The sequence below is a fragment of the Dermacentor albipictus genome, chromosome 3 (assembly GCF_038994185.2).
Source record: "Dermacentor albipictus isolate Rhodes 1998 colony chromosome 3, USDA_Dalb.pri_finalv2, whole genome shotgun sequence".
Taxonomy (NCBI): Eukaryota; Metazoa; Arthropoda; class Arachnida; order Ixodida; family Ixodidae; genus Dermacentor; species Dermacentor albipictus.
The window spans coordinates 121,088,040-121,160,128 of NC_091823.1; the positions used below are offsets into that span (position 1 = coordinate 121,088,040).

Consider the following 72,089-nt stretch of genomic DNA (forward strand, 5'->3'; position numbering starts at 1 on the left):
TCTTGTCCTGCGGCTACGTGTGAAGAAGGCTGACACCGGCCTCCGTTACGTGCATCCGGCCCTGCGGCACCGAGCAGTAGCCTAGCATGTAGCGCGCCTTCAAAGGCAGCCACTACCTACTGTAGTGTTTTCAAGCGTTGTAAAGGAGACACTCGAAGCGGGAAAATTTCGCCACCAAATGAGGACCGCAGCGTACGAGGGAATTTAAACTCGTTTTCAGCTCGCTTCGGCGCTCCCGAAGCAGCCGACGCGGCCGCTATGTCCACATGATCCCTCCTAGCACGTCACGCCGACGGTGGCGCCAGCTTTTCCAGTGGTGGATCTCGAGGCCAATATCGCGACGACGCCAGCCCGTCCTGTGCGCAGACCTCCACTCTAGCGCACCTACTCTGGGAGTGCTGGTCGAGATAACCCAAGTTCAGCGAGGAGAAGTGGGACTCGCTTCTGCGTAGCCCAGCTCTAGGCAAGCAAATGGTGGCTGCCCGGCGTGTCCGCGACTGCGCCGGAGGGCTAGACCTGCCGGGGACAAAGTGGGACTAGCCGGGTGCGCGACGAGTTCGCGTCCTCGCTGGACCTCCAATAAAGTTGTTTCACACACTTGTCAGCCTCGCCGTTCTCGCTGTCGCACGCACGGAGCGCCTTTCGAACGTTATTGCCATCGAAATTTGGTGCGATGCCAATGTCGTGTGTCGCTTACGGCTGCACCTCCCGTGACCATCCCAGCAGGACAATGCAGTTTTTTTTTCGATTTCCGTCGGTAAAACGCGATCGACAGCACCCTTCAGCCTGGATTAGGGTTTTGAAGCGGCGAGATGCGCAAGTACATCCATGGCAGCACTTTGGACAGGTACGTAATGGCATATGTAGTTTACCTCTATGGTTTTGTCGTTACTGAACCATCTGAATAATCTCGACAAAGAGGGAAATGTATTTTTGAGCTAGCGAAACAAATGATCTCTGAGCTCGCACGAGCCGGCTGAGTGAAACGCGAAGCGCTTTCTTCTTGACTTTTTTGCTATCGTCTATGTGCGTCGGCCGCATGAACGCCGTCATTTAGCAACTTCGCACAGTGCACACTTACAGCTTTATAAACGCTTATGGAAAGCTTGTGATGTAATAGAGTTTTAGAATAGGGTCCCCAATTCTTTTGGAGCCCCAAAGACACACCGTCGAAGACACTCCGCATGTGCGAGACGCAAACTGCGTTTGGGTTTGCGTTGGGAACGCTATTTCACCGATTTAGCGGGAGCCCAAATTGCGACTCCAAAAGCTTTGCGTCAGAAACATGGCGGCACCCATCGAAGCGACGGCTCTAACCTAGCACCAAACTGGGTTCGATTGGTGGTAACGCGTGAAGTTCGCAAGCTAGAAGAAGTGACTGCCGTTATCGCTTTCTCTCAGCTAGCGTGTGTTATGAAGATTGATTCATTAGACGCCGCTGATACCGAATTCGATTGTGGATTTCATGGCTCGTGGGCCACGGCTGAGTTTGGCTGGTGAAGGCACGTAAAATTGGTTTACTCAAAACTAAGCGCAACTAATTGTTTGCTGCTTACAGAATTACCCCTAAATTGTAATTAAACGCGAATACACGCAAGTCAAAATTACTATTCCTAACATAAAATTGTATATTATATTTAATTATTTCTAATAGCTTTTCTTCGACGTCGTAGTGGCGCTGTCAGCGCAAGACGCTATCCGCAAACGCAAAGCCCTATTTTAAAACTCTGCGCTCCTGCGTGCCCCAACGCGAACACCCGCCTAGCTCTTTGGAGCCTCAAACTATTGGGGCCCCTATTCTAAAACTCTGTATTAAGTCGGAGCCAAGCGCGCCTGCACCGTCGGTCCGTCGTGGGAAACAACCTGCATGGTGGAAGTAGCTGATGGTGCTAATTAGCAATCGTTCTTGTTGTGGTAACGTCAGTGTTGTAGGCACTAATTAAAGTAATATTTGCTTGAAGGAGCTTATGTCCTTTAGCGATTCGTGATGTAGTAAGGTATGTACTAAGGCTCATTTTCCCGTGCGGCGTCTTCTGGAGTCGAGTGGCGCGTCTTGTTGTGTAACTGACACACTTCAGGGACGCTTTCGTTGTCACCCAGACATCTGCACTTATATACCGACGCTGTTTGTGTACACGGACGAGTTCAAAAAGAAGAAAAAGGACGCGGTCGACTGCTATGTTAGCGCCGCGGCGCGTTCTAAGAGGAATACAGGTGCCCCACAACCAGAGGTATCACCGATTCTGGGCATTCTGACTATTTTTTGTCATTTTTGTAGATGTGCACACACTTTATGTGAGCAAATAACGTATGAAAATTGGTATTTTGTTGGCCTTCCCAATGCCTGTGCATGTATGTACGCCTAGCACTATGGCACTCCATAAAGCCAGACATGCATTGGTAAAGATGATATTTGACGTAAGGGGTACCTGCAAGGAATTAAGCCTGAAAAGCTTCAATTCTTTTTATTAATACTTCCTGCAAAACAAACCGCTAGAAATGTTAGTCTTTCTGTTTGACTGTTTAAAATAACATACAAGAGAAAATATATTTATACGCGGATGTGACGCCTGATTTTTGAAACTGTCACGTGCTTTCTACGGTGCATGTTTTCCCTCCCCAGGTTAACCAATGTACAAAATATTTTGCACACGTACAAGCTATTGCACCTGAAGCAGTCACCTACTTTCTGATAGCCCACACCTGGAAACAGTTTCTTGGCAATTCTCGCCAACACATAAAGCACTCACAAGAAGGGCCAACTATAATAAAGTGTCCATCGCAGGGCCGTCAGACTCGCCCTTGTGGTTTCAATGAAAGATCAAATCTACCAAAGCGGTTCTCGACCTCCCTGGCGACAGCCAAGCATAGCCTGTCATTTCCCCTCTTCGCCACCACCTGGACACACAATGGCAACTTCTCCGCTGACAGCATTACGGGGCACACTGATACGGGCACCTTGAACAAGCTAAACAGTGCCGTCATGCCCGCCGAATCAAAGAATAGCAAGTCCTGATTCTGGAACGGGGCAGCGCTGGTGGCCGCGGGGAGGACAAGCACTCCGTTGTCTCCCAGCGCCTCCTCGAACCGGTCGCGGGCGATTTCGAAGGAGACGATGTAGTCCGCAGCCTTCTGCTTCGAAAGGAAGCGACAGAGCGGCGCCATGCTGGAGATGGCCAACGCAGCAAGTGTGTGCCGGCCGCCTCCCACTAGGTGGCGGAACAGTTCGACTAAGATAGTGAAGCCACCGGGACGGAACATCTCGGCCACAGGTCTAGGCTCTTTGATGCCAACCACGTTGAACCACATAAACATGCCGAATCGCATCTCGGGCAGATGCAGCCGATGCGCTTCGAGCCCATGCGCCCCACTCAGGTACTGGGTGACCTGTGTAGAGTACAGAGACAAGAACGCATACAAATATAATGTCACGTATTTTGATTATTACAGAAACAAAAGAGAAGATAGACCCTAAGAGAGGCACATAGTTCGGGTACACTTTGCATAACGTCTTCGAAACAAGGGTATGCCATCACACTTGCTGCAACACAGTGGTCACAAGCTGAAGCGCGCGGCGAAAGTTGAGGTGATATGTTTAATTGTAGCACAGCGCTGTGGCTTGGGGTCATTTCGGTGTCTCACACAATGTTCTGCCGCCACCTCAACTCACGTAATCAAGCAGCCGCGTCGCCAAACGCTGAGACGAAGACGTCGATGACGGAACGACGCCGTCCGGTGCGAGAGGATATTGTCTTCCCTACTTCTCACGTGCGTTGGGACATAAACACCTAGACTAGGAGAAGGCCTCGGCACTCCTCCCGTGACGTCACCACACTCAGTCCGTGCGCCTCCGCTTGAGGTGCCATCGAAAGAAATAAAAAATCACATTATTGCAGCATGTTCGAGGGTACACCTCCGGAATTTATTTGCATGCAGTATAAATTTAACACTGACATGATTTAAGGAACTAAGACAAGTTCTTTCCACGTCAAATTCGGCATTTGGAGCAAAGCTCACAATGGCCCCCATAAAACAAAATGCACCACACAATTTGGGTCTAGAAAGACGATGCGCCGGAAAAAACATCTTTCTTTTTTCAGTTTGTCACAGACATCTGTACAACTCATATCGCACATTTTATTTGGCATTGGTTTCTGCTATCACAGAAGGACTTTCGAACACACAACTCTCACATCAATAAAATATCAACGAGAAGAAAGGGGGTTAACCAAGGGGCCCGATTTTTATTAGTCATATCATAAGAAGCCAACAAGCACTGACACCAAGGACAACATAGGGGAAATTACTTGTGCTTAGTAAATTAAATAATGAAATGATAAATTATTGGAAATTAAAGTGGATGAAAAAACAACTTGCGCAGGTGGGAACCGAACCCACAACCTTCGCATTTCGCGTGCGATGTTCTACCAATTGAGCTACCGCGGCGCCGTTTTCCCATCCACTTTTTGGGGTCTTTATGTGTCCTAGTAGAACCCTGGGAGTGTTAGCCAGCGCCCCCACTCACGGACCTTGGCGGCGGACGTGGAACGTCCTTCTTGCCGCAGGCGTCACGAGAACGTGATCTTTTTGGGTGAAGGCAGCTGGTCAATAAACCCACATATGCTACCTAAAGGCATCAATGTTGCCGGATCCGGGACCCTCGTTATGTAATCAACGAGAAGAAAGGGGGTTAACCAAGGGGCCCGATACATCAACCTCCCTAGCTTAATAAGAAAAATCTGCTAACTTCACAATGCTGAATAATTTTAAAAAATTCCAGAGAAGTCAAGACAACATAACACACAGTTCATACATATTTATGTATTGTACCATACACATTCGCGAAAACAGCACACATCATTTTTATTTCAGGGTAATCAACTTTTTTATTTTTCCCATTATTATTTTCTGTGTTTATCTTGTCATTTTGAATGCTGCGTAATTCTTCAGCAGAGTTACTGCTGGATTAAGGATGTTCTTTAACATTGACTCTTGATTGGGACCAGTTGCACAAGTGCCCGACTTCACTGTCACAGAACAAATACTTCATCATACCTAGAAGTGCAGCTCTCTGATTGCTCTCTGCATGAAACGTATTCGCATATTCTTTGCCTGTAATATGTTCTAGCAGAATATTGGTGCACAGCACCACATGAGCGACTCATGGCCGTGGAAATTTCAAGCCGCCTCTGCTCATATGATCAATTAGCAGATGCTCACTGCATTCAAGCTCTCTCAGTAATTGTGAATAAATCACAGCAGTCATTGCAAGGCTGGTGCTTCAAAGCAGCATAGGCAGAGTAGCCAGTGATGTACACCAATGCCGGCATGTCTTCCCGGGGCTTCTTTAGGTCACAGCTTTTTAGCTCTATGTTACATTTGTCGATCAGCATTTCAGCCCACGTCTCTTTGCAAGTGTCACTGGATGCTGGCATATCTGGCAAGATCAGTGTGTTCTGGAGGCGGATCTTTGCCTCAGCTTCAAATACCTATGTGATCGACACATTGTAATGGGACGGTACTTAGGTACTTTAGGTATTTAGGTATATTCAGGTACTTTACAAACCGAGCTTCGAGGGGATCAGTTTGAAATTTTCCAAGGAGAACGTACGAAAAATCGAGCTCCTCCAAACAATATCTTGACACATCGATCAAGGCGTGTGCGTTGATCAATATCTTGGCACCTCGATCAAGGCGTATGCCTTCAAAGCCGGAGAGCTGAGTGGGTCTCGTTTGTCAGCGCATCTGTATGCACACCTACTTTTCCAGTCGTCGAGCCAGGTAACAAACGTGTCGAGGAACTGCAGCTGCTCACCATTGATTTAACGTACTGGCTTTTGCCACACATCTCTCATTATGTGTCCCTTGACGGAGTCTTGACGCTGACGATGCTCCACCATCGCACATTTAGGTCAATGATATCTGCAGTACCATCTGAAAGCGTAAGATGCGGGGTTTCGCCTCTTATCCTCAAAGCCGTTAAAACAAAAGGGTTAAAAATTTGCAGAGAAAGTTTCATGTTCTGCCTCTCAATATTTGTGGAATTTAATGCTTTATACGTTCGCCCAAAAGCCACTTTCACAGTATTAATTCGTTTGTTCAGCCTCATGAAACTTTCTGAGGGATGTGAATGAAGCACCCTCCATGTTCTTACTTTTTGTGGTTCCACAAGGAAAAGGTGGGTAATATTGACATTTGTAAGGATTTTTCGGTTTAGCCAATTGTTTCTGATACATTTCAGCAAATTCGCAGAGTCAACAGTATGAAAGAGTGGCTGCTGTGGATTAGGTGGATGGGGGTAAACAATTTCGAGCTTCTGGGCCTCATTGAACATAGCCATCACTTTCCGGTTAATGGAATTATTGTCTGTGATGACTGCAACGACATCAAGGTTCGCTTCTTCAAGTCTCAAGACTACTTTTTTTTTACAGTTTCATGCAGTTCCTCCGCAGTAATTCTTCACACTGGAAGGATGTGTGCAACATCTTTGAACGGTGACAGGAGAGACTGCATCATAAATACATGCGCTCTTTTAGCAGGTTCAGAACAGTTTGCAGCAGCCCAGGTTATGCTGCCACCCTCGTATCCAAAGAACTGCTGTAAGTGTATTTCATCATTTCTTTCATGTACTTTCAGCAGACTTGCTCTCCTTTTCATATATCTTAGGAAGCCCTCTCCATTTTGTTCCTTTAAAAGACTAACATCATGTGCACCACAGACGCTTGATTGTCTCAGTATGAGGCAACACTAGCTTTCTACTTCTCAAAAACTTGTAGCCATGCGGTGAAATAGTGTACAAAATGCTGTACAACACCAAAAGTTACGCAGAGTACCGAACAGCATTATTCCTCATGATGAGATGACACTGTTCTTTGAGGAACATCACAGCGCCCACCTTTTCGTCCTCTACAAGGTCTCCACTTGAAATGTCGTCAAGGAGTGATATCACCAATTTCAGTGCAGCCTTTCGTTTGTCCACTTGTTGTGGTTCTTTAGTGCAGCGGTCCTCGACATTAGCCAAGAGCTGGACAAGCACGCGGACTTCGTGGATATGATCCAGGATCTCAAAATACTTGTTAGATGTAAGACGAGCACCTCTCCAAAACACACGCACAGACATATCCGACGACACAGTCACTGACACCAAAATATCGGCAGCATCTGTTGTCACTTTGATGTGAGCAAAGATCATGCAGCTGTCGCAAGGTACCGCTGTCCAAAACCTTTTCTCACCTAGCTTGTGCAGGCGTGTCTTGGAGGCTGTTAACTTTGTTTTCTCGTTACTCATTCTCGTGCGCTAAAGCTGACTGATTTAAGCCGCTTTGAAACTGTTCGTTCTCCACACGTCTTCACTTTGCATCAGGGTCTTCTCTCGACTGGCGAGAATCCGAAACATATTGCGGGCAGTCGTGAAAGGTCGTTGGGATGACATCAGGCGTTAGCCGCGTGAGCTTCATTTGAATCTCGATGGTCCGTCCGTCGCATTCCGTGTATTTTGATGTTGTACGTAGGTGCTCGGTCTTGAAATGCCGTTCACAAACCTGCGAAACAACCAGCGCCATCGCATTATGAACAGGCCTTGACGCCTGCAAAACTGTGGCACACGCTTACAGATCTAAGCGCGAGATCTGTGAAAAGCGCATTTTACTGGCCCATGAGCCATTCAACGAATGAATACACACACACCATCGCAAACGCACGCGAGCCCACGTGGTTGACACGTGTAAATAGATGGTCACTTGAAACCGTATTTATATAACAATGGAATATCGTAGTTTGCACTAATACACTTTCATTGTACATTGTCTATATGAATCATCACTGCACGAATTGAAAAGCGAGAAAACACTTACCAGCGGATCTTTCAGTTTTCCAATGCCGACATCGTCACGTCGTACTGCCCGTTGCCATTTTTTCCTTCGTTCGGAATCACTTGGGAACCCAAACAGCCTGACCTTTGGCCCGTTGTCGTATTTTCCTCTACAGTTTTGCATATAACATCGGCCCATGACATTGAACAGACCGTACGTGTACACAGAGGAAATGCAAAGAAGCGAACCACCTGCAGCGATGTCCTCCTGCGGTGTCTCGACGGCGCAGGTTATGCGCGTCACGTGCGTCGCGTAGCACCTGGAACCTAGCGCCATCTGGTGCTCAAAGGCGACACCACGCACAGTGGAACGGCTAGGGCAGAGTGAGGTGACTTCAGAGGATAGGTGAGGGCGAGTGCGGAGGCCTTCTCCTACTCTCGGTGGTTCTGGTTGGGAACGACGGCGGAAAATTGCTCACATCACCGAGTCAGCTGACACCTCATCATCACCACCATGAAAAGATATTAGAAGAATACGAGAGTCACTGTCCTACCTGCGGTGAGCGTGTCAGCAAAAAATAATCGCCAAAATATGCGAGTTTTGGAAGTAAACGAATGAAGTCACGCAAGACGCTGAGAGATTGCCGCCACTTGTGCCGTTTCTCTCCGCAGTAGCTGAAAAAATTCGAAAGCCTAGAAAGAAAGTGCCTAAATGAGCGTACTGAGACCGGGGAGACCGTGAAGAGCGTTGTGAGAGAGGGGAGTTAATGTCGCGCCTGCATTAAAGATGGCGCTGGTTGTTTTCGTTGCTGCGGAAGCGCCTGGGGTAACTGAAATACTCTCTCGCGGGTTAGCGCCTTGATAGCATCTGCAAGGGAAAGTCACGGGCGCCTGAATCACCACGCGCCTCAATCTCAAGCGGCCGTGGTGAATATATGAAAGCTTCATGGTTATATTGCGCTCAGTTTTACACAGACGATGTTAAGGAAGGACAGGACGTGGACGGACGTAGCGCAAACTACCGTCCACGTCCTGTCCTTCCTTAACATCGTCTGTGTAAAACTGAACGCAATATAACCATGAACGTTCACCAACCAGCCCCCTTCATTGCTTTACTAAATATGAAAGCTTCTGCGGTAACCCTCGTGGTTGTGCTAGCAGTACCAGCCAACAAAGCGGATAGGTACGCGTATATTCAAAACATTGAGCAAAGGTTTGCCAGCACCGGGTTCGAAACGAACTTTAGTCACTGGTTAGGTGCCACTCTTCCATGAGCCTATCTGACACGAACGTATGTCACTGGGCATGGTGTGGATATTTGATACTAGGTATGTGCCGCTCATCAATCAGTCACTGACGCAACGTGGGTCACTGGTCATGTGCCACTCTTCAGTGAACCTAACACCAACGTATGTCACTGGGCATGTTGCACTGGATATTTGATACTAGGTATGTGCCGCTGATCAATGAGTCATTGACGCCGACATCGATAACTGGTTAGGTGCCACTCTTCAATGAGACTATTTTACACCAACGTATGTCACTGGGCATGTGGCACTGGCTATGTGAAACTAGGTATAGGCCGGTCATAGATGAATCACTGACGCCGACATCGGTCACTGGTTATGCGAAACTCTTCAATGAACCTATCTGGCAAAAATATGTCACTGGCCATGTGGCAGTGGACATGTGACACTAGGTATTTTCCGCTCATAAACGAGTTACTGATGCCGACATCGGTCACTGGTCGTGCCACACCTACCTGGCACCAATGTATATGTCACTGGGCTGGCATTGGATATGTGGCACTAGGTATGTGCCGCTTATCAATGAGTCATTGGTGCCGACGTGGGTCACTGGATATGCGACACTAGATATGTGCCACTTATCATGAGTCAGTGACGCCAACGTGGTCACTGCATATGTGACACTAGGTATGCGCCGCTTATCAATGAGTCATTGACGCCGACATGGGTCACTGGATATGCAACACTAGGTATGTACTACTTATCTATGAGTCATTGGCGCCAACGTGGATCACTGGATGTGTACTAGGTATGTGCCGCTTATCAATGAGCCATTGACGCCAACGTAAGTCACTCGATATGTAACACTAGGTATGTGCGGCTTATCAATGAGTCATTGGCGCCGACGTGGTCACTGGATATGTGCCACTAGGTATGTGCCACTAGGTATGTGCCGCTTATGAGTCGTTGATGCCAACGTGGGTCACTGGATATGTGACACTAGGTATATGCCTCGTATCAATGTGTCACTGGCGCCGACGTGGGTAACTGGAAATGTGACACTAGATATGTGCCGTTTATCAATGAGTCAGTGACGCCAACGTGGGTCACTGGATATGTCACACTAGCTATGTGTCGCTTATCACTGAGTCATCGACGAAAACATGGGTCACTGGATATGTAACACTAGGTATGTACTACTTATCTATGAGTCATTGACACCAACGTGGATCACTGGATGTGTACTAGGTATGTGCGGCTTATCAATGAGTCATTGGCGCCGACGTGGTCACTGGCTATGTGCCACTAGGTATGTGCCGCGTAGCAATGTGTCACTGGCACCGACGTGGGTCACTGGATATGTGACACTAGATATGTGCAGCTTATCAATGAGTCATTGGCGCAGACGTGGTCACTGGATATGTGACACTAGATAGGTGCCGTTTATCATTGAGTCAGTGACGCCAACGTGGGTCGCTGGATATGTCACATTAGGTATGTGCCGCGTATCTATGTGTCACTGGCGCCGAATGGGTAACTGGAAATGTGGCACTAGATATGTGCCGTTTATCAATGAGTCAGTGACGCCAACGTGGGTCACTGGATATGTCACACTAGGTATGTGTCGCTTATCACTGAGTCATCGACGAAAACATGGGTCACTGGATATGTAACACTAGGTATGTACTACTTATCTATGAGTCATTGACGCCAACGTGGATCACTGCATGTGTACTAGGTATGTGCCGCTTATCAATGAGTCATTGGCGCCGACGTGGTCACTGGATATGTGCCACTAGGTATGTGCCGCGTATCAATGTGTCACTGGCGCCGGTGGGTCACTGGATATGCAACACTAGGCATGTACTACTTATCTATGAGTCATTGACGCCAACGCGGATCACTGGATGTGTACTATGTATGTGCCGCTTATCAATGAGCTATTGACGCCAACGTGAGTCACTCGATATGTAACACTAGGTATGTGCGGCTTATCATGAGTCGTTGACGCCAACGTGGGTCACTGGATATGTCACACTAGGTATGTGCCGCGTATCAATGTGTCACTAGCGCCGACGTGGGTCACTGGATATGTGACACTAGATATGTGCCGCTTATCAATGACTCAGTGACGCCAACGTGGTCACTGCTTATGTGACACTAGGTATGCGCCACTTATTAGTGAGTCATTGGTACCGACATGGGTCACTGGATATGCAACACTAGGTATGTACTACTTATCTATGAGTCATTGACGCCCACGTGAGTCACTCGATATGTAACACTAGGTATGTGCGGCTTATCAATGAGTCATTGGCGCCGACGTGGTCACTGGATATGTGCCACTAGGTATGTGCCGCTTATCAATGAGTCAGTGACGCCGACGTGGGTCACTGGATATGTGACACTAGGTATGTGCCTCTTATCAATGAGTCAGTGACGCCAACGTGGTCACTGCATATGTGACACTAGATATGTGCCGCTTATCAATGACTCAGTGACGCCAACGTGGTCACTGCTTATGTGACACTGGGTATGCGCCACTTATTAGGGAGTCATTGGCACCGACATGGGTCACTGGATATGCAACACTAGGTATGTACTACTTATCTATGAGTCATTGACACCAACGTGGATCACTGGATGTGTACTAGGTATGTGCCGCTTATCAATGAGCCATTGACGCCAACGTGAGTCGCTCGATATGTAACACTAGGTATGTGCAGCTTATCAATGAGTCATTGGCGCCGACGTGGTCACTGGATATGTGCCAATAGGTATGTGCCGCTTATCAATGAGTCAGTGACGCCGACGTGGGTCACTGGATATGTGACACTAGGTATGTGCCTCTTATCAATGAGTCAGTGAGGCCAATGTGGTCATTGCATATGTGACACTAGTTATGTGCCGCTTATCAATGAGTCAGTGACGCCGACGCGGGTCACTGGATATGTCACACTAGGTATGTGTCGCTTATCACTGAGTAATTGCCGCCAACGTGGATCACTGAATATGTAACACTGGGTATGTGCCGCTTATCAATGAGTCATTGGCGCCGACGTGGGTCACTGGATATGTCACACTAGGCATGTGTCTCTTATCACTGAGTCATTGCCACCAACGTGGATCACTGGATCTGTAACACTGGGTATGTGCCGCTTATCAATGAGTCATTGCCGCCAACGTGGATCACTGGATCTGTAACACTGGGTATGTGCCGCTTATCAATGAGTCAGTGACGCCAACGTGGGTCACTGGATATGTCACACTAGGTATGTGTCGCTTATCACTGAGTCATCGCCGCCAACGTGGATCACTGGATATGTCACACTAGGTATGTGTCGCTTATCAACCCGCCGTGGTTGCTCAGTGGCTATGGTGTTGGGCTGCTGAGCACGAGGTCGCCGGATCGAATCCCGGCCACGGCGGCCGCATTTCGATGGGGGCGAAATGCGAAAACACCCGTGTACTTAGATTTAGGTGCACGTTACCCAAGTGGTCAAAATTTCCGGAGTCCCCCACTACGGCGTGCCTCATAATCAGAAAGTGGTTTTGGCACGTAAAACCCCATAATTAATGAATTTGTCGCTTATCACTGAGTCATTGCCTCCAACGTCGATCACTGGATATGTCACACTAGGTATGTGTCGCTTATCACTGAGTCATTGCCGCCAACGTGGATCACTGGATATGTGACACTAGGTATGTGCCGCTTATCAATGAGTCATTGGCGCCGACATGGGTCACTGGATATGTGCCACTCTTCAAGGACACAGAAACATTTCCTAAAATTTATCTGGTGCTAAGCCGAATCAATCCCACACCATAAGCAACCAGACAGAATATATATTTACATAGAAGCTACCCACGAACGTCGCGGCGTGGCCGCCAAATTTCACTTGCTGCGTGTCCGTAGGGAAGTGCGAGTGAAGGTGAGCCCAGCTGCATAATCTCCGCATAGATGACGTGCTTCGGTAGTGGAAATAGGGTGTCGCTGCGTTGCTTCAATGCAAATCGCATTCACCTTGATATTTAGCTTGAGATGAGCTCTACCGTAATTTTTTACTTGGTTCCAACGCCGTTCTCATTCAACTGTAGATGTCAACGTTCGCGGATTCACTGAGCAAATACACAACGCGATGCGCCAAGATTGCCCATAGGAGCGTGCCCATGAGGAGCGTGTCCTGCATGCGTTGTTCGCCAATTAATTAGGTGCTTGATTAAGGTAGTCGTTTCCTGCTGAACTCGTTTTTTAGATGCTGGGAACTTTTTTAGGTTGCCTAGAATTTTTCGAGGTTTCGTTCAGTACCACTTCAGGTTCTCAGTTTTCCGCATGAGCAGGTAAGAACTTCTCACGATCACTTGGTAGTCTCAAGATGTGTCGAAGAATCAGGAAGGGGGGCGGGGGCTATTGCCACGTAAAAGCAGTCTTTAGACGATATCCACGGCGTACACACAGACTTAAACACGTAGTGCCTGGCGGACATCGCAAGGCACCAACCACACTAGGCGTGCTTCAATGAATGTCCGCCAGGGGGCGATTCCGCTCGATATCGAGGCATATGCCCATCGAAACAGAACACCCTTGTCATTTGCTTTCTAATGGCATGTTCAAAGTTACATGGTGCAGATTTTATGAAAGAACTGACCCGTCTAACTGCTTGGCGAGCCTCAGACGTCACACGGCTGATGTAAAGGCTTTCTTCTGTATCCATGTAATACAGCTTCAGCGTCTTCAGATTCACCTGAAGAGGAAAAAAATGTTGTTTGCATTTCTGCGGTGCAGCGATCTATTTTTCATTAAGTACGGCACCCCGGTGAAGCAATAGCGCATTCCTGTATAAAAGCAACACGCGTCAATCTTATCAGTAATCACGAGGAAATGTATAGAAATGAACTGCGTTTGCTTTAGCAAGTTCTCCGCATTGGTGTTCTCATTGTCTTGAAATCATGGGGTTGAACATTTTCACCGTGCCTCAAGATTTGCATCTTGAAGGCTGCTTCTTTAAGTTGACCTAATCGATATATTTGGATAAATTAGTTGCCGGGAGGAAACGAAAACTAGCTACGCTAATATCGTACTCGTTCCTCTACCTATAAAATAAAGCACCTTTTTGGGGTCATTTATAAACTATTTTTTTTTCGATACGCAATCTTATCTTCTTTCTTTTTTTGTCCCCTCTACATAAATCTTTGCGTTCGATCAGCACTTTTCTAAAGCTTCTAGTAGACAGCCAGAGGTATACAGAAGTTACCTTGCTGAAAAAAAACAGCAAATTGCATTATCTTCTTGCTCATAGTAGTTTCAAAGAGTTACTGTTCGGGTAAGTATGTTTTTTTTTCATACAAAACCTTGGCTCATTTGCGTTCGGCGTTCATCCCGTAAAGAATAACAATGAATTAAAGCACAAAAATTTTTCTCCACTTGCCTGCATGATCGATCATCGTTCTTTCATTGCTTTGAAGTAGCTGGCTTGTTTCATAGTAAACTCTAGCAAAAATATTTGTATACCTTAACACACTGACAACTGCGTGTATTTCTTCTACGAAATGAGGCTGCGTATTGTTCGCATTGAATGCTCACCATTGTGTACATTATGTGCTCAATAACTGTGACTCGTTCACTCGCTCTACAACAGCACCCCATAAAATCGTACACACCTGTTCATTTAGTCTAAGCCCGCTGGTCGCACTTCCTGCCAGGACGTTGAGCATCAGCGGCAAATCCTCCGCGAACCTGGCCATGGGACCCACGCAGTTGAACTCCTCCAGATTTTCTCCAACATCTGGCAGCAGGCCAGTGTTGGGCACCGCTCCTGAGGTTGACGTGAGAAAGGCCAGAGGTCAGCATAACAACGGTAGCGCCATCATCGCCTCCATCTAAGCCCAATTTTGGCAAATGCAAAGTATTGCCTCTAACAGCGAAAGCGGGATTGGAGGAAGCTCAGGGCTGGATTGCGAGCACGAGAAAACATTAAAGTGGCGAAGAAGTTGTAGATGTATGGTATCTTATACAATCAACCCCTTCACTAACGAAAGATGTATTCGTTTTCAGGGTCATTTTAATTGAAACCTTCTTGTGCCACAAACGTTTGCCGAAACCTGTACACACCGGCGTTCTTGCCCACGGGCGCCGTCAAAATGTCGTAGGTGAGGTTTGGAATTTAATACAATACCACTTCGCGCTCATGAAGACGGTGTCATAGTCCATTTACTATCATGGTGGGCCGAACAAAAGAGATTACTGAGTTCATAAATTCGGAAAGCTCGACGTATAGTTTTCACCGGCTGTTGGCTTGTGGCTGAAAACCCCGCAGTAGGCGGCTGGTACTCGCACGCTTCCAGCGATGTCTGTGCCTAGGCCAATCAGTGAGCCAGCTGCAGCCAGGAGGCTTCCCTCTCCACCTGCGAAGGATGGAAAAAAATGTTTTTGTAAATCTGGTAGGCCGTGTATCGGGGACGCAGCCGCAGTTGGGTGCATGAAACGTCATCTGTGTGCATGCTTCAGAGGGTGCATGGGGGCTATATGTGGTAGAGAAATGACGTAACCAAGTAGACAACTTACACTTTTACGCATTAAAATGCTTACATGCTCAACTTATGCTACAGGCCCTTACAAAATAACTGTGCAAACGTGCTCACACCCTATCCCCAGTGGGCCCTTTTGTTTTGCAGAGGGCGTTTGGGCAATAGGGGGGAACACAGCGGCGTCATAAACGAGCAAGCGTGCAATATCACCAATTGGAAGCCTTTTAACTCCTGATTAGCAGCACTATGAGTTAGATGGATTATGCAAATATGGAAGAACCAGCTCTATAAAACGCGACAGCTTACTCGTTTCACGCCAGTTTACCGGCTTCCACAGGTGGCCAGGCTACCGGTGGCACGCATGGGTCAGGTTGACTTTCTTTGGTTAATCGGCCAAAGGTCAGGGCTCGTTCTCGTGAACCCAGCTCTCTCTCACGCCACTTTATGCTACTCGGCATGTGCCATTGCTCATTTGCCGCTTTTGAAGGAACCTCCTTAACGTCAACTGATGTCCCTGGGTGTTATTGTGCCTGGCAGCTGTTCTGGACAAAAGGTGCTTCACAGCGAGCTTGCAGCTACGGAATGCCATCCTCGCATCATAGTTTTTTCGACGCCAAAGTGCTGGTGACGTAACCACTGCCAACTCAAGATAATTGACAGCGACTGCGTGCCGCGACCCAGAGCTGACACCTTGATCGTCACACCTGGTGTGACAACCCGGAGCTGACGAACGAGAAGAGTTCTGAAACCTGAAACTGCAGTGGGTACTCAGCGATGTGCGTCTCAAAACGGCAACGCGGCAACGCCATGGCCGGGATTGGCGTTGCCAATCCGGCCATGGCGGCCGCATTTCAATGGGGGTGAAATGCGAAAACACCGATGTACTTAGATTTAAGTGCACGATAAGGAACCCCACGTCGTCCAAATTTCCGGAGTCCCCCAATACAGCGTTCCTCATAATCAGATCGTTGTTTTGGCAAGTGAAACCCTGTAATTTCATTATAATTAAAGCACCATCGCCTCCCTGTGCAACGACGGGGCCGTGCGCAGACTATGACAGGAAGACAGAGAACCTGCCTTTAAGGTGGAAACAACCGTCACATTCTTTGGATGCGGTGGCGGCAGTCAGGACGAAAATCACTACAAACTGGCCCTTACCGAGAGCCTACTAATTGCTGCAATGAGTCAACGCTGACAACTTCCGTGGAAGAGTGCCGAACCCGGTTTCCGCTGAAATTGCCTCTTTATTGAATCGAGGGCCAGACGAAGATTGGATACCAGAGGTGGAGTCCGGCGGTGTGGTGCGTTACCATAGGTGGGGGTTTTGTCGACTATGCGACAATCTATTGGCCGATAGAAGGACATTCGATTCCCAAGTTGAGCGAAAGATGGAAATCAAGCGCTTAAATAGCGGAGCTTGAGTGTTGTAGGGGTGTGCTCGGACATGTAAAGACTTTCGCATGTAGTGCACTCCGAGAATCATGGAGCCATTCTTGCAAACCATCATCATGTAAACTTGTACACAAAACTTTATTTTCTCATCGCTCGGACGTCGTCCTAGACCTGTCTTTCGACCGGCACCAGGCACGTAACCAGCGCGGAACCTTCTAGATCACTCGGACCCAGAACATCCCAACAATGTGTGACAGGGTATGCGCTGTAAGAGTAGGGGTTGGGCATGAAATAAGTCGTAGCTGGCCGATGCCGTCGTCCAACTCATCCACGCTGAGGACGTTGTTCAAGGGAGGGACTTGTTCTCGTCGAGAACGAGGAATATGAGATTTATTTACAATATCTACGTGAAAGGTGGAGAACGTTGCATTTCATCAGTTTAGCATGACTGAAAGAGAATGCACACTGAAAAGCCGACAACGGCTGCTTAAAAACACTGTGTCCTCCCTAGATCCCTAGGTGAGGGAAAACTGCCGTTCAACCTTCGACCAATGGGAGCGTCCAAAGTCATTGCTGTCGACCCGCCTTTGAGGGGGAGGGCTCACACACTTCCGCACTCTGGTTTCACTGAACACACCAAGGTGAGAGGGTTCTTGAAAACAGGGGTCTTGATCCGAGCAGGCGCCTCTTGATCCCAGAGCTCACCCCGCAGTCAGTAGCCGCCGTATTCTTGCTTCGATCAACACTTGGAACAAACACTTGCTTGGATCAAGTGTTTTTTGTGTAACCGTTCCCAATTTGTTTATGCTAACGAATACTTCTCTTCCACTGGTCGAATAACCTCCGGTGTACCGCAAGGCTCGGTTCTAGGACCATTATTATTTTTAATTTATATTAATGACCTCCCAGACCAAATTAAATTATCAATGAGGTTATTCGCCGATGACTGTGTTCTCTATCGTGTCATTTCTAACTCTGGCGACTGCCATACTCTTCAATCAGACATTGGCATAGTAACATCATGGTGTGCTAGATCCTAAATGAAGCTCAATTCTAATAAATGTAAGGTGATGCGTGTGTCCCGTGCTGTAGGAAATACCACCCTTCCTACGTACAATATTAACAACATACCTGTAGAAAATGTATCATCATACAAATATCTTGGTATCTACATTACACACAATCTCACATGGAAAATTCATATAAATTACATTTACGGTAACGCTAATCGCATTCTTGGGTTTTTACGGCGTAATTTTTCATCGGCAACTGCAGCTGTCAAGTTATTTCTGAACAAATCCTTAGTGAGGCCTAAAGTTGAATGTGCGGGCTCCATTTTCGACCCTTCTACTCTAAAGCTAAAAAACACCATCGAATCGATTCAAAACCGAGCTGCTCGTTTTATTCTTTCGAATTATTCTCGTCATGCAAGTGTCTCGTCAATGAAACTAACCCTTCACTTGCCTAACCTAGGGTTACATCGTAAATACTTTCGCCTATGCCTCTTTCACATGATTTATTACTCTAACGAAACACTTAAGGACGAACTAATCTCCCCGCCATCATACATATCGTCACGCACGGATCATCGTTTTAAGGTTGAAGTTCCAACTTGTCGCACCAACGTCCATCCATCTCTCTTGTGGCAATTACTGCGCAGGGCAGACCGGTCGCTGCCTAAACGAGGGGCTCAGAGAATATAGCAACGACGTAAGAAACAGTAGAGATGGTTGGCTAGCATTGTACTGCATGCAGCGCGTTTCGCTGTCGTCTGGCATTTCAATGTTTCGCCGTTCTGACAAGAAATAAGGGCTCAAAATAGGGCTATATATGAATCTGCAAAACTTAATTCTCTTGCTTCTCAGTGTGTCAGCATCCCTTCCGTATCTGTGACCCCCCCGCAAAAAAAAAACCATTTACTTGTTTTAAATGCTAATTAGTCCGCGCTTGGATGGCACTTGAGTGTCACGTGTATGAATATATACTCTCGTATGTTTCAAAGAAATAATTTGTTGAAGTTAGCGCCCGTATTGTACCCTCCGCCTGTCCTTGGGTTCGCTTTTTTTTTTGCACTTCACTTCCCTTATGCCGAACCAACAAGGATGAATTTTTACCCATTTTGTGCAGAAACCATTTCCTTTTTCAGCATGTGGTGTTCACGCTGCGCTGCAGCAATCTTTACGAACCTTCATGTCTGCCATCACGATCAGGTTATGGCAGACAATCGCTGACGGGTGAATTAACGGGAACGTCATTAACATGCATTGAATTATCTGGTGAACGGAAACACATGTCACCGCCATATCCGGATAACATCACTGCTGGCGGTTAACTTGACACATCAATGTTCTCGCGCTGAGGGCGCGACGAAACCCTTAATATTCGTATTATCCTTTCACATAAGGAAAACGCATGACCTTTTTTAAGTATTCCTGCACTCATGGACTGCGTTGCGCTGCGACGGATGAACGGAGGCTAAGCGAAGCACGCACCGCTGCTTCCACCGGGGCTTCGGCGCGTGTCGTGCGGGTTCCGCGTGCAGCCGTCCACCAGGTTCTGCGAGTCGCCCCACATGCACAGTTCGGGCACGTTGGTCAGCGCCAGCGGGAAGGCGCCGGCTGCCCGGAGCAACGCCACGCTCGGGGCGTCCTCCTCGGCCCGCCGCCCGCGCCAGAAAAGGGAGCCCGCGTCCTGTCGCAAACCTGCAAGGCGACGACATTCCTACTTGTCAAATCCCGGTGTCACACAATTACCTAACAGGAAGCAGCTGTGTGCAAAAAGAAATCGGAGTTTCGCCCGGACTGCCAAGCACTATCAGCGATAGCCAGATTTAACGGTGCGCTTGAACCGCGTACGCAGGTGCGCAAGAACTTATCGCACCATCACAACCTCTAACACGCTGCGTAGGGCATGTAAAGGCATCGCACGGGCGCCGCGCTGCACTGTCCGCAAAGAGTGGCGTCATTGGAATTAACATCACTTTCAGAATGTGAGCACTGAAAAGGTTTTTCCACTTTTTGATAGGATCAGAAAATGTAAAGCAAGAAGCACGCGCTGTCAACGAAATTTTTAATGCCATTTTCTTTCCGCGCAACAACTGCAAACCATTCTGCGAAATAATCAGCCTGTGCATTTTAGTAATTTATTTTTATTTACTGACCGGTGACGTTAATTAGCGATATGGCATAGCAATTGGCGTCATTTTGGTTACTTCAAATTTGCTTCGAAAATAGCCTTCTAGAACGCGCTCTATTATTTAAACGCTTTATGCGAGCGGCCGAAATCGGCGGTATGACGCGCAGGCACCACGATGGAGCAATGGTTGACTTCGTAAGAGTCACAGATATGTGCTCACAGAATGCGTGTTGTTGTCGTTGTTTTTGTTTTCAATTTTTTACGAAACCGATTTGAATCTGTCCTAACGCTCTGTGTTCCGCACTTTCGCTAAGCTTGCACTATTACCCGCCGGGGTGGGTAATGGCGCTGCTGGTCCCGATGTGGCAGGATGAAACCCTGGCCGCTGCGGCAGCATTTCGATGGGGGCGAAGTGCAAAAAAAAAAACGCTTCTGTAAAACTTACTTTACATTAGATTTTCTTGAAACACTATAATATATGCTAGTGTGGCGTGAATCATTTGCACAAACATACCTCTCGCGTTTGTCTAGGATACGTGTGAATTTGATCAAATTAATGTTAATACGTTTGATTGGTGGACATACTAAAATTTTAGAAGATTTAGATCGCGGCATGTGCATAATGCGACAGATCGTTTGGACGAGGGCGCATAACACGGAAGTGGCTGGGCTGGTTCACGCGAGCCTGAACAAGCTGCTTTTCATACGCATGGGTTTTGGACAAATCAGCAATGTGAAGAGCCCTCACTTAGCCCAAGGGACGGAAGCGTGTTATTTGACCTGCCGACAAAAGTCACGCAATTACCATCGTATTGACATGCGACCTTGTGCATCAGAAGTGCCGAAAACTGAAGAAAAAGGTGCATGGCCAACGAAGCTGTGCAGCACACGACAAAGAGCTGACACAGAATTTTGAACAAATGTACAACTTAATTATTTTCATCGGTGGTCATCGGGACCAAAGGTACACATCCACATTTATTTTTAAGTGTCCGCGTTCACTCGGGTTGTAAATTCGTTATATAAATTAGTTTTTTTTGATCCGCGATATATAGAGGTAATGAATTTGAGAGCAGTATCGCAGCACCGACTGGTTCACTGGACGACTGCCGATCAGCGCCTTCGCAGAGGGAAGGGAAGTATGGGAACGCTAGCATGATGACCGGCATTGCAGTGAGCTCTGGAAGACGACCCCGACGACGAGCGGGGAATAAGTGGCACGAGCCGTTGCTGCTGATGATGTTTTTTGCTCACACAGAGTTGTCGACGGACACGAAAAATGCACAGAACTATAGCCATTGACAGCTTCGCCGGAAAAATTATGATGGATAATGTGAACCAAGTAAGTGCCTTTGTGTGCTAGCAAACTCATGGGGCTTGTGTTCTTTCGAATCGCGCAGCATTTGGAACTTTACTATATCCGGATAAACGCTGAATTTCAGCCATCATTGTCCGTTATGTAAAAGCAGAATAGTAAAGTAAGAGGCCGCAACAAACTGCTGGTAAATCCACTGTTTATTCCTCACTCACATGGAGCCTAGACAAACGTGAGACGTGTGTATAGATGATGTACGCCATACTAGCGTGTATTAAGGGAGAATGCGGGTAAGGCGGGACAAGGAAATTCATGACGACGAGCAAAACGATAAGGTAAAAGCGGGCCACCAACGTTTCGACAAGTTGACTTGGTTTTTTCAAGGCAAGATATGCTTCCTTCCGGACAGTTTAAGGGTAGGCTTCTTCTATAGGGGAGAGAGGGGTTAAGCCGAGTGGGTGAGGCAACGATCAAAGGTGTGCTAGCGGCGAGGGGGTAGAATTGAAAAGAAAGGAGTGCTATGGAGACGGCCGGTGACAAGGCCATTTTAGCCGGCCGTGTGCTTTTTCGTTGAAGGGGCCTGGATGATGAGGGGGGTGGGGGGGGGGGGCAGATTATCTTCTTCACTGGAGGTCAGAGAGCTATCGTCTCAATGAAAGAGATTATAAAAACGGTGGAAAGTGGCACTCGTGGAAAAAGAAAGGTTACTAAAATGCAATAAATATATAAATAAAAGAATAAAGAAAGGAAGGAAAGAAAAAGGAAAGGCAGAAAAAAGAAACACTGAGCAACCGAATGGCAGATAACTAAATGCTCTTGTCTATAGCTTGAAATTTAGCGTAGCGAATATATTCTACAGCTCTTTTTGAAAAGTTTATGTTTCGCAAATGACTAACTTGAAGTAATAGTGACTCAGAAGCTTTAGCGACGATTTCAGCTACTTCTCAGCAAAATATTGCGAAAATTTTGCTACTTTTTCGTGTCAATTAAGCGACACAATTCTAAAGTGCATGGCAACACTGCCAATAAATCAGCCAAGAACATAACGTCTGGTTTCAGCGATATTGGCTGCTTATAACTCCAATCTTGCATACGGCACGCACGTTTCAGGCGCTTGCTACAGCGCTTGCGTATAAGTTGGATTCAGATTCTACAGCTTGATTTTAACTCATATAGTTTGCTTAATTTCGGCGAGTGTTCTTCAAATGGCCCTACAAGTGCTTGTCTCGAAGCTCCACCGGTCCTCTCCAGTCACCATGAGCTGTGCCAAACATGTATATGAGTTCACACGCCACGACTTGTAATCATAGTTTGGTGTTCGGCATGGATACGTCTCACAAATATTCTATATTCATACACTTTGCAATAAATGACTCACCTTTGCAGATAAAACACTGACAACTGAAATTTCACTTTCGGTGCAAGGAGTGCAGGTTTATGTGTCCTGCTCGCATGTCTTGTCAAGCTAGGTAGGTAAGAGCAGTGTATAAAACAATATACATAATAAAGTACACACATCCTTAGTATGTTTTATATGTGAAATCCCACTTTTTACACGCAGTATCTGGTCGTGATAAAGAAGCGGCTATACAAAATTTTCAATTAAGGTAACACTATAGCGATGACACGCTAAAATAAGTGATTTCAAGTGAACTACTTGGCACTAGACAGGTACAATGCTACATTGCACGCCCTCTTTCGAAGTGAAATACAGCTGAGAAGATGAACGATACTGACCAGCATCAGTATTGTTCTATTCGACAATGAGCATTTTCTTGCTTATGTTATTTCCTTTGAGTGAGACGTTCGAACGCCCGTCCCCAAATGTCCGACGGATGTGCCTTGCAATGATCGTGTGTATCGTTAGGAGTTGTCCACTGGATGCGATTTAGCATGGAAGCTTGGGGTTGCTGGTGATACATTGGAAAAAGGACACAGCGCAAGAAAGACAGGGGCACGATAGTGCGATGTAGGTGGGTCGCTCTCTCGTGCCCCTGTCTTTTATTGCGGTGTGTCCTTTGTCCATTGGATGGCCTGGGAACATACAAGAAGTGAAAAGGGGAACCAGTGCGCTTTCGAAGGTGTTAGCATGGGCGATAGCATAGCCTTTCAACGTAGCGATGCCACCAATGTTTCATTTGCTTTTATAGCACGTCTGGCCTCGAATGAAGAAGAGATTCATGATAACCCCGCCATCCCTTCACAAGGTCTCTATATGATTTAATGTTGCCGGCATAGCGTGCCAGGCAACCCACGAATAACCTTTGATGGCAATGCTGTTCTTGGCAGTGAACGGCAGCCCCAACAACGGCTTTTCTTTGCTCATTTGGCTGACGCTCATTTTTCCCGATGCCACCAGTCGGTCGACCTCCTTGGCGTCTTCGAGCGCTTCCTCAAACCGCTCCTCGACCACAGCGTTGATGACGGGCTGCACGTCCCGGATGCGCTTGATGTAGGCCGAGACGAGGTCGACGCTTTTGACCTGCGAGAATAAGGAAACGGCGTGTGAGGCAATAGCTCCCACAGCTTGTTCGTTGCTTTGCTTTCATTTTTGAGTCAGACGACAATACCAAAAATAAATTTGTCTAGTCCACGAAGCTGCATCGAAGGCACGAATGTGGGATAGTGCATCAAATGACATCCCTAATTCTCTATACATATCACTCAGACAACAAAAGTGGTAGGATTAAAATTTACAGTGAATTCGGGAGTGGAGGAGAGTAGAAGTACAGAAGCAATGACAGGTAAAGTATACGGTGTAATCAAGATATATGCTTATATATACATATTTCATAGGTGCAAATACCTATATGTGCATAAAATAAGTATTGAAAACCAAGACTTAAGACTTATTTCACTAAAATGATGAAAAATAAGTGAAAACTCACAAGGTCTTTTATGTTATCCCTAAGACGACTTGAAGGGGAAAGCCCAAGTGCCGATGAATTTAGGGCGGACACACGACGCACACGTCCCCCTTAATTCGCTTAGTGCACTTCGCTTAGCCATCCCTCTTAATTCCAAAGATCGAGGGCTCGACTGCCACCCATGATCAATAGGGTGTCCCAAAAGAGATACGGAATGAAAGAAGAAGACACTCTGAAGCTAGTCAACAGCCTAATTGGCAGCCGAGTCACGTACTCCCTGCCGTACCACGTGACGACCAAGGCAGAAAGACAGCAAGCAGACACCATCCTCAGGAAGGCGTACAAGACGGCTCTGTGTCTACCGAGAAACACGTCGAACGAGAAGTTGCTCCAGCTGGGCGTCAGCAACACCTTCAGCGAGCTCGCCGAGGCTCTGCTGGGTACGCAAACCGCGAGACTCAGAGGCAACCCTACGGGACGAGCGCTCCTGAGGAGGTTGGGTCGGGATATGAGCGGACTGACAGACAGATACACGGACGTACCGGACCACCTCAGAAAAACCATTAATGTGGGACCATTGCCAAAAAATATGGATCCCAACTTACACGAAAACAGGCGAAAAGCTAGGGCCGAATATGTTGAGAGAACGCTAGCCCAGCTAGACAATACAGTATACACGGACGCCGCCGTATATCCACACGGAAGAGAACGCGTGGCCGCGACGGTAGTGGTTAATAGGGAAGGAAACCCGATCACGTATGCCACAGCAAAGGTCGCTGGCACAGCGGAGGCCGAGGAGATTGCCGTAGCGCTGGCGGCAGCGGAAGGTTATAGAACAGGCCGATCTCTCAACATACTGACGGACTCAAAAGAGGTGTGCAGAAACTACACGAGAGGCAGAATCAGCAAAACTGCCCTCAGAATACTCAGCGGAGCCACCTCCGCCGAGAAGGAAAAGCCCCGACACAAACTAATCTGGATCCCGGGTCACGTAGGCATAGTGGGGAACGAAAGGGCAGACAGCCTAGCTCGAGGTGAAGCGTTCCGAGCTGGGTGGTCGAATGCCCCGGAGACCCACCTACAGGCTTGCGAGGGGGGATGCGCAGAGACCCTGAACTTACATAGAGGAACTAGAATTAGATATCCGCCACCACACAGACCTCTCAAAGGAGGAAGCGACCAGCTGGCGCAGACTACAGACAAACTCCTTCCCCAACTTACACGTGCTCAATAAGATGTTTCCGACACAATACAGGGCCACCTGCCCTTGGTGCGGTGCCAAACCTACACTCTACCACATCACCTGGGAGTGCGAACGCAACAAAGCATTCCACAAACACGAACACCCGAGTGCGGAGCAATGGGAGAGTCGGCTCACCAGCAGCGAGCTCACGGCCCAGAGGGCCCTAGTGCAGCACGCGAGCGATGCAGCGCGACTCAGTGGAGCCTTGGAATAGGGGCCCACCCTTGCTGAAGAGAAGTCTCCAGTCGCCAGCGTCAAGAAGATGAAGACGACGGAGACCTCGTAACCGCAAAACTCTCGAAAGACTCAAAAGTTTTCCCTCCCTCCCTCCCTCCCTCCCTCCCACCCAAGGTCATGGGTACGAGTGCCTTAATCAGCTCTATTTAGAGGGAAATCTAGCGCCAACGTAACCGCTAGTAATTATTGCATGAAACTGACTCACACACGCGTCCCGCACGGACTTTGCGGGGGCACCGCCAGATGTCGCAACACGTACATTGGGAATAAGGTCCCTCTATAATTTTCAAGGTAGCGACATCTGCCGCGCGCGCCACCTAGGAAGTTCCTGTAGCAGACGGCGCCCACGCTAAACCGCGGCGCCGCGGCATTCGGGAGGTGAAAAAATATCTGCATACGCACAGAAATAAAACCTACTGGTGCCTGGCTGTGGCGAAAAACGAAAGAAGGACCCGAACTGCTAAATTTAGTCCTTTAATTTCATATGAGCGCTCCAAGAAAATAGCCCATGAGAGCGTAATGAGGGCTGGATCGCCTCGATTCCGCGTGTTTACATTTCGTTCGTTTGCGCTCAATCACCGCGCGAGCCTTGGTGATTCTTGCGCCTAATCCCATATGCTCTGTGAAATCTTTTGCATGTATGTGTGTTGCGTACACATAGCGGTTGCATTGAATGAAGAAGTCGTGTAAAAATGAAGGCTGACAGTCGCTTGGACCGAAAAACTTTCGACATAACGTCGCTCAAACGTGCGACCCTCAAAGCGCGCAACCCTCACGGCAACTAAACATCCTGTGTGTGTGTGGAAACGAGTGCGCCAACAGTCTTCTTGCCGCTGAGTGTGTCTGTCGTGTAGCGATTACACGACGACTGCTGTGTCTTGTGGTTCAATGCTACTAGCCAGTGCAACTGTCGTGACATGATGAAGAGGCGGTATGGATCGTGTCAGCGTGTCTCCTCGATCGTGTTGGGGCTGCCAGGGCGATCTGATCTCGCGGCACACCAATATCAAGCGTAGTGTGTGGGCGTGTGTGAATGCGGTTGACTGTTCTCGTGAACCGTGTGACGTCGCCGCGCAAACTCGAATCATGACGCGCATTGTTGTCTTTATCCCTTTTCGCCTCCGTGCACCGCTAAAGCCCCGTAAGAATTAGAGGGCCCTTATACGAAAGGCACGCGGATTGGCCCAGCCATTACTGCACTGTGTTTTGCTGGCATGCAATCCGTGTATCGCTTGTGGCGTTTTTCTTATGTTCATTTGCAGTTGTGTGTTTTTTATCAGTAAAATGGCATTGCCGATTACTGAAACATCTTCGAGTGTAAGGGAAACTTGGAACGAGCTCGCAGCTGTATGTAATGTACTTTGGTATACTGTATTACGCTTTATTATTTGACGGCCAGTAGCTGTGGCTATGCAGTGTTCGTTTTTAAAAATAGAATAATGCAGGCACTTAGCAATATATTTATTCACATATGCAATGCACAAGATACGATTAGGATATTGGAAAGTACTTTTTGGACATGTTGTAAAGCGTAGTTAACAACGCGCGCACAAACACAGGAAAGTGTAAAAGTATAATTGACTGCTGAATTTTATTTTTTATCGCACGTAACGCAATGCGGATATTTGTCAGCGAGTTAACGCGTTTCTGCCCCACTATTTACTTGCATGCTAGGTTATACTGCACTTGCTAAGTCAACGGGTTCGTAATGCACTAAAATCAGTAATCTCCACAAACTTCGGCCGTCAACACTCATGCGCGCGAATGAAATAATACTGCAGTTCTGCACACACAGGTCTATACTTTCTCTCGCACCTTCGTATCGCTCTACGTTATTTTCCTCGCATAGTCGTGCAGTTGTATACCGACGGTTCAGTCTTTCCGTCCATTTCTATGCAACCAGAATTACCTTCTGGTTAGGTTTTGTTTGCTGCGTGCCATGCAAAATAACTTCTTGTCGTCCTCCGTCTGATCTCGGCACCCATCCGCACAGCAACAAGGCATTTCGGTCCTTCGCATCCTAGGTCATACCGATCTATTCAGCGGGCTCACAGCGAACTAAAATAATCTCCACAAACTTCGGCAATCAACATTTATGCACGCGAGTGAAATACTATCACCTAAGACACACGCACGTGTATACTTTCTATCGCACCTTTGTATCGCTGTAAATTACTTGCCTCGCATAGCCGCGCTGTTACGGACGGTTCAAAGTCCGTCCGTGCAATTCTGTGTAACCATACTTTTCGTCTGGTTAGGTTCTGGTTCCCGCGCGCGATGCAAAATAACTTCTTGCCATCCTTCGTCCGGTTTCGGCACCCAACCGCACAGCAACAAGGCATTTAGGACCTCCCGGAACGAAATTATCGCAGCGATGTGCATAGCGCAACAGGCTAAACGCACGCACTTCGCCCGGCGCGCAGGAACTTTCATGGCGGCAAAGGGGCGGAGCAAGGTCACATGTCACCGATCAGCCTATCGCAGGCGTTGTCGGCTGGATCAAAGCCTGGCGGTACTTTTAAATGATTCAGGGACTTTAATTGGGAATAAATCCCCTTAGACTTCGTAAAGTAGCGACACCCTCCTCCTCCGCCTTCACTACTTCTCGTTTCTCCTCTCTTTCACGCTCCCTCCTCGACCGTGGCGCTGCCTACACTGCTCGAGCGTAGCGACGGCGCCAACATACGATCCTCGCCACTCCGTAGACGCTTCTCGAGCAAAAATGGCGCTAATGCACGGCGCGAGGGCCCACATGATGCTATTAGGCCAATAGCGACGCGGCGTCGGCCTCGGCCACAGCGCGCGAGGCGGAGGCGGCATTCTTCAGAGCGTGGCGCTACTTCACGAAGTTTAAGGAGCTTTTTTTGAGAATAGGGTGCCTCGATGTCAGCGCCGCCTTTCAAGGCGGCGACATCCGGGTGATCAGGCCCATGCCACACCTCCGCCGTATTGCGTTGGAGCTGTTGTAGCGGCCATACATGTGCGTGCGTTATTCAGTGCGGCGTTGCCTGGCGTTTGTCATTTCAACGAAGCTGCGCGCCTGTCTACTCCGTTGACTTTTCGGGCTCGCGACGTGAGAGGAAAGGTACTTGACAATCTAGCGCCAAGAACACCCTGCTATGCCCTTTGCTGGGCACATTTGTGCACCAGCACAATAACAACAACAAAAAAGTCACTCATATGTCATATTATCCCGCGACCCGGAATATAGCAAAAGGTCGACACGAACATCGCTCATCCAATCCATGATGCTCAAATTTGTGCCTTCGTCTGAAACGGTCTCCAGGAAATATTCTGATGCGCTAGGCCTTTGCCGTCTAAATCATTTAATCTAGGTGATGAGATGCCTGCTCAAGCTCAATGTGTTGGGAAAATGTTCGTGTGGAATTTTGTCTTGTGGTTCAGCCTTTATACTTGCGCTCATTGTATTAGCCACATGCAACGAATGGTATGGAATATGGAAATAAAACTGCCGCGAGTGTAAGTTTGAACTGATTTGTTTTTATGTATATAAGAAGCCTTTAACTTGAGCTTTTCTTTGTCAATGCTCTCAAGTTTGAATGTAAGGCCTCCTGTGCTTTCAGGCAGTGAAAACTTGCTGGCGAGCTGCCTTTAACTACATGTCGGTTTGCGGGCTGTCTTCCTTTGGATTTACTAAAGTGACAGCTGTATCAATGACTATTTCAAAGTTTTCCGGAATTTTTAAACATCACATCAGGCCGATCGTATACTACTTGTCCTTGAGCTGGATTATTCGAAAAGGCGGAAGTTACTCGCACAAAAATCAAAACATGCTTTGAAATAATTACCGAAGTTTCACTAATTTACTTCTTAATAAATTACTTTAGGGTACATATTGCAATTTACGAATCGCAGCCGTTGAGAATTTAAGCCGTATCCACTTGAAATGAATCTCCAGGATGAGACCACTTTCGCCATGTTCCACGAACTGCGAGACAAAATACATAAGCGTTCCAGTTACTATTGTACTTCAATGTAATAAACAGTGTTGTCAAAAAAAGTAAGTGGAACAACAGTGCATTTTTACGTCGAGATTGAAGGCGTACGTCTCCGATTTGGTATCAGTCTGGAAATTCATTCAATGTGGACAGGCCTTGCAAGCTCACCGGCTTAAATCCGTAAATTGCAATATGTGCCATAAGGTAATTCTTCAATACAACGTTCAATATGTGTTTCTATTTCTCATGCAAGTAATGTCCGCCTATCAAAGTAATCCATTTGATTGAAAAAAATTATGTTATCTGCAACAGGCGATCTTTAAAAAGTCCAGAAAACCCTAAAATGATCACACCGTATATTCTGACAAAAAACATTCGCTTTCTTTTAGTGAGATCTGTCACTACGCCTCTCTTTTTGAACTGCTGCGCTCATCATGGGTCGTTGCATAATAGAACGTAAGGCAAATGTGTTTTTCAGCAAAATACTCAGGCACTACACTTAAAAGCCAAAGATTGTCATGCTACACAACAGGCAGCAAATTATCACAAGCTGAATGCATGTGCTTATACGTACTTTAATCTAGACGGCTCATGAATTAGTGTTTAAAAGATCGTACATTTTGCCCACTATTTGTTTTTCACTTATTAAAACGAATAAAAACCACGATCTACTAGGCGTAGTGAAGGACTTCGACATAATTTGAACCACCTGGGTTATAAACGTCCACTTAATGAAAGTACACTAGCGTTCTTGCGTTTGGCCCCAATTGAAGTTCTGCAGCCATGGCCGCGAGCGAAACTGCGACTTTGAGCGTGCTTTTGAAACTCGCATAGTATGTCTATGCTAATGTAAAACTGTTTCTGGTCACGTGCTCTTTATCATTCTTACCATTCATACACACTATTGTTATCTCGGTGAATACAGTACGTTCAGTTATTGGGAACGCTGCTCTATTTAGTCCCCTTTTTTTGACCCATGTTTCCACGGCATCACACAGCTAAAGTTATATGTCAAAAGTAGCGCCAGTCTTGGCGAAGGACAACTTTCAAACTTTTATTACGCCCGTATGCGTCAACTTTGATTTTTTTACTTTTTTTGCGTGAACGAAAGCACGGTAATAATGACTAGTTACGTGTTGGGCTCGATATGCATTCTAGCATTGCGTTAGTGTAGACGTTCCTCATCCCTATTTAAATTGAGATTTGAACATTAGGATGCTCGCAATCCTACGTACCGATATAATTATTAACATTCACGCTGTTCGTCATTGCGCATCTTCGTGTGTTCCGACACAATATGGTGCCGCAACCGCACGTTTCACCGCCCTGTACGGAGCAGCTTGGCATCAAGGCACCCTAATTGGCAAGCGAAAGTGAGGAGTAGTGTTGCATAAACGCCTTATACATGATGCGTGTCGGCGTTGTCAACACGATGCGTCGCTACATTGGTTCATTGCGAATTGCATTAACGTCGACATTCATGGCGAGATAGATTCTGTCAGAATCTTTGTTTTGCTTTCACTTCCTTCGAAATACGAATGCAAAACGATCCTAAAATACTGCATATTTAAGATTTTAGTATGTATTGACATACAAGCAGTCCTGCACCTATTTGTACCGCGTCGTACCTACAGGAGTACATAAGCAATGAGCAAGATCAATATGTTCACATACTAACTAGCCTTGAACATAGTCATGTGCCGTGTGAACTCGCACAAAACCATAATGCTACGAAGGCGAATGAGAAAGCGGAATTACGGCTGTAAATGCGAATATGAATATCGATTCCCAGCGGTGGAACTTTCTTGGAGCGGTTCGGCCTTATCTGGTGGTAGCTCCGCGGCACGGCGCTGCTGTCAGTTGTCAAAGATGGCGGCTAACCTCCACGACAATGCGAAACAACATGTGGCCACAGAACAGTCGACAAGATCCGGTCATTTCACTGGGAGAATCTGGACCACCCACCATACAATCTGGACCTCACTTCTAATAATTTCCACGTTTTTGGTCCGCTGGAGAAGTTCCTGGCAGGAAAGTTATTCACGTGCAACGATGAAGTCGATGACAGCAGTCTGACGTTGGTTCCACAGTCAGCCGGACGAATTCTACCACCAGGGCATCTCAAATTTAGTGCTGCGATGGAACAAATGTCTCAACCGGTGTGGAGACTATGTGGAAAAATAGTGTAAGGTACGTAGAATAGCACGTTACATTTGTAATTAGCTGTATGTACCCTATTTTGGCTAAGAAAAAAGAAGGCGCCAAGAGTTTCTGACTCATCCTCGTAATGCGAGGACTTTAGGTTTCGATGTGTCTTATGTGATTTCTGTTGTGAACTGTTGTGTAGCGTGAACATGACACCTGTGTGTGAGTTCTTTTGGTTATAGATACTTTAATTTTGTTCGGTGCCCACTTGTTAGTTCATTTTCAGTATATATTTGTTCTATGAGAAAAAAGGAAGTAGCCGCGCTACCTAAAGGCGCCAACATCTTTTAAATACCATGTAATGAAAGGAAGAGGATAACCGAAGAAACTTAGGTTAAAACGCCTGCAGCTGATTAAAGCTAGGTTGCAACAACGTTCACTGATCGCACACCATCCTGCATGAAGATATTAGTGTTCATAATCTGATTATCGACAAAGGTTCAATTGGAGGCTGCACTTTCTTCGGTATTGCAAAGGCTTTCGATAAGGTATGTCACAAACTACTCATTTTTAAGCTTAGTAAAATAAATCTTGATCCTAATCAGTTTGCATGGCTGCGGGCACTTTCTTCTTAATCGATCACGCTTCGTTGCATCTAATAACCACTTCTTCCATTTAGCCCCATTGAATCTGGCATTCCTCAAGGATCAGTCCTGGACCCTCTTCTCTTTCTAATATACATTAACGGTTTACCTAATGAGATCCATTCTAACATGTAACTCTTTGCTGACGATTTTGTTATTTTTCGTGAAATTCCACACACTCCTGGTACACTGTAAACGGAAATAACTCGAAGGTGGGAATAGAATGCTTCTCCTCTAGCGGCCTCCCGGTTGGGAGTTTTTTATGCATTGTATGATCGGAGTAGAATTTTTACTCCGTGCGAGCGGAATTGTCGCGTGGTAGCATGGGAGTATATTTTTCTGTTTTTTTTTTACTGTGTACTGGACGGAGTTTTTTCGAGGTGCAACGGGAGTACAAAAGAACTACAGCGTATGTTTGCGTGAAGGTCTTTTACAGGCAGAGACTACTGGTCCAATTTTGAACTGCTCATGCAAACCGCGTGAAAATCAACGATACAAGTCAATGGAAGCCCATAAATCATGACCTACAAAAATATTTGAGAAACGCCAATGCAGAACTTTGAACGACATTCCAACGCACACACGACCCGCAAGAAGCAACGCTGTCAGTTTATATAGCCACGATACTGTGTGCCTCGAAACCACCTAGGGAGCAACTGTGCTGTTTTCAGAAGTACGACTCACGTGCTTGCCCATACGAGACCTGCCTTTCTCAAATTCACAGAAGACCTTAGTCAACACAAAACTGTTAATTCAGAATAGTGAGAAAAAAATGTTAATGTCGTAATTTTTCAAATTTAGCATGCCATTTTATGAGTGCTCAAGCGACTTAGCACACATCCAGCCTTCGTGGCCAGAAAGTAGCGCGTTAGTTGCAGTAAGCAAGAAAAATGTAAATGTGTGTGGTTCATTACAAAATTAAATTTGTGCGAAGTAGAGGTAGCGTATCAGGAATTTATTACGTGTGAGCATGACCCGCAGCAGCCGACGTGACATCGAAAAGTGCGTAGTCATACATTTTTAAGACCGCACTACTTGCTTAGCCTCCAAGCAATGTCTCTTCCTTGTGAAATTGAGCTACATCGCTGATCTGTCGAACGAATCCTCGCTTTCGGAGCCGGCAGGCATGCTTTTTAATCAGTATCTGGCATAGATCATAATGTTAATGCAATATCGGAAGCAACGACGTGATCAAAACAGATGTGCGCGATAACAATTCGATTCACATCGCTCAGTAAGAAGCCTTATTTACATTACGCATACCTATGTCCTACACACTTTTTCTTGGGCCAGGATATCTGTTTGCACTCCAGTCTTTCTCACTGATAACACAGCACCGCAACGAATTCGGAATATGCCATTCATGTGCGACTCGCACGGATACCGTTACTCGAACAGTGGCTGCTGTGGTCATTGCTATGCGGCCCTTTCAATCATTACACCGGACGTTGTCGGCACGTACTCAAGGACATAAAGTCGCATTTTACGTATTGAAGAACACAAGCCACGGTCACGCAGCCCGAAAACACAGTCAGAAACCTTAGCCGACATCACGAGTCAATCAGCAGCTTGGAGGTATACCTAAGCCTTTTACCGCACTTGGAAACGTTGCTCTTGCATTCATAGTCGTCAACAAAGTGATCACAGCTAACGTTCTTGAATCGCAGATACACTGAACTTCAGGTACGCCTATAACACTTTCTGCGAGGAAACACGGGAAACAAACTGACGAGAAGCTGTCACGGGACGCCACTTCACAGATGTCAACAGACCAACAGCCATGAGCGCTGCCGACTCCGCCGAACGCGGCTGGTCGCTGGCGCTGCGCATAGCCTCATGGGAAGCGCCACATGACCAACCTGTTTCGGTGGGGGGAGATTTTTACAACTCCTTGAGCGGAGTTTTCACAGGAGAACAAGATATTGAAGCGGAGTAAACTCGCGTCATGTCGCCTTAATCGTCCCGTAGCTATAGCTATCGGAGTGAAACGAGGGAATGCCTCTGTATTTCTCCCATAAATCTGAGTAAATATTCAAGGATGGGGACGTTTTAGGGCACATCCCCTGTTAAAAACACCCAGGTGGATTTATTTTCGTTTACAACGTAGTAACACCCCCACAAATGACATTAACGCTGTCTGTAACTGGTGCGACTTGTGGTAAACGCAACTAAACCCATCTAAGTGCAAAACCACGCATGTAACTCGTTGTGAATTTCCTCTTCCAACCTATTGACTTTGCAATGCTACCTTCAAGCCATTACATATTACAGGCGTTCATTTGACCTCTATACGTTCCTGGTCTTTACACATCGACAGCGTTAACACTAAAGGTGATCGCATGCAAGGTTACACCCATCGAAACTTCTCTTGCGCTCCGTCATCATTAAAATTAATGTTATACAACATGTTAATTAGGAGTAAAATGGAGCATGCTTCATCACTTTGGGACCCGTATGCTGAAACACTAACCCTGTCTCTCGAACTTGTTCAAAATAGTGCCTCGCGCTTCACACTAATAACCATACGGCAAGCGTAACTCCCATAAAAACCATCCGGCAGCTTGCACCACCTTCTGCTCGTCGCAAATGCTGTTGCCTAGCTCTATTTCATAAAGATATATACTTTCACATATAATATCTTCGCGATGATCTTACTTCACCCTAACCTACACCTCACCTGGCATTGATCATCATCACAAGGTTGAAATTTCGAAGTGTCGCAGTAGAGCTTGTCATGAGCATTTTGTTCTCCGGACCTGTCAAGAATGGAACCATCGTCCTGGGGCAATGGTTGCTATTGAAGATAACGCACATTTCCGCACGGGCACAATCGAAACCATCACTTCGGGCTTCACATGACAAAAGCTGCGTCACTTGCTGCCTTCCTTTGTTCTTTATTGTTTTGTAACTTTCTTCTTTTTTACCCCACTCCCATCCGTAATAATTTTGTGGTCTTCAGGGTATAATGAATAAAATAAAAAAAACTCAAGTACAGCGATGATTTGTGCACCAGTGCAACGTGCACTCTTTCTGTTGCCCCGGCGATCGTCTACTGCACAGCCATCGCCAAACCGAAGCCAAACTACATCAGAGGATCTGAAACTACGGAGTGAAAACGCCTGCATGCGTACAGCTAATATCATTGCACCAACACATGAGGCCATTGGCGCGTGATAATCAATTCGCGATGAAAAATAATGGCCAAAATATAGTATATGACAAATCAACTCTGCATATGGTCATCTGTACATGAAAGGCTGTTATTACCTTTAAATTTACACATGCGTAGTAACCAACGAAATAGCAGAGGAACAAAATACAAGGCTAGCAGCTTCTTTTGAAAATTTTCAGCATGATGAATTGTTCTCACTGCTCTGGGATTGTATGTGTATCTGCCGAGTGTTGTATTCTCAATATAAACCTTTTATCAACTGTAAAGGCGTTTATTAGTCACCGGAGTTCGGGCGCGACCGTTGGATCAGGGCACGGACTCCCAGCACGAGCGGCGTTCCCCGAGCAAAAGAGCTGAGATTGACCCACTAGAAGGGGCCTGAGGATGTCGTTCCTCTCCTTTGCTACAGTTATCCCCGGGAACGAGTAGGGAGCCGTCCAGCGACCTAACAGCTATTTACAATGAGTGGATTACAGTACGGCTTGAGGCGCTCGACGTTGACATTGTGTCGTCCACGACGGCGCATGTCCGAAGACGGCTCAACGGGTTCGATTACGTAGCTGACGGGTGATGTGCGTTAGACGATACAGTCGGGCCCTTCAAACTTGGGTAGTAGTTTTGAAGATAGACCACGTGCAGCGGAAGGAACCGAGAGCCACACAAGCGCTCCAGGTAGGAAAGTGGGCGCAGAGCTGGTGTCACCGCTAGTGCTCTTCTGACGCCCTTGGTCATTAGAGGTATAAATGCCCGAGCGAAATCGCGGCACTCTTCAGCATTTCTTGCCGTGGCCGAAATGAGCGCACATTCAGATGTATCCGGCCGGTATGGTAGAATTGGTAGAATTGTGTCGGTGGTGTGTGATGGGTGCCGTCCGTACAGTAAGAAAAAGCGTGAAAAGTAGGTGATGCTCTGCGTAGCGGTGTTGTGCGCGTAGGTCACGAAGGGCAGAATGACGTCCCAATGTGTGTGGTCGGAGGGGACGTACACCGCAAGCATGTCGCCGAGTGTACGTTTGAAGCGTTCCGTAAGGCTGTTGGTTTGAGGATGGTATGCCGTAGTTCGATCATAAAGAAAGAAGAGGAGACACTGGGCGAAAACTGGCAACCGGAAACACGTCGCGCCTAGCGGTAATGCCATGCGTTATAGCTGACGCGAGGATCGGGAAAAAAAGGAATGTGAAATGAACTTACACACAACGTTTTATTTTTTTTTATCCTTTCCCGCTACAACTAAAAAGCTTTGCGTAAAGAGCTTATACTTCGCCCGTTATCTTTCTTCGGTTACGTAGCAACAAGCTAGCGGCACAGAGGCGCCATATGATGCGTCAGACGCGGCCACCGAAGCGAGCGAGGCCGGCTGCGCATTGAAGTTCGCCTGTTCGACAACCCGTCTCTTTTGGATGTGTCCTGTTTGTTGGGCTCGCGGCGTTTTCTGGCGTTCCTTCTGCATTTCGACATGGCACAACCCCATTATTGGGTCACGGGAAGGTGAGAAATTTTGTTGGACCGTCTGCGACGTATTTCAGGCAAATTTAGGCATACGCGTCACAAAACCGAGACTAGTGACGCAGTTAGCGAAACACATCTCGGCCGTTCTGGCTCAGGTAATTTGAGGTAATGACTCGCATTGGGAAATGTTTGCGACGCTTTCTATGAGCCCCAACATTATTGTAACTTATTTCGGTAGCTTTTGGGCACGCTTGAAGCACTCGGGTATGTGTCGCTGTTAGCGAAATGCAGCACGACCGTGGTGACGGCTTAGCATGTACTGAATCTTACTGGGACAAGTTCGTGACGCTTTCCCTGACCCCCAACATTATTGTATTTCACAACTTTCTGGGATACTTCTGAGGTACGCGCGCTGGGCCAGGCGTTGTGCCGGAGTTAGCGAAAAGCCACTCGGCCGTATGCCGCAGTTTTGCGTGTGCTGAATCTTACTGGGACAAGTTCGTGGCGCATTCTCTGTCTCTGATCCGCAGAATTACTGTAATTAATTTCGTAACTTTTTTGGATACTTTTGACCTATGCTCGCGCGCCTGGGGTTGGGAAGCAGTTAGCAAAATAGCAAGCTGGTCGTGGTGACAGTTTGGCGTGTACTAAATTTTAAGGGGACTGGCTCTTTTTATGGCCCTGCAACAACATACACCTACTTCGGGTACTCGCGCTTGTCGAAAACGCGACGAGCGATTGCCAAGAGTGATAACACGGGAGTGTGTTGCTTGCGCCGGCAGGACGCGTGAAAAGATAACGCAGAGGCACTCAACAACCAAGAACTTGACAAATGTGTCTTCTGAGCGACTGAAAACACGCTTTGCACCCACGAATTTCTCTTGAGCGCGATAGAAGGCATTCTGCGAACGTGTGACATGGTCCGGCTGAGAGCCTGTGTTGTGGCCACTTCTGCGTACTTGGCGTACCATCGCGTCGACACCCGCCGTGGTTGCTCAGTGGCTATGGTGTTGGGCTGCTGAGCACGAGGTCGCGGGATCGAATCCCGGCCACGGCGGCCGCATTTCGATGGGGGCGAAATGCGAAAACACCCGTGTGCTTAGATTTAGGTGCACGTTAAAGAACCCCAGGTGGTCAAAATTTCCGGAGTCCTCCACTACGGCGTGCCTCATAATCAGAAAGTGGTTTTGGCACGTAAAACCCCAAATATTATTATTATCGCGTCGACTGAGGCCAACTTGTTTTGGAGACGCGCAGTCACCCGCATATTTGTGCTCTTGAAGTGCAGGAAGTAATGCCCGGGAAGGGAGGGATGCTTGAAAATCAGATGTTTTCTTCACATTTTATGGCATTGTAAGGGAGAAGTCTATTTGCTACGAAGTGTATGTAAATGGGAATTTATCTGCAATGCCATGCATTCACCACTTACGAACGTTTCGCCCCTACACGCAATATTCCTGTTAGGTCAATATACCAAAATGATACATGCTTGCAATTTACCTTTTTTTTCAGCTGATGGCATCCGATGGAGCTTCGTACAGCAACGACTGCTGCTTACCTGGTGCCACAACTTTGGATGAATGCACAAAAAGCCCGGAAGGAGCATTTATATAAAGCAATATAAACATTTCATCATTTCAGATGACGTCTTGCGGTTACTTTGCGAAATTTCACTTGACACAGATTCGGTGGAGGCTTGTAACGGTCGTTCGCAATCATTTTTACTAAATAACAAAACGATTCCGCGTGAAGGCTGCGCGTGGTTCAGCAGTAGTAGCGAAAAAAAAAATGCCGCGCCGATAAGCGGAGCTCGCATGGCGTGTACCAGCTGTCGTTCAAAAGGCGCACGCCCATAACCGAAACCGGAAGCTGTTAATCCCATCCGCTTGTTGCGCTACAGTCGATTCGGCCGCTGGGCTCTATGGGAGTGTCCACTCTTGTTGAATCTCAATCTCTATGCAGACTCGCCCAAATGGCCGGGTAGGGCAAGATAAGGTTGCAAGATCGCTGGCAAGAGGCGGGGTGAAGATTTACGGCGCTGACAATCGGCTCAAGAGCGAATTAACTTCTGAACACAGCTGTACATCCCTCGCCAGTTGTACCACTGTAGAAGACGCTGGTACGGTTTGAAAACTCCCGAGTGTGCACACTGTGTATCGGCGTGGAAAGCCGCGCATATCTCGGAACGCTGACTGCGAGGTTCTACTAACAACCAGTGGCACCCGTCGGTGTTACCAGTGCGTTGATAAATAAGATTCCGCGAATGGCGAAATGGTGTGCTTGACGACGCAACAACCTTTACGTATGCGTCGTTGTTAGCTTTTAGCCTACTATAAAGCCTAAGGCAACAATTGTTGAATCCAGAAAGTGTCGCCCTTCTGCCGTGATCGCGTTAGATTTGCATAGACGCGTTTCGCGAGACGTTGAAAGGTTACTTCACCTTGCCATTTCTGATGTCGGCCGCAAGAGATGTAGCAGAACGCAGCAGAAGCTTGTCGGTGGCAGTTGGCAATGGCAGAGGCTTTTTCCAGAAGAACCATAGCGCAAACACCAGCCTGGCCACAGTACACCACAAGTACACGCCAAGCTCCAATAGCAGCTCACGACAGGTTTCTAGGATGGAAGCCATCGCGCGAGAAACGCTGTATCAGACGACAGCAGAGTACGCAAGTAACCGCGTATCTCTTCACGTACTCCTTGAAGAGGCTTCGCGCTCTCTCGCTTCAGACGGGTGTGGGCAGTGTATACCTGTTTAAGCCTGTGCTCTCGATAGCGCAGACAGAAATAGAGGTCAACAACAAGTACACAGCAGTTGCCGGACTACACTCTCCAAGAAATGTACACCATTTCGGGTCGTATCTTGCCAGACAGCAATAATCGTCATCTCTCTTTCTTGCGTTTCCTCTCAGATGACGATTATTGTTGTGTGGCAAATGTACACTCCAAAGGGTGCACGTTCGCTTAACAGTGTACACTCTAAAAAACGTTTACACCCTTTGGGGTGTACACCTGCCACACAATAATGGTCATCTGCCTTGCTTGCATTTCCTTTCTTGAAAACCCCGCGACGGCTACTTTCCTGTTTGCAATGCTATGTGATGCTGATAACGCACATTCCGTTCGTTACTGGGAAATACCGGCCTCGCAGTGTTAAAGAAAGGAAATGCGGACAAGACAGATGACGTTTATTGTTGTGTGGCAAAATACGACTGAAAGGGTGTAAACTTTTCTCATAGTGTAGCAACACAAACGGCGCTCTTAAACACTGCGGCATCCTCAGGGGTTTAGTTTTGTCTACGTATCAGTAACCTTTATCAGCCTTGTGTGCATTTCATTTGCCTAAAGCTGCGCCCTCCCCACGTTCGAGTCAGGCGCGCCGTGTGCACCGAAGTGCGCGACGTTAAATAAGTAAGGAAAAAAGCCACGAGATCGATGACGAATAATGCGCGACAAACAGGGCTTATTAAGCATCATTTTTGAGTGGGTTTCGTATCTGCAACGCGTTATATCTATGCACTCCTGACTGGCATGGAGGGAGAACTTACAGTCGGCCTCAGAAGTTCGTGGGACACAGGATTTGCCGGAAAGCTGAATTTGGGCGAACACCAGAAGCCCCGAATTGAGAGCTGCAGTCTGGCAGCAGTTTGCGTGGCTTGTACACGTCGATCTATTAGAATCAGCGTGTGCTTTAACGCAGCGGAAGTTCATCGCTTTTATAGAACCCGTGCCCCGTGAACTTTTGACGACGAGTGCATGCCTTCACCGGAGCTTTTGGAATAGGGGGCTGCATGTCCGCTGGCAGAAGTGCGTCGCTTCTACAGAAAGTTAGGCTAGTTGGAACCATAACGATATGAAGATGATTTCGGCGCCTATTAAGTGGGAACGCGGAAGACAAAAGTATAGAAAGCAGCTCCACAGGAGGAATGCTAAAGGACAGAAGGAACGTTCCCTAACGTTATTTCTTTCCCATTGCTTTCTATGCTTTTTATCTTAATTGCTCATTTCTACTGAGCGGTGGAATTTTTTTGCAGTACACTGTTTCCTTCCTGGGAAATACATCTGCGACGCTGGCCGCTCGCGATGGTCGCACAAAAACACTCGCACGTCGAGCCCACTAAATCGAACCCATCGGAAATCTTCAGGAACTTTCGCACAGTCGTTTTACTTCGAAGCAGTTATTACGACTGCCGTGAAATGAACGTCCGCTTAGAGCACCCGCGCTAAATGCAGGTGGAAATTCGTTCTGTAGGAGAACCATTGTGTATAGCTTCAACTTGCGAAGTAACTTGAAGGAAAGGAGCTCATGTTCGTATGATGCGTGGGCAAAATTGTAAGTTTTTTCGTTGGGGTAATCATGAGCGTTTTCGTTTGACGTGCAACGTCACTCGGGAGATCCAGCACGCTATTCGACGCGCACTGTTTTTGTCCTTAATCCGTCTATGGTGCAATTATTTTTGGTCAGTTCTCCACGACTGTCCCGCGAGTCACAGTCGCTATTGGCTACAACGCATTGAAACCTAAAGGACGAAGGACAGTAAGGAGTATTAACTGCAGTTTTTTTTTGCTGCTGTTCTTTATAGCTTATGGATCAGTATTAAGCACTTAAACATTTTTTTTGCTCCAGCAGAAAATAAAAATTCCTGCAAGCTCTCTAATAAAACTTAGTTTACTTACGGTATTTTCCGGACGGTGGCGGCGTTGTCACTACGGTGCGCGGAGGACAAATTGCAGTAGGCCGAACGACGCCTTAAATGGCGTCGGTCATTTGTCTAAACAGCATTTCAATTCGCTGACCGCAGTGAACTCGCCAGCATTGCAGCAGATTAATCAGTTTGTTTAGGGGCCGATTACGGGACTAGAGACCATCAAGTGCTTCTGGGCTCGGATTCACAATGACCTCGTACGCTAAAACTGTTCGTAAGTGCAGATACATCAACCAATTCTGAAGCCTTGGCGTCCGGCCAATGCAAAACAGACACTGACGAACGAACAGCTTTCTGGATTCGGCCCCTGATTTTTCTCTTCGACCCAGCGCGTCACCCGCCGCGGTAGCCCATGTAAGACATCGCGCTTCTGAGCAAACGGTCAAGGGCTCGACACCGGCCCCGGTGGCTGCATTTAGACGGAGTTGGCATGCAAAAACGCTCGTGTACTTAGTTCTCATCATCACCAGCTTATTTTTATGTCCACTGCAAGACGAAGTTTTCTTCCAGCATTCTCATGTTACCACTGACCCGCGCTATAGGTGATTCCAAGTGGTGCCTGCAAATTTCCTAATTTTATCACCCCAGCCATTCCACTGTCGTCCTCTACTGCGCTTCCGTTCTCTCGGCACCGATCCAGTAACTGAAGGAATACCCGTTATCTGCCTTACGCACTGCATCTACTGACCATGCAGATCCATTTCGCCCTCTTATTGTCAACAAGAATATCCGGGGTACACGCCCCCCGCCCCCCTCCCTGGATCTGTAATCCACACCCCTATCGTCTTCCCTCATAATGTTACGCCTAACATTTCGCGTTCCATCGCTCATTTCACGTTCCTTAACTTCTTCTCAAGCTTCTTTGTTTACCTTGAAGTTTGCGCCGGATATCTTCCCTACAGGCAAAATTTGCTAGACCCAAGCACGGTAAGTCATCATTGGCCAGGCTGTCCATCATTGGAAAGTTATTGGAGGCCAAGCAAGGTCTGTACGTGGCTGGAGTGACAAGCCTACCATTGACCAAGCAATTGAAGGCCATGCATGGCCAACGATTAGAAAAGCCTCTTGCCATTGCTGGCACTGCAGTGGAACACCATGCAACAGCCAAGCATATTCTTGCTATGGAAACCAAGCATTTTGGCCAATGCAATTTCTATCCCCAATTTTTTATCTTTATCTTGGCTACATATAAATGCCCTGCTACTTTTTTGTAGATTTTTATCTGCACCACACCAAATATGTCACAACACAAACATTTTCGGTGTTTCATTTTTATTTTGCGCTGAAGAATACAGTAGCATCAGATACCAATGCTATTCACAGCGTGTTTACAGGAGGTATTCAGAGACCTGGACTGGGAAGAATTGGGGATAAAAGTTAATGGAGAATACCTTAGTAACTTGCGATTCGCTGATGATATTGCCTTGCTTAGTAACTCAGGGGACCAATTGCAATGCATGCTCACTGACCTGGAGACGCAAAGCAGAAGAGTTGGTCTAAAAATTAATCTGCAGAAAACTAAAGTAATGTTTAACAGTCTCGGAAGAGGACAGCAATTTACAATAGGCAGCGAGGCACTGGAAGTCGTGAGGGAATACATCTACTTAGGGCAGGTAGTGACGGCGGATCCGGATCATGAGACGGAAATAATCAGAAGAATAAGAATGGGCTGGGGTGCGTTTGGCAGGCATTCTCAGATCATGAACAGCAGGTTGCCATTATCCCTCAAGAGAAAAGTATATAATAGCTGTGTCTTGCCACTACTCACCTACGGGGCAGAAACCTGGAGGCTTACGAAAAGGGTTCTACTCAAATTGAGGACGACGCAACGAGCTATGGAAAGAAGAATGATAGGTGTAACGTTAAGGGATAAGAAAAGAGCAGATTGGGTGAGTGAGCAAACGCGAGTTAATGACATCTTAGTTGAAATCAAGAAAAAGAAATGGGCATGGGCAGGACATGTAATGAGGAGGGAAGATAACCGATGGTCATTAAGGGTTACGGACTGGATCCCAAGGGAAGGGAAGCGTAGCAGGGGCCGGCAGAGAGTTAGGTGGGCGGATGAGATTAAGAAGTTTGCAGGGACGGCATGGCCACAATTAGTACATGACCGGGGTTGTTGGAGAAGTATGGGAGAGGCCTTTGCCCTGCAGTGGGCGTAACCAGGCTGATGATGATGATGATATAAAGTATAAGGGGAAAGGGAAAAGGAGGAGTGAACACAGAAAAAGAACTTGGCCCCTGCGCATTGACAGCGCGCACATGACGCGGCAGTTTGATACCACAGTTTGCAACATTTCTTCCCTCTTAAAAACGCTGCACTGGCTTGCGGAATCTTGTGGAGCGTCGAACAGGTTGCACGGTTACTTGGTCTGCCCCGGATAACACGAGTGTTGGAACAACAGGTACCTGGTGGTCCAGGTCTCGAAACGCTTGTTGGGGTGAAGATTCTCCCTCGTCGTCGGGGGTCGCGGATGGCTCTTGGTAGAGTGGCGGTGCGCTCGAAGTAATGCATCTGCTGATCGAGCCTGGATCGGTTCTTGGTGGTTCATCTGGAGAAGATTCAGTACGGGTGCGCACTTGGTCGATGTGACGCCGCACGATTGCTTGAGGAGTCTCCACTGTGACCATACGTCCACCCGATGTCGTTGTTACCCGTCCTGGTTTCCATTTACCATTTGACCCGTAGTTGCGGACATGTACACTACAGTCCGTTGGAGGCAATCACTCGTCGTTTTCCTTTCTATAGTTAGACATAGTCGCCGCAGGGAAGCAGGTACCCCAGCAGCATTTTCGATGGCGAGTTTTCGGTTTTCTGGGGAGTCCTTCTGTAATTAAGCAAAAAATTCATAAGGTTATGCTCCAGATTTCCGCGTCTAATCTTCCGGAGACCCTCCTTGATTGTCCTTACTGCCCTCTCCGCCGCTCCGTTTGAATGCGGTTGATAGGGGGCGGTTCTTAGGTGTGTAATGTTGTTCCTGTCAGCAAACGTTGCAAATTCCTGGTTGGTGAACTGTGTTCCATTGTCGGATACGAGGGTTCTTGGTACACCAAAATGGCTAAATATATCCCGTAGGCAGTCAATGATGGTTGCCGAAGTAGCCTGGTTCAGTGGCACGGCTTCTATCCACTTAGTGTGGGAATCTACTACCACGAGAACCATATTACCTTCTATTGGCCCTGCAAAGTCGACGTGAACCCGCGACCATCTCCTGCTTTTGAGGCCAATTTAACGGCGGGGCCGTTGGCGGCATAGGCAAATTGGCAATGCAATTCTCGCATTGCGCTGCCGTGATCTCTACTTCGTGGTCTATTCCTGCCCACCAAAACAAGGACCGTGCAATTGTTTTCATTGCCTAGGACCCCTGATGTGTTTCATGCAATAATTGTAGCAAGCGCTTACGTGCTGCGACAGGTATGACAACACGGTGTCCCCAATAGACGAGCTCGTGTGCCAGAGATTTCTCCAACTTGCGATCAGCAAAAGGGACCAAGGACGGGTCAAGTCGTTCTGCGCCTTTCGGCCGCCCGTGCAACACGTTTTGCTTTACGCGAGCTAAGGTTGTGTCATTGGCGGTCAGCTCTTTCAGCTCACGTGTTCTGGCTGTCCCATCATCCAGGCTTTTCAAACAAAATACGTACTCTTCAGGGTCCAGTTCCGTAACGAGATCGGAGCGCCGCAGCGGCAGTCTGCTCAGTGCATCCGCATTCCGTAGCAGCCTTCCCGGAGCATATTCGAGCTCGTAACGGTAGTCTCCCCGGTAGAGGGCGCAGCGTTAGATACGAGCTGCAGCCATGGCAGGCGTCTGGCGGTCGGGCCTCAGCAGTCCCAGGAGTGGCTTGTGGTCGCTAACCAGGACGAACTCTCAACCTAAAAGATAATCCCGGAATTTAGTCACCCCAATAACAAGTGCCAGTGCTTCACGTTCTAATTGAGAACAATTTCTTTCGGCTTTTCTCAGGGTTCTTGAACGGAACCCGACTGGTCTGTTGGTGCTTCCAATTGTGTGAAAAAGAACAGCGCCTATACCACGAGCGGATGCGTCACAGTCCAACTTGAGTTACCTCGATGGATCAAAATGCACAAGGACCTCGGCGTCCTTAAGATGCTGCTTCGCCTTCCGAAATGCAGATTCCTGTGAGGACTTCCACTGCCAGCGCGCGTTTTTTTCTAGCAACTGGTACCATGGGAAGGATGTATATGACATATTCGGCAAAAACTTTGAACAGAACGATATCATCCCAAGGAACGAACGCAGCTCACTTAGGTTTTCGGGACTAGGGGCATTCATGATAGCATCCACATTCTTCTCAGTTGTGTGAAGGCCGGTACGATCAATACGATGCCCAAGATAATCGACAGATGGCTGGCTAAATTTACACTTATCGTATCTGAGCTTCACGCCGTGTTCTCTGAACCGTTCTAACACAATTTGCGATCGAGCTCCGCAGTCTTCAACCCTTTCCGCGACTAGAACGAAGTAAGCCTGAACGCCAGGTAACCCAGAGCGTATGGTATCAAGTTTTCTTTGGAAAATTGTGGGAGCCGAGGAAATGCCGAACGGAAGCCTATTGTAACAAAACAGGCCTTTGTGAGTGTTAATAACGCAATGCTCCGAGAGACCTCGTCCAAAAGCACCTGGTTATAAGCATCCCGCAAGTAGAGCGTACTGTACAACTGGCATCCTCCTATGACGCAAAGATATCTTGAATTACCGGAAGTGGGTACTGCTCCGTGGCGCAAGCAGGATTTAGAGTAGCTTTAAAATCACCACAAACTCTGACCGAGCCATCCTTCTTCAGAACGGGTACAATGGGTGTCGCCCAATTCGAATGCTTGACTGGTGATATTAAACCCAGCGACACTAAACGGTCAAGTTCTTGCGATACCTTGTCACGTAGAGCATATGGAATGGGTCTCGCCTTACAGAATTTGGGAACAGCGTCGCCCTTCAGCAGGAGGCTGACTGGTGGTCCCTTGATCAACCCCAAGGTTTCCGAGAAAACGTCCTGGTATGTGTCGCGAATGGCATGGATCCTGTGACAGTCCACTTGATTCGCCGTGGCCTCGCCTTCACCCGTCACTTGCAGTGCTGGAACGCGTGCTTGTTCCAGGAGCATTAGTAGGTCTCGGCCGCACAAGCTTGGTCCGGGGCAGTCTAGCACTACAAGGGCACAGTTAACAGAAATATCGCGGTATTTCACAGAAAGTTGAAGCTTGCATATCCACCACCGGCAATCTTCCCTTGTAGCAGGATAGCTTCACATGTGAAGGTTTCAAGCTTGGCCAGCATTTGCGATATTTATCAAAAAGCTGTCGCGATATTACATACACCGGGGAACCTGTATCTACTTCCATGGATAAATCCACGCCTCCCCAACTAAACGTTCATCTAAGTGGTGGCTCAAGAGCATTCTTTCGTGCTGACGCCAACGTCCAAATTTTCGCACTATCATTGTTGTCCTATTCTGAAGCGGCGTCTTCCACCGCCAAGGCTTTCGCATGATGGACTCGCCGATTGCTGGGAACACCATTACCATTGCGGCTGCGACACATTTTTGCCAAGTGACCCCTCTGACCACAAGAGTAATACAGGGCTTTAGCCCATCTACAGCTGTTGCTGTCGTGTCTAAAACTGCCACCACTTCCGCACTCCCATCGCCCTGCGCTTTCCGTGCTTGATCTCGATGGTAGCTTGCGACCTGCTTCCACTTTAACCACGGGCGGTTCGCCTACGGACATTGTCCTGGCGTCTTTTTCGGCAGGTTCAGCGGCTATTGCTATAGACTCCGCTTCCTCCAGCGTTAATTCCTTCTTTGACAGAAGTTGCTTTTGCACAGCCCTTGAGCGCATGCCACAGACAATTCTGTCTCGAAGTAGCCTGCTCAGCGAGTCACCAAAATTGCAATTGTCTGCTATGCGCCGAATTGCAGCGAAAAAATCATGAATGGATTCATTCTCATGCTGACAGCAGTTGAAAAACTGGAAACTTTCAGCGATTTCGTTGCGCTTTAGGTCATAGTGGTCATTTAACACCCTGAATGCCTCGTTATAGCTTAGGGTATTGGGCTTTGCAGGTTCTACCCTTCCCATTAGTATTTGGACCGCCGATGTGGTAAATGCAGCCACTAGAAGTGCCCCTCTTCTTAGTACAATCTGAAATGGCATTATCTTCAAAATATGCTTCCACCTTGATGAGGTAAGGCTTCCACTTATCTGCGACGTCGTCGAAGTTCGGGGGCATGTAGGAGGCCATCATGGTCAGCGGTACGGCTTTCTCTGAGTGCTTAGCGTTGGGTTCTACATTGACTGCGTGGGTGCCTTCCTGACTCGTCGCCACTGTAACATAGCAGCGGCAGCGTAGCTGCCATCAGCTGGTTGGTTTCTAACCTTGTTCTAAACCAACCATAGGGCCAACTTGGATCCTTGAGCAGGTGGTAACGTGTGCATACGTGTCGATCTTCAACGAACCTCGTTCACCGACAAGGGTCACTGTAGACGCGAGAATGAGTAGGTACCGTTGTTCGAAGAAATTCTTTGACGCTGACTTGGAATACCGGATACGGGCAACTCGGTCTGTGCTTATCTCCATTCAAGACATATGATGCCAACATGGGTCACTTCGTATGAGCTACTATGAATGTGCCCGACACCACTGACGACAAAGATCCCTTAAGTTTCCCCAGTGCTGAGCAGAATCATACCAACGTAACAAGTGTTATCAAGGACAGTGACCCGATAATTAGCAGGCTTCCGCAAAAATGCACTTTTTAGGTGCCATTTTTCAATGAACACCTTTCAAACCAACACTTTAGCAAGCTGCGCCATGAACGCGCCGGGTTTGTATACATACCCAGTGCGTGGTATATTACTCGTCAACGTACCTCATGCCAACTTTGCTCTCCGAGAACTTCGCTCTCCGAACCGGCGCGCCATGCATTTCGGAGGCCACGCGTAGGCTTTGCGGCGGTGGCGCTAGATGGCGACGAGTGTTCGGCGCCATCTAGCGCCGAGAGGAAGCTTTAGCTCGGGCCCAACTCCGACGCGGCCTATTCAAATACATGTAAAACGCAAAAAAAAACGTGTTTCTGAGATAACCCGTGCACCGATTTTCATGAAATTTGTTGCATTTGAAAGAGAAAGTTAAATTCTAGTGACTGCTGATAGCGGAATTTCGATTTAGGTCCTGAATTTTGTCAGGAAGATTTTCAAAAATTCGAAAGTTTGAAAGAAATAGAAGCACGATGTTTACAGATTTATAGCTCTGCATAAAAACCAGTATCGTGGTTCTGTAAGCGAAATCCATTAGATCATTGAAAGCGGACAAATTCAATATGTCATTTTATATCTTACATCAATTTGTTACGTTGTTTACAATGGTTCTGCAAAAGCTTTATTTCCATATTTAAAAAATTGTTAGATTAATGTGTAACATATGAATTTTGTCCGTTTTAGCTGTACTGTTAATGCAAGTCACGGAATTGCATTATCGATTTTAGTTGATGAGTTGAAGAGTTGTAAACTTGATAGTTTCGTTTTTTGAAAATTTCCGACTTTTGACAATTTTTGATAAATAATTGACGACCTAAATCGAAAATCCGAAACAAACAGTCACTAGATTTTAAGTTGTTCTTTTAAATGCAACACACCTTGTCAAATTTGGTACAGTGGCTGCCGAGAAAAAACGAATTCTCCTTTTACATGTATTTAGATAGGAGCACCCGAGTTAAAGCTTCCTCTTAAGGAAGTGCGAAAGAGGAGTTCCACTGTAGCACACGCCTCATCCATAACTTGTTTCGATGGTGGAAATAAGTCTCGCTTTATTGATTCCATGCTAACGCACTACCGTCTGCAGTCATTGTAAGATGAGCTCTGCCGCAATTGTCGTCTAAACATATGCTTGTATGCTTGCTCCGCATTCTCCTCAGAACATGTTTATTCATTGAGAACTTCGCATGACCGGCTCATTATTTGTGTGCTCTGTTTCAGTATATCTGCATGACACCCGTGAGACACGATCAGTTTCCGTTTATTTTTACCAAGCTTTATTCTATGGCTCTTTCATAACCATATATGATGTCCTTTAGGGCTCTGTAATTATATGCGATGAAATATGTATCCCCAAAGTGTTACCTGGACAATCTTTAGACGTTTGAAAATTAAAAAGAAATAAATATGTCCGAGGAGAACGTTGCGTCGCCATCGACGACTCCCGCCTTGTGTTCCCGCTTTCCTCATGTAATCGCCGGCTCTCTGCTACCTGCTGCGCTGCTTCTTCTTGAGACAAACGCAAAACACGCTAACTTCGCCACTGCGCTATTTGCAACTATCTCAGTGCTGATACAGCCCTCGATCAGGCGTGTTCTCCAAGAATGGCATCAACTGCAGATGACGAGCCACCGAGCAAGCAAGAAAAGAAAGCCGGAAGAAGTCTCCTTTGGCGGCACTACACAAAGCTCTCGCCGTCGACAGCTCGGTGCAAGTCGTGCGAACATACTCTTGAAATACCAACGGGAATGACCACTACTATTCAAAATCAGATGAAGCAGCACCCTTTGTTGATGGAAGAGTACAATAAAGAGGCCACTGCAAATCCTCCATTGAAAAATCAACCGACACTGGATGATATACTTCAGCAGATACAGCAGTCATTGTTTCCGAAGAAAGAAAACGCACTTCACCAGAATGTGGCAGTCATTCATTTCTTCACCATTTCTGCCACATCAGTTCAAAGCACTGGTCGAAGCAGCTGTAGAGTAGTGCTACAGTCAGCCACCTCGAACAAAATTGTCGCGTGTGCTCGTCCCGCGCATGTACAACGACACAACAGCAAAGGTACGACACGAGCTCCGAAAAGTACTTGAACATGGAACAAGCACTCTCGCTATTACGAGCGATATCTGGACGTCGCGTGCCAACGAGGGGTTTGTAAGCCTCACGTGTCATTTTCCTGCGGTGAAGTTCGACATGAAGAAGTTGACTTTGAACACGCGACATATGCCGGAGAGTCACACGGCTGTGAACATAGGTGCGTCATTGGAGCAGCTATGCACCGACTGGGAGATACCAATAGACTGCATGAAGTACATCGTGACGAACAGCGGCCGCAATATCCAAGCGGCCGCAATATCCGAACGGCTGCAATATCCGAGCGGCTGCCAGGAGACTGCCTTAGCTCCAGCGAGCCTGCTTTGCGCACACTCTGCACCTAGTGATCAGCAATGAAATGTCGTGTACTGCGGCAATTAACACACTCTGCAAGAAGGCGAAAGCGATTGTAAAGAACTACAAGTATAGCCCTAGTGCACACAAAAGACTGATCAATCTGCATACGTAGCGGAACAAAGACGTGTTCTATGTTGTGTAGGATGTTGACACCAGATGGAACAGTCAGTACCTCATCCTCTCAAGGCTCCTTGAACTATAAGAGTCCATCAGACTTCAACTCACCTTTTCGGACACGAGCTTAGATACCTTTAACTCTGCAAAGTGAAGAGATGCAGTGGAGTTTTTGGAGGCATCGAAGACCTTATTTGATTCAACTGTGATCTTAAGTGCTGGAAAGTACCCCTCATTGTCCTGTCAAATTCCAATTATGTTTGGAATGCTGCATTGCCTCGAAGATTGCAAAGGCAACTCAGCGTTTGCTAACAATCTCGAAAAATCGGCCAAGGGACGTCTCGCTGAGTGAGAATTTGACGAAGTGGTCAACCTGGCCTTGTTTCTTGATCCAAGCTTTAACGACACAGTTCATCAGGCGTCTGGTTAGATTATCTGGCTGAAAGACATTGCAGCAAGGGAGCTCCGCGCAGCTGGCGTAGAACCCAGTGAGGACACTGCCATGCCAGCGTCGAGTTCGTGTCCGCTGGTGTCCACTGTATGGAAAGCTTTTCACGGTCTAGTGATGAACAAGGAGAACGCACATTTGGTATCTGCCTCTCAGAAGGAAGTTACAGACTATACGGAAAAGCATTTTCTCGAAAAGGGCAAGGATCCTTGTGAGTGGTAGCACTCCATTGGCCGATTCACGTACCCGCTTTTAATTACACTCGCCCACAAGTACTTCGCCATCGCTGCCACCAAAGTTCCAAGTGAAAGAATTTTCTACCGTTTGAATTGTTGTCACAGTGCATACAGCGCGTTTACTTTCTGAACATGTTGAGCAGTTAGTTTTTCTTCATGATAATCACTAAAAAGTGCATTACTTGACTGAGAGCATTACCTGTCATTATCTGAGCGCATTATCTGTAATGAGTGCCATTTTAACCTGCAGCAGCGTTGTAAAATGCAATATTTTTAACAAGCGTTATAGAGCTATTGTTACCACATTTTGCAACTTTTTAATACTACGTACGTACATTCAATATTCGAGTCAATATTCGAAGACAGTTTTTTGCCTTATTCGTATTCGATTCGTATTCGAAAATTTCAATATTCGCACACCCCTAACAAACATGCTTTCAATTAGGAAATCGTGGGGACGACAGTGTTCGTTCATACGTGACATGTTTGGCGGCATGCTTGGAGCAAGTAGCTAGTACACACGTCTAGTGTACTTCCCGGGCAGGTCGTACATTGTATGGCCGGCTCGCTCCTGTTTAACGCACGATCCTGATACGCTGCAACAGCCAGTTGCAATGTCATTCGATTGCACGTACCATAATTTGGGGATGCGCTCAACGGACGGACCGCCGTACATCGGATTTTTTTCACGAAGGCAAGCATGACCTTTTCATCACCATCGCTTGCCCTTCTTAAGGTATGCCAGGACCATAGGGTACGTTTTAATGAGTGCGACAATAAATCGGAGCCGGTTGGCTTCTCAGGCTCGTCGGATTAGTGTAACGACATGGCGTGGGACTATTTGGCAATCTTCAGAAGTAACCAAATGGTGTGCGGAATCGACAGCACAAACTTGTTGACCGTCTTCTCCTTTGTGGTGCCCATTCCACGCAGAATATGTTTACTGCTCTGTGAACCCAAGTGCATCAGCCGGCAGGAGCGTCGGCGTGGTTAGGGGCAGCCTGACAAAATGTTCGGCTCGTTCTCTCGACCAAATAAACCTTAAAACGCGGCAGGATTTGTGAAGACCCACCCGCGTTGAGTAGATGTTAACGGCAGTGATCACTTCCTTCGAACAAGTGGTAGGACACCACTTGGAAAATTTGCATTCTGGGCGAAGCCGCCATGTTCCATCAATTAAAACTAAGTTATTCTTGCAGAAATTAGGTGCGCACCTTTGAGCGGATTCATCGACTACCGGGTCTTTGTCAGCGTGTGCTCCGCCAGCACGATTTAAGGTCGCCAAGGGCTTCTATGTTGGAAGGATTGTGTTCCTCGAATCCCGATTAATTCTGATCATCCGCCCCACCTAGAGGCGGGAAGCCGCGCCATGCAGGCAAATTAACAGAGCCAGAAGGAATGGAAAAAGGTGAAAAGAATTGTTCGAAAATGTGCTCGTTCTTAAAGCCGTTAGTGGCAATGCTACGATGAATCTTTTCCACCTGCTTCACCGCAGGACTGTCAAGGTCTAACAATCAGCACCTTGCTGCCGGCTGGCACGAAAATAGGCTCCCCGCTATCTCATACCGACATACTGCTCAGTTGGGAGGACGAAGACTCTTTAACAGATAAGGTAAGCCCTGTTACATCTAGGACTTTCACTTGCATAATCCCGTGCCACAGACTGCCCACCCGAGCCTTAACCCCCCGCATTCTCAAACCATCGTTGACTCCGAAGTTCTTCCTCCAATATACCGAGTTGAGTACAGCGCCAACCCTCAACTGAAGAAGATTCTACGCTTCTGAGGAACTGACGCGGAGAGTCACTGAAGCACCAGTGACGCTTAATGTCGAGGAGCGGCGTTGCCATCAACTTTCTTGAGTCGAGCGGAGCAGTGCGGAGGGACGTTCTAGGATGCGGTGCTTAGAATATTGTTGATAATGCTTCGGGGAACGTAGGGAAAGGGCTTGCCATTGGGCAGCCGCCAACTCTGAACTGCTCTGCCGTGTCTGTGTAGCCGTGAGAAAGCACTCAGTACTGCTCTAACAAAGCATTTTTAGCTAGAAAACATACACACCTAGAACTGCTCGTAAACTGCCGTTACAGGCTATGGCCACCGTCACGTGGCTTTCTGTGCTGCCCGTGTTCATTCACTGCACGAACACCGCAGGAATGTTCGCTCGCTGCACAACCCGGATGCATTCCCCAATCCTCCACAAACCCCGAAGAGAGCAGCGTTGGAGCAGTTCCAGGAGCGCTCCGTTGGAGCGCTCCTTATTGTCCACTGCAAACGCGCATAAAAATATGCATGCCCTGGTAACTTTACCACGTCGCCGACAACGGTTCCAAAGTGCGTTGTAGTAAACGAAGCTCTTCAGTTGCAATACAATATGGTTTTGCTCTTTTTTTATACGAGCGGTCTGGTTCTGTCGGAGGTACAACGAGGCGCTGCATCTGAAAAAACGTGGACCTTTTCAGCAGTCTATCGCCGCATAGTTGATGAAAGCGTAGAGAGTTAGGCGGTATTCGCATACTCTCTTGCATACTGGAAGTCCAAATACTACGCTGTGCCTACTGTGTATACCTGCGTTTGCACATATGCGCACTTTGGACATATGTGACTGAACGAGGCATGCGCGCACGCTCCCGAAAATAGGTTATTCGTTTCTTAATTTTTTTTCTCTCTATAGAACTACAGATGCGACGGAACACCATCAAAGGCTCTATGATAGCTGATGGGTTCGTTAATTCTTTAAGGTTATTGTTTCTTCAAATATGTTAACGCTAAGGTCAAGGTTTGAAAATTAGTATCGCTCATTGCTGAAGGCATGCGCATCTTTATGAATCCCGAGACTAGGAATATACTCGCAGACTTGCGGGAAAGCAGGCCTGTATTCGACGTACCAATTTCCCACAAAGCCTTTCTCTTACGGCGTGGGGCGACACTACGTGGAGCACTACTGGTATTATGATGTACCAGTAGTGTTCTAACCCTCTAATTTCTGGTGGGAATGTCTCAACTGTGGTTGGTGTCTCGGGGTTCCTAAGAGGTCATTTTTTGAGCACTGACGTCATTCGATTACCACAAAAAAGTGAATTTGGCTGTTTTAGTGCCTAAACTACGACATGATTATTATTCGCGCTGTAGTGCGAGAATCCGGCTTCATCCGGTTGAGTTTCTTTACCTTCCTCCTAAGTCAAAGTACACGAGCGTTTCTCTTTCTTTTGCACTTCAACACCCCCAGGAATCGAGCCTGTGACCTCGACCAACAGCAGCGCGAAGCCATGGCCTCATAACCAAGACGGATTTTACATTGCAGAATCGCAATAACTGTGATGGATCAAGTAATAAAAGGTGTGAAGGGCGTTGCCTGCTATCTCGACGATGTCCTCATCACGTCCGAAAGGGAATGCTTCGAACGTGTTGAAGCCTTCCACTTCCTTACTCGGTTTGGGAGCACGGCGTTCACCTCAAGCAAAACAAATGTAAGTTCTTCAAAGACTCTCTCACATATGTGGCTCATATTAGCGCCAGTGTAATTAAGCCACGCACGGGAAAGGTTGAAGTTGTTCGGAATGCGCCGGCAATCGAATTGAATGAGGAAGTTTTGACGTGCAAAAATCACGATCTGATTATGAGGCACGTCGTAGTGGGGGACTCGGGATTAATTTTGACCACCTGGGGTTCTTTCACGTGCACTTAAATCCAAGTACCACGAGTGTTTTTGCATTTCGCCCCCATGAAAATGCGGACGGCGTGGCCGTGATTTGATCCCGCCACCTCGTGCATAGCAGCGCAACGCCAAGTCGCTAAGCAGCTACTATACCGGGTATGAATCGGAACTAAGAGCGTACCTCGACATGCAATGTTTTATTCTAACGCTTTCCTCTTTGTCCTCTTTCTAACCTCTATCTCCCATCCTTAGTGTAGGGTAGCAAAGCGGAGATCGATATCTGGTTAACCTACCTGCCTTTCCTCTTCATCTCTCTCTCTCTCTTTACAGGGAAGCTGCCTACTGCTAGGATCACGAAATTTCTTCATGGCGTAACGTCGACAGAAAACTATCATCATCACTTGTTTGTACCAGCAAATACAAAGGCTCATACCCCCGTAAGGCAGAGGCTACAAGCACTCAGCGAAGTGAAGTGAACAGTGCGTACACTTATTTCCGATCCCGCATACAGGGGCCCTATAACGTAAGCCTATTCCAATATCTTTTTATTCCAATTTCCTGACGTCAAATTTACGTAACCGCTGGCGCAAGCACCGGGCCGCAGCGAATGACATTGTTTACATTTAGCGGCATTTCTTATCTAATTGGCTGACAAGAGGTAACGAGCACGCCCAAGTGGACAGGGTTTCGATACGGCCGAGCCAGCCCGCTTAAAATAGATAAACCGATGAAGACGGAGGAGCCGGTGTATGCGATAGATCCGGTTTCCCTTACTTAGCTTGCGGTGGCTTGTCTAAAATCGCTGCGGCATGCAACGGACAGTTAAAAATGCCGCTGAAACGGATCCTCAGCAAAGAAGAGCTGGCAGAGCAACGTCGTATACATGCCGAAAGGGCTCGACAACATTATACGGCCACGCAAGAAGTTTTTTTACACGCATATAAGACCATGCTCTCCGACAGGTGCGAGTATATAGCCAGTGCCTGAGCGATCAGCGGCAGTCATCTTTTATTCCCTTCGGAACGGGACAGTCTCCGACTAAAAAAAAATCTACTTTTGTTCGGAATATAATGCATTTGTAACGCGTAAACGTCACTTTTGCGCGATGAGTTTCAGCGGTCTCGTGACATCAAGTGACCGACAGGTGAAGTGGGTGCAGGCTGAAACATTTTGACCAATAGCCGATGGTTAATGGTGAAAAGGCGTCGAATCCGAAATAATTATTTCTCTTATGTCTGAGAGAATCAGGCATAATCAGTGTGTATACACATCATGTAAGATTGGGAGCTAGCGTGGTTTTTGTGATGGTTTTGTGACAATTTTTGTCACGTTTTTGTGACCAAAAAAGTTTTTGACCAATTGCGGAGCGCTTATTGCAGAATTGGAATAGAAAAGTTTGGAATAGTTTTCCGTTACAGCGTCCCAGCATACAAAACCACATAAGCGATAAGCTCTTCCCGAATATGTTTCGCGGTAAAGATGACTGGGGCCGTATAACGTAAAGCTATTCCAATACGTTTTTATTCCAATCTCCTGATGTCAAATTTGCGTAACCGCCGACGCAAGCATCGGGCGGTCACCCGCAGTGTTGTCTGTACAAGCCAATCAAATGCTCCCCTTTTTCATAGGAGGTAATTTTTGTTTGCTTGAAAAACGAATAAGATTGCCTGCACTGAGCGGCTTGTCTTATCTAATTGGCTCACAAGAGGCGAGGTGCGTGCTCAAGTGGACAGGGATTCGATGGGGCCGAGCCACTTCAGTGAATATCGATAACCGAATGAAGAAGGTGGTGCCGGCGTCTGCGATTGATCCGCTTCCTTTTACTTACCTTGTGGTGGCTCGTGGACAATCGCGGCGGCATGCAACGGAAGCGAAAAAATGACGCTAAAATGGATCTTCAGCAAAGAAGAGTTGGCAGAACGAGGTCGTAAACCTGCCGAAAGTTCTCGAAAACTGTACACGGCCACGCAAAAAGATTTGTTACACGCAAATAAACCTATGCTCTCCAGCAGGCCGAGTAGCTAGGGCCGCAGTGATCGGCGGCAGCCATCTTTTATTCCTTTCGGAACGGGGCAGCGTGCGGCTGTTCAAAAGAAAATTCAACTTTGTTCGGCATATTAGTGTCTCTTTAACGCGTACACGTCACTTTGACGCGGTAAGTTTTTGCGGTTTTGTGACGTCGCGTGAAAGGCAGGTGAAGTGGGTGCACCACGAAAACGTTTGACCAATGGCCGAGGGCTAATGGCGAAAAGGCGCCAAATCAGAAACAACCGTTTTTCTTTTGTTCGGTCAAATCATACATAGTCAGCGTGTACATGTCATATCGGATGGGGAGCTATCGCGGTTTTCAGGACATCGCCTGACAGACAGACGAAGTGGGGGTGACCCAAAAATGCTTTGGACCAATCGCGGAGGGCTGATTGCAGAACTGGAATAAAAAAGTTTGGAATAGCTGTACGTTATAGCGCCCCAGACGAGCATTTTGAAATATATGTAAAAGGAAGCTTTCGTGAAGCGGGCAATGATTTGCTATGCCCACTTCATTGCTCCGTCTTTGGCATGATAAAAACTTGCGCACGTGCTCTCGTGCGCTCCTGCATGTGCTGAAATTTGCATGTATGTGCAAACTTGCATGTGCTCTCGTGCGCTCCTGCTACGCCACGTGGCAACTCCTAAATTGGCCTGTATGTCTTCATTTCTTCTTAATTCTTTTAAATGTAACGGCCGCTTCTAGGCCGATCTCTCGTCGTGGGTATGTGCCATCCTTTGAAAATGATCATCGTAATCAGCACGCGGCGATCACCTGAAGGAGTTAGATGACATTGGCAGGATAGAAGTAAACGTGCGATCGTAGCCTAACCAATAAAGAAATATAAAAAAAACGACTGTGTCTTAATGACTAGAGCCTCGGGCTCCTGTGCTTGGGGAGGCGAGGTACAATACCTGCTTCGTTTTGTTATTATTTTTAAAAAGTGAGGAGTAATCTACCCGGCGAGAAGCCTACTAGGGACAGACCGACCGACCAAACAAGGCGAAAACGCGGGGATGGGAGCAAACAGGAAAATTCTCAAATCGGAAGACCAGTGTTACGAACGGCCGGCAAGGGTACCAACCTACAAAATTTTCCCAGCCAACTGCTGCTGCGGGGTTGACGCGCTTCCCAGAAGCGACCATAGAACCCTTCCCCATCTGCTGCGGCGACTCGCTTTGTAGGGCCGACAATGTGCCGCACCAACACCCGCTCGGCGCCTCTATGACTAAACGCGGTCGGCGGACCAAGCTTTATTAGTGGAGTCGCTGTCGCTGTCACGGCTTGTTAGAAGCAGTGGAAATCCTGGGAGAAGTCTTGCGGCCGTCTCACGGGGCTTAGAAGTAATGGAAAGACGCGGCGGCCATTAACATTGTGATGAAGAGGCGCCTGCTCCGGTCAAGCACCGTGTCTGCGAGAGCCCTCTCACCTTGGTGTGGTCAGTTCAACCTGTGCAGAAGTAAGTGCGTAAACCCTCCCCCTCAAAGGCGGATCGGCTACGAAAACTTTGGACGCACCGAATCGGTCGGCGCTGAACTGCCGCTTTCCCTCACCTAAGGATCTAGGGAGGACAAAGTGTAATTAAGTAGCCGTTGGCGGCTCCTCAATGTGCATCCCTCTTTCAGTCATGTTAGACTGATGAACTGTAACGTTCTCATGTAAATACTGTAAATAAATCCCATATTCTTAGTTCTTGATGAGAACAAGTCTCTCCCTTCAACAAAGTCCTCGGCGTGGATAAGTTGGACGACGGCATGGGCCAGCTACCATCTATTTGATGCCCGACCTCAACCATCAAACCAGTGGGAGGCTTTGCTGGTGACACAAGATCCTAAAGACCAGCTACATTTGATGAACAGAGCTCGGGTAGCGGCAGAGAACCATGGCAACATGCACTGAGTAGGCCACCCACCTTTGGGCCCAAGTCAATGAAGCCTGGTCAAATAGTAAAGTTTATTTTCTCTCTCTCGCTTCAGAACGCTTTAGAGCCTAGGGACGGTTTAGGCAACTTCATATATATTTTTTTTCATTCTGGACTTTCTTTTTCCGAGAGCCTCCGCTCTTGCACACAGTCCTAGGAATGCTTGCACAGCCGCGGATTAATTTTCCGTTTATTCAAGCCGATTTTCTTGATAAATCCTCACCCGCCACAGTTGCTTAGTGGCTTTGGTAATGGGCTGCTGAGCACGAGGTCGCGGGATTGAATCCCGGCCACGGCGGCCGCATTTCGATGGGGGCGAAATGCGAAAACACCCGTGTGCTTAGATTTAGGTGCACGTTAAAGAACCCCAGGTGGTCGAAATTTCCGGAGTCCTCCGCTACGGCGTGCCTCATAATCAGAAAGTGGTTTTGGCACGTAAAACCCCATGATATTTTTTTAAACTTCATGTGCGTGTTTTCACTGTGTCGTGAGGGGACGAAATTCAGAGCTCTTATTGCGAAGAAATGGCGTTCATGTACAGGAGTGGGATGAGGTACAGAAATAAATGAGCTGTGTGGCATGATTAGGGGTTAAATAAGAATTGGCAAACCGTCGTTCTCTGCCTTTCTCAAGGTGATAGTGGGTGTAGAATAATTAAAGGCTACGACCAACGCTCTGTCGAGGTCACTTCGCGAATGCGACTACAAAAACTGCTGCTGCGTGAGACTCTTTCGGGCGGCGGCGTATACAGCGGCCGCGCACACAGGAGCCTCGAAGGAACGATTCTCACTCGTCGGGGTTCGCTGCAAGACTGAACGTTTATTTTACAAAAGATATCGCAGTGACTAGAAAAGGAAGAGAAAAGTAAAATACAAAATCCAAGTTGTCCGTTGGCCGCACCGTCGCCTTCGTCCTTCTCGGAAGCGCCGGCCATTCGCGCCCAGCAGGGGGTCCGCCGAAAACACGGGGCACGGATCGGGTTGCGGGTCGAGGCGCCGGTCGGGACGCCAGCCCAGTGGGGCGCCCCCTCGTCCGTTCGCCGGCTCCCTCTTGGTGCGTCGCCGGGCCCCCAACAACGGTTGCAAGAAACGTGCGACGGTCGCTAGCAATTCTCAACAGTGGGGGCGAGCTCCACGAGTGGAAAAGCTGGCGCCACCGTCGGAATGACGTGGCATGATGGATCACGCGTACACAGCGGCCGCGTCGGCTGCTTCGGAAGCGCCGAAGCGAGCTGAAAACGAAAGTTCAAAGTCCCACCTGCGTTGCGGTTCTGATTAAGTGGTGAGGCTTTACCGCCTTGGGTGCCTGCTTGACAACATTTGAAAGTATTATAGTAGGTTGTGGCTGCCTTTGGAGGCGTGCCGCATGGTAGGCTACTGCTCGGTGCCGCAGTGCCGGACGTATACGCAACGGAGCCCGCTGCCAGCCTTATTCCCACGTAGCCCCATGACAAGGGGCTGCGCGAAGCTCCGTTCGCGTAACTTAGAACCGGCAGACAGCCATCGGCTACAACTGCGGTATGCAGCAAGTACAGACGCGAGGAAGATTTCTGCTACGGCGCCGGGACTGCGATGCTCGGTAAGTAGCAAAAAACGAGCACTGAGACGCTCGCCCGCGCCTACTGCCCGGCTAATGTCATGACGGTTTGGTCTATGAACTTGTTGATGCTAGATACTGGCAAGTTCACTGGAACGGAAAAAGAGCGGTTAGACGCACATTAAAAAAAGGCATGGCATATGGTCATGTTTGTATTATGAATTAATGCACTGGATTACGAAAAAGAAGCAGAGGGAAATCGCACGCTGAGAATACCGATAAACATACAGTGCGACGCAACTTGAGAAATAATATTGAAATGCCCAAGAATTTAGAAGACAAAAAAAGATTGAATCGTCGCGACGGCACATCGCAGACGCCGTATAGGCGTCGAAGTCTCTATAACGAAATTATTTCTAAACAGTTCTGATAGCGTCCACGCAACAATGGCTGCTACTGTGCTGTCAAATGCTCATATGCTGCTGTATAAAGCTCACGGCACGGTGCGAAAACGCGCTCACAGCAAAAGCAAAACGCGCGCGGACATGCATGCAGGCGCGCAGTCAGTCGCTGCGAACCCGTGCGATAGCTGCATTGAGGCTCAGGAATCATGTTATAAGTTGTCTATGTCTTCGAGCTCGCGCAGGTTTCCATTGTCACATGCCTCCAATGTCAATGACGGTTCAACTGATAGCGGGGCCTTCTCTTTGATGTCCGGCCTTAATCTCTTGCATGTGAGGCAGTTCTCTTTTGCGTGGGCTGCTCGTATGTGGGCTGCTCGTAGAGATACTCCAGAAGATACGGCAAAAGATTGTGGGTACCGCGTCAGACTGAAGTGCAGACTTTCCGCGCTGCGTAGATACTTCCTGACCTTCAATGACATGCACATGGTGCATCAGTATGTACTTTGTATAAAAGTGCAGCTCACAATGAAGTCTGTGGGTTCTAAAGGGCCGATCGGTGTGGTGAAGATTGAGCTCCCGCACCCCGCGCCTTGAAGAGCGAGAGCTCGGTCTGACCTTCCGATCTGCAGTATATTGTTTTGCAACCCACTACACAACAGTAGTTCTTTCACTGAGGTGTGCTCATCCTCTCATCCTTCGAACAGCCTGCCAAGTCGCCGAGTTACCAGACGCACCATAGACATATGCGCGAGCCGTCTGCACGCGTATACATCGTGCAGACGGCATCCTTTGACGGTAGCGAGGAACCTCAATTCGTGGCAAAGCAGTAATTTTCTTGTAGTCTCTTTTCTTTCGTACATACTAGGTGCACAAAAAAAGAACAAAAACACGCAAGCATGACGATGTGTCGAAGACGACGGCGCCGACGCCCCGTCGAGCAGACGACAGCTCGTCGCCGCCGGTACGTGCGGTTCCGCCGGGTCGCCGAGACACCGGATTGGCCAGAACTTCAGAAGGCGATGGCAGCGCCGCCGCAAATTTCAGCGTTTTTGTTTTTGGTTTCACTCTCGCCGCGGCTTTCCTTGGGCCCCCTCCCGCATTCCAGTACACTTTAAAGGCGCTTTTCTCCGTGCAATGGCTTCCATCCTAGAAAGCTGTCGCGAGCTGCTAGTGGAGTTGGGCGTATACTTGTGGTGTATCGTGGTCAGGTTGGTGTTTGCCTTGTGGTTCTCCTGGAAAAAGCCTGTACCACTGTCAGCTGCCACTGACAAGCTTCTGCTCCGTTCTGCTACATCACTTGCGGCCGACATCAGAAATGGCAAGGTGAGGTAACCGGTAACGCTGAGCCAAGTTGGCGACACCGCACTTTCTCTGTCTCTGTCTTCTGCGTGGGGTTGGCGCTGCTCGCTACGTGCTTGCGCTGACATTTCTGAGCACAGATTGGTGTGCGCCTGCCATAGAGCTACTATCCTGACTCTAGAGGACAAGCTACCCATAGTGCCCATGCCACGGAGGAAGGAAACTAAGGAGAGGCCCTACCCCCTCCGCGCGCTAGGAGAAAAGTGTGGCGAAAATGACGTAGTAGGTTCTCATTTTTGTGCTGCTTTTTTATTTATTTTTTTGCTGTATGGCCACGCCTTCTGGGCCAAAATGGCGGCGTTGTTCTGATTTTGAGCGCTCACACGTGTTGATCTGGTAGGTTTCGTGCCGTGGCAAAGGCGCTGTGGGGGCGGGTTTGCGTTAGTCACCGTGTCTTGTTGCGTTATGTTACCTGCACCGTGCTCGGCCGGATGTTGCACGAGCGCGCGCGGTCCGCGCGCGAGAACACGCGCAGCGCGGCGTGGTTTCGCGAAAGATGTAAACAAGAGAGGAGGGTGGCACAAAAGGCGGAGCATCGGCATGAGCAACGCCGACTTCTGGCTTCACTTTTGCTTCACAAAGAGTGACGTCAGGGCCTCTCCTCAGTTTCCTTCCTCCGTGGGCCCATGCCACGGAGGAAGGAAACTAAGGAGAGGCCCTACCCCCTCCGCGCGCTAGGAGAAAAGTGTGGCGGAAATGACGTAGTAGGTTCTCATTTTTTGCTGCTTTTTTATTATTTTATTTATTTATTTATTTATTTATTTATTTTTGCTGTATGGCCACGTTTTTTGGGCCACAATGGCGGCGTTGTTCTGATTTTGAGCGCTCACACGTGTTGCTCTGGTAGGTTTCGTGCCGTGGCAAAGGCGCTGTGTGGGCGGGTTTGCGTTAGTCACCGTGTCTTGTTGCGCTGTGTTACCTGCACCGTGCTCTGCCGGATGTTGCGCGAGCGCGAGCGCTCCGCGCGCGAAACCACGCGCAGCGCGGCGTGGTTTCGCGAAAGATGTAAACAAGAGAGGAGGGTGGCACAAAAGGCGGAGCATCGCCATGAGCAACGCCAACTTCCGGCTTCACTTTTGCTTCACAAAGAGTGACGTCGGGCCTCTCCTTAGTTTCCTTCCTCCGTGGCCCATGCATTAAAATCGGGAACCGCAAGAGCGCCGCCATGTTGCTACGCGCCGAGGTTGCCAGCTCCTGAGACGCTTGCTAGACTTGGTGACAGTAGTCAGTTTTAATCCGGCAACCGTAGCAGCGTAACAGCATGGCGTCTCGCTTGTCGTGTCGTGATGTGTGCGTGCAGCCGTGTGTTTGGGCTTTATAAGTTGGTTCTTTATTCTATGTTGCGGGACGGTGCGTGTGTGGTCCACGTTGGCCCTACAGGTGGCAGTCATGCAACTGAGGGATGATCCTGTTGAAGTTTCCGGCGGTATGCGGTTTTCAGCGGTCACGCCTGTTGCAGGAGTGTCACTCGACGAGGTTACGAGCTCGAAGCTGTGGTCAGATTTCTCGTTGGCGTTCCGTAATTCTCTTCGCACGGGCGCGGTATGTTGCAAAAGCCGCTTTCGCGATCTATCGTCGCAACGATAGATCGGGTTTTTTATTATTATAGGTATTGATCCAGATTTAGGGCACTTGTAACCGACAAACGGAAGTCTCAGGAGAGCACCTGAGATTATAATAAAGCAGGCGGCGCAGGAACTCCAGGGTACCCAAGGGACAGTGGGGGGATCAAAGCTTGAAGCAGATAGGTACGTAGGTTGGGTCCGCCGAGGCAGGTGTGTGTGCCAGGGAGTGCTCGCACAGACAGCTCCCCTGGCACGCGCAGCAGTGCCTCGCAAGGTCGAGATATTTTAAAAGCACCTGCGCCCATGCTCTTTCTTTTGCCTCGGTGCAGTGAGCACGATTAACGAGAATAATATGGAGGGCATCCGGTGCAGTCGCGGATGCGTCATGGCAAATGTAGCTCGCGTCGCCTGGCGTGTGTATAATATCAGAGTTGGTTGTATGAACTCTATGCATTATACGCTTTGTTACGGTACCTTAACGGAATGGGTCTAGAGCACGGTGTTGGTACATTTTTTCGTACCGCCCTAATCCTATACCCCCCACTACGAACACACACACATACCCCCTTTTTTATGTATACATACAATTCCTTGCCATGACGGATCACAGCCTCCTTTATTTTTGAAAAATAGAGGAGGCTATGGACGGATTTACCAGTTCAAGTTGTCGACTTGTCAGTAACTGTCATAGGAATCACTGTAATAAACAGAATTCCACCATCGGGTTGTTTACTTTCATTTTTTGTTGTAACACTGAGGACTACTTAGAACTTTATTTTGTATATGTGAGAGAAGTATGTGGATATCACGAGCTTAAGCCAATGTGCGATACACAGACAAAGCAGCTGCTACAACATGAACTGCATTGAGGGCCACACAACACATACGTAATTAAAGGTGCAAAATATAGGGGGAAGCTTCATAATACACTCTGTAGCACTGCAAGGTATAACATATATTGTATGTGTGCAATAAATGTTTAAAAAAACAATGCTTCAATGTCCCATTTTCCTTCAAGTTTATTATCAAGTTCAAGTTTACTGAAGTTTATTATGAGCATATGTACAACAGGAATCTACTGACGCACCCGCAGTCAAGGTGGCTGTCCGAGGTGTGCTGGCTGCCTCAGTGTAAGAAAAAGAAATTGGGTAAATGTCGACACCAGTGCCACTGCTTCTTGCCTCTGACCTGCACGTGCCTCCGCGGCATCTTTGTGCACAAGTGTGCTGGCGTGGCGAGGCATAGAAGTCACCCGAGAGAAAGAGTATCGTTTACATGGAAAAGTGGCTCTTCACATTGCCTGTCGCTTTCCCTGAAATGCTTCCTTGGAGGGTGACACACCCGCAGTCAAGGTGGCTGTTCGAGGTGTGCTGGCTGCCTGAACGAAAGAAAAAGAAAGAAATTAGATGAATGCCGATACAAGTGCTATTGCTTCTTGCCTCTTACCTGCATTTGCCTCCACGGCCTCTTGGCTTGCGGAGCCTGTATGAGGGAGCTGCTGTGGCTAGGCGTAGGCATTGTCTAAGCAAAAAGAAAAGGCCATTCAAATGGGTAATTATGGAAATAAATGCAGCTGTTATGTCTTCTTCTTGCACTCTTCTTGCATAGAAGTTTTCAAACATGGTGTCCAGTACACAGCGGCACTTTCACTGCTTCTGCTTTTTACCTGCAGGTGTTGCTTCGAGATCCTTAGTATGGCTGCGTGCAGCATTATAACACTTGGTGGAGGCATTTGAAGTGGTAGCCAAAAATATAAAGAATCATCCTTGTCTGCATGAATGCTTTCAATTTCTAAATGCAGTGGTAACTATCAGTATTAGTGCAAGGCCCCCCACATCTATGCGGCAAGTGCCATAGCACGAAACTGAATTTTTCCTTTAGTGTTTCACAAGGCGTCTGATATGTCCACATTAGATGTGATGTGTTTGTTTTTATTTAGCCCAGTGTGGAGAGAGCATCATTAAATTGTGTTTTTTATTTTTGCGTCTCTTGTTTTTTGGTTTATTTCTGAATTTATCAAGCAGCAGTCTCATGATGCTAAAGTGACTTATGTATTGGCAATCAGCTTTCGTTTTGCAGAAAAGCAACGCATTTCCTTACCCATTGTTTGAATCCCCTCACTCGCATAATTTTGCAGACTATTCTACCTATATTGACTTGCTTGACCTGCACTAAAGAGCCTTGCATTTTCAAATACGACTGTTTCCTTAAAATCATTCGACACTGCTCATAATTTCTGTACCTTGGGCTTCTGATACTCTGCATTCACCATTTTTGCTTGTTTCTGACTAGAAATGTCTTCTTTAATTTAGAGCTTAAATTTTACCTTTGGAACACACGGAAGGGATTGCCATTGCATATCTGCATAAAAGGGAAATATGTTTCATTAAACATTTGCAAAATCCAATTGAAGATTGATGAATGCAGCTTGCAGTGTGATATGACTGAATGAGCCATAAAAGTAGCTCATCTCACTTGGTAAATTAAAGCACATATTAGTGTGATGTACAAGATACGTTACACTAACGTGGTGGGTTCTCTTGCTTATACAGCAAAATAATCGGTGCGCGAGAAAAAAAAAATTATTTTTGCATACCCCTTGTACACACTGATTTCAGGATAATGAGCTGGAGCTGTCCACATGATTTACTTATTTTACCTGCGAGTATGGTCAACAAAAATGTGTCCAAGCTGCGTAGTGGTATTTGAGATTATGTCAGTATTGCATATGTGCCTGTTGTCTAAAATAATTGAATTTTGAAAATGCTCGCAGGGATCTGCAGTTTATGGATACATGTAAAAGACTCAGCATCAAGTGCAAGTGAATGGTCCCACAGGTCCGGAGTCGATCATGCAAATAGATTCGCTGCACAAATTTGTGACCAGAAAAGATATTCCACATGAAATGGCATGCAAGGAAGTGTTGAAAATATTGCGCAGTTAATAAAACGCCTACGCGGTGGGTTGATGCACTCGTTATGCAAAACGGAGGTGAGGCGTGCAGACAGGACACAAGAGTAGAGTATTTACAAGCAAACAGCACGAGCGCCGCCCACTTCTCTACTCTTGTGTCCTGTCTGTACGCCTCACCTCTGTTTTGCATAATGAATCCTTACCAACTAGCTCAGCTTTCTGTCGTTCTAAGTCTCGATGCACTCGATTTCGTCCGCATTAGGCACTCGCCTCTTGATTACTTCGTGGCGCAGAAATACTCGGCATCAGGCTGTTTTTCTGCTGTGGCCTTTGTAGAAGCATGATCGTTCAAAGTGCAACGATTCAACAGATTCTTTGAGTTGCTTGTGGCTTCGCCAGTACAATTCCGGTGCACTGGTCCGCCTGTCCAGCAATTTCCTACTGAAGGGAAACCTGCAAATAAAAACACCGTTCCGCATGTATCAAAATGCTCTACTGTGACGCTTCTCAACCGATTGTGATGCACCACAAGAGCTGCCTACTCGCGTGATATTCTCAACAAGGAGATACATTCGTTTACTTACATGTGAAGGTATATGCCAGAGCACTTCGGGGCTTCGGTGGCACACAAGGAATGAGTGTGCCATAGCGTCCGATGTCGACGCGCGATCGCATGTCAAACCTAAACTGTACGAAACTACTACGCATCCAAAAAAACGGATTCGAAAGCGAAATGCGCGTCATCCTTTATTGCATGAATGCGTACATCATGATTTACATAAGTCACGGACTTAGCGATTGCTTTCTGTGAACCTAATATTAACGCACCACCTTCATAAAGCCATCAGGTATGCGTTTTTAGGTGACAAAGCATTAGGTGACCTGTACTTGTTCTCAGCTCTTTCAATAGTAATTGCGCTGGCCACATTGACCAGTAGCAACAGGGCGGCGCCCTAGAGGTTCCCACTTTTCCGGCCCAGCTTTTCCTCTAGAGTTGTTCTACTAACTCTATGGCGCCTGCTGCTCGCACTAGGCTTTTAGTAGATCACTCGCTGCTCGCGCCGGAAAGCGCCGAAACATGCAGTTCTTTGCCGCGGCCTTACCCTTATGTAAGCACGTAGGAATTCCGGAAAACATACAAGCAAAGGGACAGAAAACTACGCTTTATTTTCCTTTACCTTGTTATGTACTTTCACACTGGGTAGCGCCCAGCGATAGTTTCTGCCGCCGCAGCCACGGTCGTCGAATAGGAGATGCGGCCAAACGGCGTCGCATCGTCAATGCGCCGCGCAATACGCGATGGCTCTCGAGTTGCCGCCGCTTTGCGTCAGGTGGCAGCAGGCGTAGTCTGGACTCATTTCTCCGCTCCACCGTGCTTAGCCGTCCGACGTTGCGAGCATTCAAACTGTATTTCTAGGTCACTGACGTTTGAGAAAGAACTCTGCATCGTTGTGCTGTAGACTATACACATCGTCAATTGCACTAAATATTTACGGCCGCTTAAAACGCGCAGATTTACGCGTGATTTCAGACGCGTCGTTTATTCCTGGTTTATTTGATTGTTTTATTTCTTTGTTTCGCTGGATACAGATTGTTTCTGAAACCTATGCAGGTAACTAATGCGTCATTGTCAAATGAATCACGTTTGAAACGTATATCTTTTTGATATGTTCACGATCAATTATATAAGTACCTCTGTCTCTTTTTCCTTACTACAATATTAATAAAACATTGTTTATTAGCACGTGCGACTATGCAGAAAGAGTATTTACTGTTTTCCCAAAAGTACTGTTGTCGTGTTAACCAATATATATATATATATATATATATATATATATATATATATATATATATATATATATATATTGATATATCTATACGTTTGCGTTTGCATTCTCTGATCGCAAGGAAACGATTATGGCTCATGTGCTGCGCTACTACGTATCAAAGAGAATGAGCGTCAGTATGCAAAAGAAAAAAATCGCAAAGCTCAAGACAAGACTAAAAAAACTAAGGAAGCTATCAAAACTGTTTTGAACTACTGCTTCGCAACAAGCGCGGTGGTCGGGGCATCCCGAGAAAAAAATTGGAGGACGCTTAAGCTTTGCCTTTAAGAGTGCAACGCAATAGCGTCCAAAGATCCCTGACAGCTTCTCACACTCACCGGCAACTGGAGCCTATGTAACCGTAATGTTTACCGGGAAACGCTGGCTGCGACCGCTATGGATGAAGGCGGGCTTTGTGGTAGAAACGCGGCCTCTTGCGTGGGCCGCGATAAGGTAGAGACGAGCGCCAGCTGGAGGTATTGCAAATAACCGGGCCCGCCGCTCTATGACCTCCAAGACACCTAAGACACCCGCACGCCGGCGCGTGCAAATGGCAAACGCCGTGGCAGGTCTGTGAATCGTAGAAAAGCTGAAGAAGGGGATTGTTTAAGTTTTCGTGTAAGAGACTTATGTTTTCTCATTTAGTCAAATTAGAAACCGTAAGCTATCATGTCTGTAGGTTGCTTGTAAGTCGTAATTTACGATTCTTCCACTTATTTTAGTTTGAGAAATTCATCATACCTTGGTGGTGAAGCAGCGCACTGACAAGGACAAGGCGAAGCCACACACTAATACACGACACTCTCTGCACGACACTTCTGTGTCTTCGCCTTGTCCTTGGCATTGCGCTGCTTCGCCACCAAGGTATGATAGTTAATCACGAACTCGCCCAACTTTCTACATTATTGAGAAATTCAGTTTTTCTATAAATTCAAATTTTTCAGAAACTTTTCAGTACCCTCCGCTGCACCCCTGCGCCCAAGGGGTGCATCAAGGAGAGAGAGTATGAGGAGATACAGATTCGGTACAAAGAATGGCGGCGCCATCTCCATCGTCAAACATAATAGGGTGCTGGCACCCTACATTGAGTCAAAGGGAACCAACAGCGAAACTCTTAGAAAACTCGTTACCAAGGTCACTAACGCCATTAGGTTGATCAGGAGAATCATGAACACATATCAGGGAATGAAGAAGGCTAGCATTGTTAGGCTCAGTCACTCTTTTGCTATAAGCCACATCATTTATGTAGCTGTGTACCTTAACTGGTTGGCAGGAGAGCCAACAAAGGACGTTATGGTCAGTGATGATGCTCAAAGGACGACTGCAGAGATAAGGACGAAACTTGCCCAATGCCCAAATGATGGCTAAGCATTCCATCTCTCTAATGGTGTAATTCATCTCGGCTTTTTTAAGGGTACGGCTGGCATAAGCCACGAAGTATTCCTTATTCGTGGCTTTTCGTTGGGCCAAGACCGCACCAAGACTGACACCACCGACGTCGGTGTGAACCTCTGTTGGCGCAGTTGGGTCGTAATGGCGAAGAATCGGCAGTGAAGTCAGCAATTAGTGTAACTTGTCAAAGGTTTCATCGCATGCTGATGACCACGCGGAGATGCCTTTGCTTGCGGTAAGCAGCTTCGTCAAGGGTGCGATAATAAAGGCGAAGTTCCGCATGAAGCGTCGAAAATAAGAGCACATATCTATGAAACTTCGCAGCGTCTTGATAGATGTGGGCCTCGGAAACTCGGCGACTGCGCGAAGCTTGTCGGGATCATGAAGGATGCTGTCTTTCGAGACAACGTGGCCGAAGACAGTTAATTTTTCAGGCAGTGAAACGGCACTTCTTGAGGTTGAGCTGTATGCCAGCTGAAGTGGGACAGGTCAGGATGTCATGTAGATGGGCGAGATGTGTCGGAATCACGACGCGCGTCTGCTTCATTACACAAGGCAGAAAAAGACAAAATTGATGCACTCATAAGGAAAGCTTTTAAGCAGGCCATAGGCTTGCCCGAAAGCACCAGTACAGAGAGAGATTAATGCAGCTGGGCAGGCATAACATCTTAGAAGAACTGATTGAAGCTCACCAGATAGTTCCGTTGGAAAGACTAGTCGGCACCTGGACTGGCAGAAGTACACTTGATAAATTACGAATAAATTACCATAACCAGCATGGACCCGAGGTTGCGCTGGCCACAGAGATTAGGAGCAGGATTCAAATCCCAAATTTAGCCAACAATATGCACCCGTAATTCAATCAGGGCAGTAGAATGAGCAGAGCTAAAACTCTACTCATACACCATGGCAATAACGAGAAAGTGCTATTCGTTGACACCGCGGATTATTCAAATCACCAAGCGTTTACAGCAGTAGCAATTAATACAAAGCAAGAACGCTTGCATGCGTGTTCGATCAAAACCAGGGTATCTGAGGTTGCGGAGGAGGTTGCCACGGCTCTGGCTATCGTTTTTAGGGTTTCTGAAGGTTGGGATGTTAGCGTTCGCTCGCAAAGGTGTTATTTACAACAATTCGCAACAAGCTCTTGCGAAACGCACTAGACAAATGTTGCTTGCCTAACTGTAACGTATGCACACATATACGCTCCAAGAATTATGCCTTTAGGGCAAGTCTTTATCGCAATAAATAAAAACTGTAACGTACGCGATGCATTCGTGGTCCTCATGAGATGGTGTTAGCGCTGTATTAGATACTTAAAAATAGTTATCAAAACAGGAACAAAAGTTGCCTTTACTGAATTTGTATAATCGTCCGTATAGAAATTCCATGCTGTACAAGGACTTACTCAGGACTAGAACACCAACGCGAGCGCTCAAAGCGCAGGGCCCTGCTATGCGCGCATTCACTCTGCGAAAGTTCGTCTGCTACGCTGAAGTATTGTAGGCGGCGCCACGGTCGAGGAGGGAGCGCGAAAGTGAGGAGAGGAATGAGGAGCATCGAAGGTGGAGGAGGAGAGTGTCACTAATTACGAAGTTTCAGGGGTTTTAGGCACAATGGG

General features: G+C 47.4%; 1 protein-coding gene across 1 annotated transcript; it reads right to left on the bottom strand.

Annotated features, from left to right (window-relative positions):
- Positions 1-2,449: 2,449 nt before the first annotated feature.
- Positions 2,450-39,789, bottom strand: LOC135919470 (fatty-acid amide hydrolase 2-like). The gene is made up of 7 exons (XM_065453308.1): positions 39,583-39,789; positions 23,690-23,909; positions 19,470-19,679; positions 15,343-15,462; positions 14,719-14,873; positions 13,707-13,802; positions 2,450-3,387 (listed from the first exon to the last, which is right to left on the bottom strand). Exons 1-7 carry the CDS (start codon positions 39,769-39,771, stop codon positions 2,791-2,793), a joined length of 1,587 nt encoding a protein of 528 aa, XP_065309380.1. The 5' UTR covers positions 39,772-39,789; the 3' UTR covers positions 2,450-2,790.
- Between the last annotated feature and the right edge of the window lie 32,300 nt (positions 39,790-72,089).

Coding starts and splice junctions, on each gene's coding strand:
- LOC135919470 (XM_065453308.1), bottom strand. CDS start 39,771: ATGGCTTCCATCCTAGAAACCTGTCGTGAGCTGCTATTGGAGCTTGGC. Junction 19,680..23,689: donor GAACAGCATTGCCATCAAAG/GTTATTCGTGGG, acceptor GTCGCCTTGCAG/GTTTGCGACAGGACGCGGGC. Junction 13,803..14,718: donor GGCTTAGACTAAATGAACAG/GTGTGTACGATT, acceptor TTTCCTCTTCAG/GTGAATCTGAAGACGCTGAA.